At 41.8% G+C, this 72,089-nt stretch overlaps 1 protein-coding gene across 1 annotated transcript; it reads right to left on the reverse strand.

The window, feature by feature from the left end:
• Positions 1 to 52,659: 52,659 nt before the first annotated feature.
• On the reverse strand, positions 52,660 to 57,700 carry slitrk3a (SLIT and NTRK-like family, member 3a). The gene is made up of 2 exons (XM_053623443.1): positions 56,938 to 57,700; positions 52,660 to 56,596 (listed from the first exon to the last, which is right to left on the reverse strand). The coding sequence occupies exon 2, from the start codon at positions 55,468 to 55,470 to the stop codon at positions 52,696 to 52,698; it is 2,775 nt and encodes a 924-aa protein (XP_053479418.1). The 5' UTR covers positions 55,471 to 56,596; positions 56,938 to 57,700; the 3' UTR covers positions 52,660 to 52,695.
• Positions 57,701 to 72,089: the final 14,389 nt, after the last annotated feature.

Below are 72,089 nucleotides of genomic sequence, written 5' to 3' on the forward strand. Positions count from 1 at the left end.
TTCTGTAGGGCTCTACTGTGGTTGAATTTCATTCCGACATGAATCTTCTAGTCTCTAAAACCTATGGAATACCTATAAAGCTGTAACTAAAGAGGGATCTCCCCGCTGTTTCTTTCTATTAATTGTGGTGATAAGCTGGTATAACATGCTAATTGTTAGCATTTAGCTCCACTTATTTCTGAGTCTCTCGAAGGGTAAGGAAGTGGGTAAAGTTGGTATAACAGGCACATTTTTCTGCAATTATCTCTAAATTAATTTTCATATATTACCCTTCAAAGTATTTTAGTTCACCACATAGTCAATCTAATCCACATATTTAGCTATAAGTTTGACTGCACAGTATAATAATATGCCTAATATTAGTGACCGTGCTAGAGAACTTGACTGCTGCTCTCGATTACACTATAAAACAGTTCAAAAACAATTGCAGCTTAGCTGGCTGCTTAATCCAAATAGCTATTGTTGAAGAGGCATTGTTAGTGTAGGCTATGATAAACTGTCAGCTTGCTAACCTTAGCACACTGCAGCATTCAGGTAACTGCTTAGCTTAGCTAATTTTGCTAACCTATTGTGTAACTAAATCAGTATTATAGATAAAGCATTAAACCATGCTAAAACAGATGCTAAATATTTGCTATGCCATATGACGGTTTGATGATGTCGCTGATCAAAATTAGAGTAAACTTTGATACTTATGACTTTGCAAAATGTGCAAAATCATTGTGTCAGGTACCACATGGTCCTATATCCTTAAAAAAAACTTTTAATAGTCCTTTCAAAGGGAACTTGAGGTTGCGTTTAGCGTAAAAGTATGGGAGCGCACCTCGTGCGCTACCGGCATCTGAAGCTTGTGTAAAATCATGCCTATTTATAGGCCTGCCATGATCAGGTGACGTGGCAAATAAGCGCATTGCGTGATGTAAATTTGGCACCTGTGAACCCCGCCATCAGCCTTATTATCTTCAGCGAAAGACTGCATGTCGGTTGTTTGTGTAAAGAAACAAAAAGACACTTCATTTCCTCTCTATCTTTTCTCAAAATCTCTGGACTTTTCTATCAATTTAAAAAAAAGAGAAGAAAAAAAATGGAATGAGTGAGAGAGAAAAATATGAGTGAGAGAGATCTCTTATGGATCTAGAAGAGGAGCCAGAGACAAGCGCCGCTCTATCTCTGGCTCTGTCCTGGCTCATCCTCCTTCCGCTATGGAAAGCCAAAACGGAAAGAAGAGGGAAAAAACACACACACACAAAAATAATAGTAATAATTCCTCTCTGACTACGAGGAGCCAGAAGGATGTGCTAAAAACTGAGAGCAGCATAGCTGCTTGAAGTGATTACTAAGGCTGGATGAGCTTTTTTCTCCCCAGTGAAAGTAAATCCCTCACACTCTAGAAAACTCCCCTTTCTTCCAGAAGTGCATGACAAAATATCAGGCTTCTGGGGGAAAACCATGCATAAGCTATATTTATAACCCCACGATGTTGGATTATTCGGCCATTGTGGGGAATGAATGGCATGGCAATTTAGCTATGCTGAAGGTGGAGGAGGCGCTTGCGAGCTACCACTGTCCATCGCTGGCAGGTAATTTAGAGGGGGGCGGCTTTGCCATCCATGCCACCGTGTAAGGCCACCATGGCGTTGGTGGGCAAGGCTTATGCTGTAGTAGTCTTGCTTGTGGGACACTGCAGACAATGCCAGTGTTGCAGGCCTACCAAGCAGACCTGCTGGGTGAGCTCGACATATGGTGGCATTCAGCCAGTTCCTTCCCTGTTGTTTCGAGTTCACCCGGGCATCCAAGAGTGGAGCCTGGGCCAGCACTAGTGCGAGGGAGACACAGAAGGCGAGTATGGCAGCCCGCCAACCCCTGCAGAGAGCCAGGGGAACCGGGCGGACACTGCAACTGCTACTAGGCCTGATCTGAGAATGGTCATAAAGGCCAAGCAGACAAAGAGGAGTGATCCACAGGGGCTGTGGGGGGATGTATCAGGGACATGAGGTTGTTAGGGCAGTTAGCCCCCAGTGCTACTCTAGGGCCTCCTCTAGCGAAGGCTGTCCCAAGTTTTCAGTGTTCTCTGGTCAGCAAGCTGTCACAGGGCAACGAAAATCTGATGCTTTCCCTCCAATAGAATGTGGAATAGTTAACATCACTAAAAGACCATCTGGCAGCGTGGAAACTACTGCCAAATGTGTCTCCATGGGATCTGTCTACCGTAGAAAAGGGTTACCGGGTCCAGTTTATAGCTCGACCCCCCCAGTTCAGAGGTGTGCTCACCACAGTAGTCAGAACAGACCAGAGCCCGACGTTAGCGCAGGAAGTAAGATCCCTCTTGGAAAAGGGGCCATAGAACATGTACCCCGTTCCCTGAGGGGGGAGGTTTTTACCGCCGTTATTTCCTGGTCCTGGTTCCTAAAAAATAGAGGAATATGCGGTCAATTTTAGATCTGCGTCACTCTTTGGACATACAGGTTCAAGATGCTGATGCCCAAACTTATCATTCCACAGATTCAGTTTGAGGACTGGTTTGCGATGATAGATCTAAAAGGTGCATATTTCCACATAGAAATATCGCTAGCTTTATCCCCTCGCACCTTCACAAAGTGCATGGATGTCATTCTGGCTCCATTGTGACTTCAGGGCATCAGTGTACTAAACTACCTGGATGACTGGTTAATTCCAGCACGATCGAGGGGAACTGGCAGTTCAACATTGAGATGTTGTTCTCGCCCACATGAAGAGCTTGGGGCTCAGGTTGTACCTCAGAAAAGTATGCTTTCCCCAGTGCAGTGGACAACTTTTCTAGGGGTTATAAGGATTCTACTATGATGATATATTCTACTGGATCTTGGCATCCCCTCCAGTCTCAATGGGAGACTACTGGAGCTTATGGGCATGTTGCACAGGAGACCGTTCAGTGGTGGCTGAGAAGTTGTGGGTTTCGTCCTGAGAGTAATCAGTGTCACGCGGCAATTCCTACATGCTCTGAGAATTTGAGTGTCCCCGGTTTCTTGCCTTGGGTAACACTCTAGGGGTGTCTCCTTAGAGCAAGACGGTAATGACGGACACCTCCTTCACGCAGGCACAACTAATTCATCTCTGGGCATGGGGAAAGTTTGTCAGTGACTGCAATGTACATTCTGGGAATATGAGGGCAGACATCCTGTTGAGGCAGGGGCTGAGGCCCAGGAATTGGTGGCTCCATCCACAAGTGGTGGAGTCCATATGGCGGAGGTTTGGCCAAGCAGGACTGCATGTGTTTGACTCCGAGGAGACAACACATGGCCCGCTGTGGTTCGCCCTCACTCCTCTCACACAATTAGGGCTGGACACCATGGTGCACATGTGACCGAGGTCACATCTGTATGCTTTTCCCCCGATCACTCTGCTCCCACAAGTTCTAGCGAGAGTTCACCAAGACAGTCTATGTCTGCTGCTAGTTGCACCTTATTGGCCAGCTCAAATATGATTTTCAGAGATAATAGCCCTGCTAGATGGCACTCCTTGGGAGATTCCCCTCCGCAGGGATCCACTGTAGACCCAGTGAACTGCGCAATAGCTACAGTCCTGGAGTTCTTACAAGAACGTTTCTCAGTGGGGTGGGCTCCTTCTACAATCAGGGTTTACATGGCCACCATTTTTGCCAGCCACGCCCCTGTTGATGGAGCTTCTGTGGGCAACATCCTCTAACTTCAAGGTTTTTGCATGGTGTCAGGTGGCTGAGGCCCATCTGCAGGCCACACATACCTTCCTGGGACCTTTCTGTAGTCCTGGAAGGTCTGTCAGGTGCCCCATTTGACCCCTTAGAGTGGATCTACTGTCTCAAGCCGGAGGGTTGATTTATCACCCTCGGCCAGAACTATGGAAACTGTGGGTCTGGCCCATGAGGGGCACCAGCTCATAGATTTTGGTCTAACAACTGAGGTTGTAGAGATCATGTTAAACGCTAGAGCAGCATCCACAAAGAAATTGCATGCACTCAAGTGGCGGCTTTTTGTCTTGTGGTGTGAGGAACGTCAGCTAGACGCAGTGAACTGCGCAATAGCTACAGTCCTGGAGTTCTTACAAGGATGTTTCTCAGCAGGGTTGGCTCCTTCTACAATCAGGATTTATGTGGCCACCATTTCGGCCAGCCGCACCCCTGTTGATGGAGCCTCTGTGGGGCAACATCCTCTAACTTTGAGGTTCATTTGTGGTGTCAGGCAGCTGAGGCCACGGATACCTTCCTGGGACCTTTCTGTGGTCCTGGAAGGTCTGTCAGGGACCCCATTTGAGCCCTTAGAGTCAGCCTCTGAGAAGCTGACTCTAAAGGTAGCTCTTCTGCTGGCCCTGACATCTCTCAAGCGAGTAGGAGATCTACAAGCTCTCTCTGTTGCCCCTTCCTGCCTTGACTTTGCCCCTGGATTAGCCAAGGCCTTCCTGTATCCTAGGCTGGATTATATTCCTAAGGTGCCTACATCAGCTGCCCACCCTGTGGTGTTGCAGGCTTTCTGCCCTCCTCTGTTATTCACACCGGAACAAGAGAAATTGAACCTACTGTGTCCAGTAAGGGCCCTCTGTACTTACGTCCACTGCTCCAGCCAGTGGCGTAAGTTGGAGCAGCCACTGGTCTGCTTTGGCGCCAACAGTAGGGGTGATGCTGTGTAGAAGCAGCGCATCTCTAATTGGATAGTGGAAACAATCACTATCGCATATGAGGCACGTGGTCTTGCTACAACTCTTTGCATAAGGGCTCATTCTACTCTGGGTGTTGCCTCCTCAAAGACTTTGTCCAAAGGGGTATTCTTACAGGATGTGTGTGCTGTAGCGGGGTGGTCTACACCACACACATTCATTCGATATTAAAGCCTGGATATACATTTCACCAAAGTGCTTGAGTGTCTTGCAGTGACCCTCAGGCTTGGATCTTTTTATACAGGCAATACCCTCAGTATGACGAAGTGGGTATTGTCGTTCCCACAGTGTGGACCTCATGCAACACTGAGTTACGATTAAAAAGGAAAGTCTGGGTTCCGTGTGTAATGCTGTTCCCTGAGAAGGGAACGAGACGTTGTGTAACTTTGTCATACTGGGGCATGCCTGTGAATTGCGTCTTCACTTCAGATAATTGAGGCTGACGGCGCAGTTCACAGGTATCATTTTTATATCATGCAACATGCTTAATTACCATGTCACCTGATCATGGCAGGCCTATAAATAGGCATGATGTTACACAAGCTTCAAATACCAGTTACGCCCGAGGGAGCTTCCCACACCATTGAGCTCACACAACATCCCATTCCCTTCTCAGGGAACAGGGTTACCCATGATGTTTTAAAACACAAGTAGCTAGCCTATTTAGTCACATTAGAAAGATGACACTTACACTTCCAGTTCTGGTCATGGTCATCTTCAATTGGAAGCAGTGTGTGATGCCTTTGGAGAATATACACACAAATCATGCTTCAAGAGTAACATAAGGGATAGAGAGTACAAAGAGGGAATGACACATTACCAATCTAGTCTTCTCACACACACACACACACACACACACACACACGTGTGCAGAGAGAGAGAGACAGAGTGAGAGAGGGTGAGTACTGTTATTCTCAAGAGATTACAAATCAGATGGATAATTCGCTGAATGAAAAATCTATTCGGTAAACCATTGCACTTCACAGTGACTCATACTACTCTACTCTTGTTATGAGTGTACAATATTATGTATCATGAATGTACAATTTGTAGCTCAAGTGATTGCTTTGTGAGAAATGCTTTCAGCACCAATGTGTCCTAGCACTTAAATAAGCATTTTGTAATTAGAGCCTTTTGCAGCCTGCAAGATGAACAGCAACGCAATGCAAGCATTGACAAGCATTCTCCTTATGCTAGCCGATCCCACCTCCTCCTTTGATATGACATGTGTCTCATCAGTTGCCTTTTAGGGAAATGGGATAGAACAGCTCTAATTTGGCTGCGAACAAACTTAATCTTCAGGTCAGAAAAATGACAACAGAACCCTGAAATGGTGAGATTATCCTGATACTCAGCATCTAATATTGCAGATCTTTTTTTTTCCCTCTGAAGTTATCTTTAGATATCTAACAACACATTTTAATATTACAAATTATTACAATCCAATTATAATCTTTATGTTTAGTTGCTATTTCCCCTATGTAGATGAGTGTCTGAATGTGTGTGTGGATGGACTGGCGTCCCATCTGGGCTGAATTGTCTTGTCTTGCACCCAACATTCCCAGGATAGGCTCCAGATGTCCCACGGCCCTTACAAGGATAAAGCGGTCACTGAAGATGAATGAATGAATGGGAAGTCTTCTAGCTATCATTATCATTAATGAAATAATAATTTGTATAAAAAACATCAAATGAATGCTATTAATAAATTAAACCAGATGAAATGTTAAAAAAATGAATTCCTCTGATTTGAAAAGAAACATTCATATCCCAAAAACATGTGGGAAGATGTGCGGTATGTATCCATGTATTTACGCATTATCATTATATGGTATGTATGAATGTCTATAATCCAAGGTGAGGAACGGAGTGAGAAATAAAACATACCATAGACCATTAAAAGGATTATTTCACATGTAGAACAATGTTAAGAATACAAACTCACACATGCACACACACACACACGAGAGGGAGACAGGGAGGCTCAGAGGGGGCAGGGGGCTATTCAGCTGTGTGTCCTCTTCCCCCACTGTGACACCAGGTGTGCTGACATTGAGATGCCTGCAAACACACACACACACACACACACACACACACACACACACACACACACACACACACATTTATAAATAAAAGAGTTCAAGTGAGGCTACCTAACATAAGCACAGGCATGACTGGTGGTTGGCTGACCCCAAAAAGCTGAAAGACTGAGAGAGAGAGAGAGAGAGAGAGAAGAGAAGAGAAGAAAAGCACTATAAATATATTTATTATGAGAGCAAGATAGAGGAGAAGGTTGGAGAGAAATGACAGAGGGAATCTGTCAGACCGTGTTGTCCGAGCCATGAATCACCTGACACGTACACTTTTGCTGCGTAAACAGTCTTAGAGAGAGAAGAAACTGCACTGTGTTGTGATTCTGTACCTCTGTCTCTCTTCTTATTTACTTTATAATCTATTTTATATTTTAACTTTGCCTCTGAAACTTCAGGAATGTCTCAGGCTGTACAGTACTGTGAAAAAGTATTTGCCCACTGTTACAAGCGGGGCTCGAAATGGAAGCAATTGCAGATTCAAGTCTTTATTACTCACATCCAGTCAATAAACATAAAACGCGGTCTTCAACATGAAGCAAGATACGAGGCCAAAACAGGAAACTAGATTCAAAGCATGGAATAAGAACAGGTCACAAAAACCACGACCGCTTAGCATCAAGGGAGCTGACAAATACATAGCAAACTTGAACGTAAATAATACTGGGCAAAGTGCGCAGCAACCCGAGGGGTTTAAATAACTCATGTAATCAAACTTGAACTCAGGCAGCTGGAAACAATCTAGACACATCCGCGAACATCCACCAATAACTAAACAGGGAGGAAAAACAACAGAAACCAAAACAAACGCACGTGTCCATTGTAAACACCATAGTTCCTACGTAATCCAAGAGCATGTGCTCGCTCTGGTTCGTGCACGCACGTGCCCTCTGGCTCTCCATGCATGTCGCAGCCACAGCGCCATCTGCAGGGGAGATCATGAAACTGAGGAAACTGAGCGGCCTTCGCCATGAAACAGATAGGTGGAACCCCACCCTCCACGGGCTTCGACATCAGGGATGTGTTCTCAGTGGGGCTGGAACTCGGGATGATGTCCTCAGTGGGGCTGGAGATTGGGGCGACGTCCTCAGCGGGGCTGGAGGTCAGGCACCGTCCTCTGCGGGGCTGGAGCTCGGGGCGATGTCCTCTGCAGGGCTGGAGCTCGGGGTGAAGTCCTCTACAGGGCTGGAACTCAGAGTGACGTCCTCTGCGGGCCTGGAACTCAGAGCAATGTCTTCTGCGGCCTTGGGCAGGAACTTAGCATGAAAGACCATCTCGTCGACCCTGGGCAGGAATTTAGCATGAGAGGCCGTTTCTTTAACCTCAGACTGGAACAGGACTTGGGAGGTCACCTCACTGACCTCTGACAGGATCTTGGCATGAGCAGAGATTGGGTTGGCCGTCTCTTCTACCTGGAACATGAACATGACTTGGGAGGTCATCTCATCGACCTCTAGCAGGAACTCTGAGGTTGCCACGTTGACCTCGGCCTGGGGTTCCGAGGTCGCCACGTTGACCTTGAGCTGGGGCTCCGAGGTTGCCACGTTGACCTCGGGCTGGAGCTCCAAGGTCGCCACGTTGACCTTGGGCTGGGGCTCTGAGTTCGCCACGTTGACCTTGGGCTGGGGCTCTGGAGCCGAGACCTCCTCAGCCGGACAGCTTCCTCAGTGGGACAGGACAGTGGGACAGCTTCCTCAGCAGGACAGGACAGCGGGACAACCGCCTCAGTGGGATAGGACAGCAGGACAATCTCCCCAGCAGGACAGGTCAGCGGGACAGCTTCCTCAGGGGGACAGGGCAGTGTGACGGGGTTCTCGGCGGAGCAGGAAGGCGGAGCGAAGTTCTCACCCCTCCAGAGGCAACAAACAGCTTTCTCCACTGTGCGGAGGCCCTGAAATACATCATCCTCCCACTGCTTCCATAGTGAAGCATCATAGTCCTCCTGCTGCCTGCGTAACGAAGTGTAGTACTCCTCCTGCTGCTTGCATAGCACAGTCTGGTACTCCTCCTGCTATTTGCATAACTAAACAGAGAGGAGACAGAACAGAAACCAAAACAAACGCATATGTCCATTGTAAACAAAGTCACCATAGTTCCTACGTATTCCAAGAACGTGTGCTCGCTCTGGTTCATGCACGTGCGCGCCCTCCGGCTCTCCATGCACGTCGCAGCCGTAGCGCCATCTGCAGGGGAGATCGTGACACCCACTTAATTCTGATTAATTGTTTCAGAAATTACAAAAAAATCTAAGATAAAACAAAGGCTACCTGAGTAAACACAAAATACAGTTTTTATATACATAATGTTATATATATAATGTTATTTATTGAAGCAAAAAAGTTATTCAATACCAACTGTGCCTGTGTGAAAATGTATTTGCCCCTATAGTTACTAATTCCCCAAATCTATGAAAGTGCATTCATAATGGGGTTCAGCTGGACTAGATGCAACCAAGCCTGATTACTGCCAGTCCTGATCAATCAAAGCAACACTTAAATAAAAGTTTTTGAACAGCATGATGTTGGTTAAAAGTTCTTACCCAATAACACACTATGCTAAGTTGAAAGAAATTCCAGAAACAATGAGGAAGAAGGTGATTGAAATATGCCAATCTGGGAAGGGTTACAAAGCTATTTCAAAGGCTCTGGAACTCCAAAGAACCACAGATTGTGCCATTATATCCAAATGGAAAAAAAAAAAAACTCTGAACCTTCCCAGAATTGGCTGACCTTCCGAAATACCTCCAAGAGCACAGCAGCTACTCATCCAGGAAGTCACAAAAGAGCCAAGGATAACATCAAAGGAACTACAGGCCTCTCTTGCATCAATAAAGGTCACTATTCATGACTCTCCTATCAGAAAGACACCTGGCAAACAATGGCATCCATGGAAGAGTGGCACGTGAATGCCTCTGCTAACCCAGAAGAATATTAAGGGTCATCTGAATTTTGCCAAAACACACTTTGATGATCCTTAAAACTTCTGGGAGAATGTTCTGTAGACTGATGAGTAGAAAGTGGAACTGTTTGGAAGACAGGGGTCCCGTTACATCTGGCATAAACCAAACACAGTGTTCCACAAAAAGAACATCATACCTATGGTCAAGCATGGTGGTGGAAGAGTGATGGTGTGGGGATGCTTTACTGCTTCAGGGCCTGGGCAACTTCCTATAATTGAGGAAAACATGAATTCTGCTTTCTACCAGAAAATCGTGAAGGAGAATGTCCGGTCTTCAATCTGAAGTTGAAACTCAAGTGCATCTCTATTATGCAGCAAGACAATGATCCAAAGCACATGAGTAAGTTCACTAAATTGCTCAAAAAAGCTCAATTAAAGTTTTGAACTAATTGAGATGCTGTAGAAGAACCTTAAATGTACATTTCATCCTCCAAAACCCTCCACTGTTGCTGAACTAAAGCAATTCTGCAAAGAAGAGTGGGACAAAATTCTACCACAGTGCTGTGAAAGACTGATCTCCAGTTATCTGAAGAGTTTTGTTGCAGTTATTGTGCTAAAGGTGGCACAACTAGATTTTAAGTTTAAGGGGGAAATTAGTTTTTCACATTTGTTATAGATGTTGGATAACTTTTTTTTGCTTCTATAATAATAATAAAAAATGTAATAAATAAAAATTGTATTGTGTGTTTATTTATTGCATTTTGCCTTTTTTTATGCTGTATTTCATTTGAAGATCTAAAACAATTTAGAGTTATACACAAAAACAGAAGAAATCAGGATGGGCAGATACTTTTTCACATGGAGCTGTTCAGTCCAGGTTCTGATTGCATTCATCTGCATCTTATGTGACAGAATAATTCCTGTTTCCAAGGGGAAAAAAAAGGCACATCTGAAAGGTCAGAATGCTCTGAATGTTTCCTGCAGACCTTAATGCCTAGACAGAACTGTGAGGAGAGAAAGTGAGATATAAAGTAAGAGGTAGAGAGATAGAGAAGTAGAAAGAGGTCTTCAAATGATTCTGAAACCCCAAAAGGAAAACATTTTTTTTATTCAACCAAAAAGTGCTATTGACCTGATAGCTGACTCCTGAAAATAGTACCTTCACTCAGCAGGTCCTCAGTTACACTCTTACACAACAAAACACAGAGCACACTCATACCTGAAGTGTAAAAGTCAAATAAGCCTTACCCAAAATAGAGTCAAAACCAAAATCAAATAGAAATCACTTCTGAACATGGGAACACTATAGAGATAATGAGTCACCTTCAGACCATTGCAATATTGAATACTGAAGCACATATGGCATAGTAGGACATGGATGCATGGACATTTGGAGGAACGTGGAACACTGTAACACCTATAAAACAATGGATCCTTTATGGAACACAGTGACATGAAACACTGAAATGCATATACACAGTGGGGAAAATAAGTATTGAATGTGATAATGTTTTTTTCAGAAATGTATTTTCAATGAGGTTATTCACAGGAAATTTTCACCAAACATCAGCATTAACTCACAAAATATACAAATATAAAGAATTCACAACATTAAAGTCCATAAATAAAGTTATGAGTAATAAAGTGAGATGTCACAGGAAAAAAGTATTGAACACACTAAGAAAAAGCAGTTCTCCAAGGCAGGGTAAGCCAAGAAACCAGCTTAAATCCGTAAGTAGTTAGAAAGTAATTATATCTCCTATCTGTGAAAATTAATATCAGCTGGGCTAGTAAATTGATGGTCTATAAAAAGGTTTTTCGTTACCAAATTGTCACACAAGAAATATCTCATGATGAGTAAAAGCAAAGAGCTCTCTCAAGACCTTCACAACCTTATTGTTGCAAAACATATTGATGGAATCGTATATTGACGTATTTAAAAACTTCTGAATCTTCCAGTAAGCACCATTAGGGCCATTATCCGCAAGTGGAAGCTACATCACTCTTTCATCAAAAGACTTATTTGACGCACAGGAGCTCCTCACAAGATTTCTAACCAGGGAGACAGAAGAATAATCAGAAGAGTAGCCCAAGATCCAAAGACCACTCGGAAAAAGCTCCAGAAACACTTGGAGGCAGCAGGTGCCATAGTCACAGAGAAAACAACAGGCAATGCACTCCGCTGCTCACGCTCACCCCGCAAGACTCCATTACTAAAGAAAAGGCATGTCGAAGCTCGTTTAAAGTTTGCTACAACTCATTTGGACAAGTCTGTGAAATACTGGGAATCTGTAGTCTGGTCAGGTGAGAGCAAAATTGAACTTTTTTACTGTCATACTAGACAACATGTTTGGAGAAGAAATGGTACTGCACATCACCCTAAAAACACTATACCAACAGTGAAGTTTGGAGGTGGAAGCATCATGGTGTGGGGCTGTTTTTCATTGCATTGTACTGGCAGACTTCATATAATTAAATATGTAGATGTTACTGCCATTATTGCATTGCTTAATAAGAACAATGATTCTTTTTTGGACCATCAACGCTCCATGGCACATTTTATTACATGGTGTGATGATAACTTCCTCCACCTTAATATCACAAAGACTAAGGAACTGTTTTTTAGCTCTTCCAAAACACTGACCCATCCTTCCAATATTATCATTAACGGAGAAATGGTTGAAAGGGTGCTGGTATTTACAAGTGCTGTCAACAGAGACTTACAGTTATTCATAAACTTAAATATCTGTCTGTTCAGCCTAGTCTGCTTCTTCATCTATATTGAAGTATTATTGAGCCGGTTCTTATGTATGGTGCCATTTGTTTTTTCCATATGCTAACAGTTACCAATAAGAACAAACTCTTGAAGTTAACTAATTTAGTGAGAAAAATTTGTGGTATTCCCACCCCTAATTTATCGGTCTGTGTCATTTCATATACGCTCTGGAACGCATATAAAATTTTAAATGATCCAGACCACCCACTTCATCGATATTTCAACCCCCTTCCTTCTGGCCAGCAGGTATAGACTACCCATGTGCATAAAGGCCAGCTGTGGTAGGAGTTCCATTTCAAAGGGAACTTAGCCGTTGCATTTAGCATAACAGTATGGGAGCGCCCTTGCGCGCGTGACCAGTATCTGAAGCTTGTGTAAAATCATGCCTCTACTTATAGGCCTGCCATGATCAGGTGACATGGCAATTAAGCACGTCGCATGATATATATATATATGGCACCTGTGAACCACGCAGCCAGCCTTATTATCTTCAGCAAGACTGCATGTCTGTTGTTTGTGTGACAAAAAACGTTTCATTTCTACTCTATATTTTCTCAAAATCTCTAAACTTTTCTATCCTTTTTGTAGAAAAAAAAAAGAAAAGAGAGGGAAATAATGAGTGAGAAAGATTTCAGAAAGTGTGTTACGCCTTGCTCCCGTTTCATCACGAGAGGAGACGGACACACTTTCTTTGTGAAGTGTTTGGGTGTAGAGCATGCTACAGCAGCCCTCGAGGGGTCTGACTGTCAGCATTGTGAACATTTCACGATTAGGCAACTACACTCTTGGCTCGCTCTCTTCTCGTCCGAAGGGAGTTGGGTTTCAGAGCCTTGCGGATCTGGATAAGGTCATGGGGTTCTCGTATGTATTTGGAAGAGGAGCCAGAGACGAGCGCTGCTCTATCTCTTGCTCTGTCTTCCGGGTCCGGCTGTCCACCTGATTTTGGAGCTCGTGTCGCGACTCCTCCTTACCCTATGGAAAGCCAAAACACCCTCGCTGACTCCGAGGAGTCGGTAGAGGGTGCCATTGCACCAAAAACCGACAGCAGCTCTCTAGCGTATGAAGAGCTGCTTGAGGTGATCACTAGGGCGGTTGAAAATTTGAATATAGACTGGCCCGGGGAAGAGGAAGTGGCTCGTAGCAGGCTGGATGAGCGCTTCCTCTCCAATGAAAATAAATATAAATCTCCCTCACACCACAGAAATCTCCCCTTTTTTCTGGAAGTGCATGATGAGATATCACGCTTCTGGAGAACACCATACACTAGCCGTGTTTATAACCCCGTGACGTCTGATTACTCAGCCATCATGGGGAGTGAGCAGCACGGCTATGTAGCGATGCCAACGGTGGAGGAGGCGCTTGCGAGCCACCTCTCTCCATCAACGGCAGGTAATTTAGGGATGCCAACTTTACCTTCTAAGCCATGTAAGGCCACCTCGATGTTGGTGGGTAAAGCCTATGCGGCAGCGGGTCTTGCTTGTGGGTCACTGCATACAACGGCAGTGTTGCAGGCCTACCAAACAGACCTGCTGAGGGAGCTCGATACTGGGGAGCGAATTGGGCCCGAGGCAGTGTCAGAGCTGTGCCGCGCCACAGATTTATCTCTCCGGGCAACCAAACAAACGGCCTGTCATATCGGCCGTTCAATGGGTAGCCTGGTTGTGGTGGAGAGGCACGTATGGCTCAACCTCTCAGGGATGGGAGACAAAGATAAGGTCTCCTTGCTGGACGCCCCTGTTAAACCTTCCGGCCTGTTGTTGAGTTTGCCCGGGCCTCCACGAGTGGAGCCCGGGCCAGTGCTAGTGCGAGGGAGAGAAGGCGAGAGAAGGCGAGAGAAGGCGAGTGTGGCGGCCCACCTCGCCCCACAGAAAGTCAGGGGGACTGGGCGGCCACAGCCACAGCCTGCTAAGAGGCCTGATCTAAGAATGATCATAAAAGCAAAGCAGGCTAGGAAGGAACGGTCCTGATGGGCCACGGAGGGACGTTTCAGGGGACATGAGGTTGTTAGGGCAGTTAGCCCCCAGTGCTACTGTAGGGCCTGCCCTGGCCAAGGCCATCCCACGTTTTCAGCCTTCTCTGATCAACGAGCTGTCACAAGGAGACGGAAATCTGATGCTTTCCCTCCAACGAAATGTGGAAAAGCTAACATCACTGAAAGACCATTTGGCTGCCAAATGTGTCTCCATGGGTTCTGTCTACCATAGAAAAGGGTTACCGGGTCCAGTTCAGAGCTCGACCCCCCTGGTTCAGAGGTGTGCTCACAACAGTTGTCAGCACAGACCAGAGCCCATTGTTAGCACAGGAAGTAAGTTCCCTTTTGGACAAAGGGGCCATAGAACTTGTACCCCGTTCCCTAAGGGAGGGAGGTTTTTACAGCTCATAGGTTCTTTCCTGGTCCGCAAAAAAGATAGGAGTATGCGGCCAATTTTAGATCTGCGTCATCTGAACCGTACTCTTCAGACATACAGGTTCAAGATGCTGACGCTCAAACTTATCGTGCCACAGACTCAGTCCGAGGACTGGTTTGTGACGATAGATCTGAAAGATGCATATTTCCACATAGGAATATTGCCCAGTCACAGGAAGTTCCTGAGGTTTGCGTTTGGAGACAAGACATACCAATTTTGGGTTCTTCCCTTCGGGCTAGCTTTATCCCCTCGCACCTTCACAAAGTGCATGGATGCTGCTCTGGCTCCCTTGCAACTCCAGGGCATCCGTGTACTGAACTACCTGGATGACTGGTTAATTCCAGCACGATCCAGGGAACAGGCGGTTCAACATCGTGATGTTGTTCTCGCCCACATGAAGAGCTTGGGGCTCAGGTTGAACCTCAAGAAAAGTATGTTTTCTCCAGTGCAGAGGACAACTTTTCTAGGTGTTATATGGGATTCTACTACGATGAGGGCGTTTCTATCCCCAACACGCATTGCATCGATCCTATCAACTTTGAGCAAGATAAAGCTAGGTCTGGGCATCCCCTCCAGTCTCTACGAGAGACTGTTGGGCCTTATGGCAGCAGCAGCCAATGTCATACCATTGGGCCTATTGCACATGAGACCGTTTCAGTGGTGGCTGAAAAGTCGGGGGTTTCATCCAAGGATGAAACCTCTGAGAGTAATCAGTGTCACACGGCGATGCCTACGTGCTCTGAGTATTTGGAGGTGCCCGCAGTTTCTAACCTCGGGTCACACTCTAGGGGCATCTCCTTACCACAAGACGGTAATGACAGACGCGTCCCTCATGGGCTGGGGTGCAGTCTTAAATGGCTGTCCAGCTCACGGTCTTTGGAATATAATCCCAGGCCGGATTATATTCCTAAAGTGCCTACATCGGCTGCTCACCCTGTGGTGTTGCAGGCTTTCTGCCCTCCTCCATTCCTCACACCGGAACAAGAGAGGATGCACCTGCTGTGTCCAGTAAGGGCTCTCTGTACTTACGTCCACCGATCCGGCCTGTGGCATAAGTCGGAGCAGCTGCTGGTCTGCTTTGGCGGCGACAGCAAAGGTGATGCTGTGTCAAAGCAGCACATCTCAAACTGGATAGTGGAAGCAATCTCTATGGCTTATGAGGTGCGCGGTCTCGCCACGCCTCTAGGCATAAGAGCTCATTCCACTAGGGCGGTCACCTCCTTGAAGGCTTTGTCCAAAGGGGTATACTTGCAGGATGTGTGTACTGCTGCAGGATGGTCTACGCCACACACATTCATCCGTTATTACAGCCTGGATATTCATTCCACCCTGGGCTCGAGTGTCTTGCAGTGACCTTCGGGCTTGGGTCTTTTTGAACAGGTCATACCCTCGGTATGACGTTGCATAGCATTGTCATACCATGGCAGGCCTGTGAATTGCGTCTTTGCTTCAGATAATAGAGGCTGGCGGTGTGGTTCACAGGTGCCATATATATATATATATATATATCATGTGACACGCTTAACTTCCACGTCATCTGATCATGGCAGGCCTATAAGTAGAGGCATGATTTCACACAAGCATCAGATACCGGTCACGCGCGCAAGGGTGCTCCCATACTGTTATGCTAAATGCAATGTCTCGTTCCCTTCTCGGGGAACAGAGTTACATGCGTAACCCCGACGTTTTGTTCCTATGGCTATATGAGCGTTAAACACATAGGTAATCAGCCATTGTGATGCCATCTTATGCTCTGGCATTTGTTGTATGATCCTGAGGTTTTTCTTTTTGTTCCCTTCTCCGCTTTATGTCTGTGATTGTTTAATGATGGTTTATATGTATGGTGTTGTTGTGTTTATGTTTTTCTACGCACCCACTGTGGAAACAAATTTCCTCTTTGTGGACAAATAAATTATCTATTTATAACTGAAGGAACGGTGAATGGAGCCTTTTACCTGGAGATTCTTGAGAAGAATCTGCTGCCATCCACCAGGATGATGAAGATGAGACATGGGTGGACCTTCCAGCAGGACAGCGATCCAAAGCATACAGCAAAGGAAACTCTCAATTGGTTTCAGAGAAAAAAAAAAATCAAAGTGTTAGAATGGCCCAGTCAATCACATTGAATCCAATTGAACAAGATTTATAGACAATATGTTTAGAAGAATCAGCCAACACCACACCTGAATACTGCGGCCCATTAATTTCTTCATACAGGAAGCGTCTTGAAGCTGTCATTACAAACAAAGGCTTCTCCACTAAGTATTAAATAAATTTCAACTAGCGTGTTCAATACGTCATTTCCACTTCATTACACATAACTTTATTTCTGGACGTTAATGATGTGAATTCTTTATATTTCCGGATTTCTTGAGTTAATACTGATGTCTGGTGAAAATCTAATGTGAATAGCCTTATTGGAAATATATTTACTGAAAAAAAATGTTGATGCATCCAATGCTTATTTCCCGCACTGTATATAGTACAGGGAGAAAACAGATAAATAAATAATACACTCTCATTTGCATAGACACACTGTGAGTGTGTGAAATGCCTCAGCATCTCTCATGCTAGAGCGGCGCTGCATGGCATTTCTCATTGTGCACATTGTGAGAACTTTTCAATGAAAGACTTTGGAGGCATATACTGAGCTTACTGACATTCTCTCTTGTGCTGAGAAGGTCAACCTTGATAGGCCTGAGCAGGTTCAGTGAGGTCAGCCTTCTAAATTGAAAGAGCGCTTCCTGCCTGGCCCTCACTTGCACACAGTGCGTAGACAGTGCGTCTTTCCTGATCTCCATGAGGAGATAACGAAATCCTGAAAGCAGCCATTCTCAGTGTGCATTACAAATGTGGCTGCCTCTGACTTCACAAATGTTGTGGATTCAGTGGAGCAGAGGTATGCTTGTATGGCAGTGGTTGAAGAGATGTCCATCTCTCACTGTGTCTGGCCTCCTTGTGGAAGGCTCAACCTGTACTGCCTACAAAGCCCTGTAGGAAAACTTCTGCATTGATTGGCAAGTCCTATATGGCTGCTGGCCAGGCTTGTTTGACACTGCACAATATGGCCATGTTACAGGCCTACCAGGCAGACATCCTTAAGGACATGGATAAAGGAGATGGTTTGACCCTGGAGGCAGTCAAAGAGCTCCAAAGGGTGACTGATTTGGCACTAAGAGCAATGAAACATACCGCTTGCACAGTCGGACCCTCCACGGCAGGTTTGGTCGTAGTGGAGAGACATCTCTGGTTAAACCTGACAGGCATTAGAGAATGGGACAAGATCTTCCTTTTCTGATCTCTCAGTCTGGTTTTTTTTTGTTTTGTTTTGTTTTTTGCTGATGCGGTAAGTGTGGTTCTGGCAGCTCATTCCAGGAAGAGCTCAAGAACCTTCAGCTGCTTCATGCTGTCCCCAAGAAAGCTCTCTCCAGCATGCCAAGGAAGCCCAAAAGAGTGGTAAGCCCCCCTTGTGCAGACTGGTGTGCACAGCCTCATCCAACAGCTCAACAGTGCCCCCTTAGGTGTATCGACCTGAAGCCAGTGACTAAGTCCTCCCAGTTCTCAGTGCCGCAGGGCCATTTTTGACAGGAAACAGAGGGCAGCCCCCCTCCCACGAAGTTAGTGTTCAAATTGTTGAAACGTTATTTGCCTTTCTCCGTGCCACCCTGCAGAGCATTGTCCAGCTGTACTGCCGTGAAATGTGCTTCTGTCGGCAGCAGGTTACTTGTACAGGCACCACAACAAAATGCTTCTAGTGTCTCTGCACAACATTGCCCTCGGTGTCTGGATGTTACGCCTTGTGTCAAACGCTGACACTGCACTAGTGGAGTGATGTGCCCCCATACTACATGCTGGGCACCTCCACTGGGTCAGATAATTTTTCCTATGTTTTTCCCTACTGCGCACGCACTTCATGGAAACATTCTAAAGGATCTGGCCTATGCAGAGTCACAAAGCAATTTTATAATGTGAGAGGCTTTCCCCATGCTACAGCATGTCAGGCAATTCTATCGCCTTTGGAGGGCTTCACTGGCATAGCCATGATGTTGAGCCCTTTTCCGAAGTGTCTTAAGCCTCTTTTGACCTATGGGGCAGCATGGAAACTCCTGCCAGGGGTCTCCATGGGTTCTAAAAACCACACAACAGGGATATATTCAATTCAATTCCGTTTTATTTGTATAGCATTTTTAACAATGGCCATTGTCCCAAAACAGCTTCAGAATATCCAAATTCAGAATATAGATTTTAAATGTATGGATTTTTCCCTAATGAGCAAGCCAGAGGCAGTGGTGGAAAGGAAAAACTCCCTGAGACAATATAAGGAAGAAACCTTGAGAGGAACCAGACTCAAATGGGAACTCATCCTCATCTGGGTGACAACGGATAGTTCGATAATAAATAAATCCCTTCTATAAATGTGCTAATACCACATGGTCAAATAGTGTAGTTGTGTAACCAGGAAAATTCATCACAGTATTTATATGAAGTCTGTTTTGTTGAACTTATCCACTGTTCACTGATGGAGACTTGAGTGCAAAACTGTTTATGGTAATTGCAGTGCTAAAGCTATAATAATAATTGTAGTCCCAGACATCATAGAATAACTGTTCATATGAATTGTGGTACAAAGTCATCTTTATGGTTTTTAAATGGTACCATCCTCAGTAATGTGAGTGAGCTTTAGGCTGCACCATGTGGGGCCATCCTCAGCAGCAGCATGTAACATCCAATTGATGAGAACTCCATCCAGAAGTAGGGCAGGTCTGGAGAGCAGAAGGGGTCAGGATCACTGGTATCTCAGGAGTATCATGTGTAGCTTGCCAGAAAGAGAAAGGGAGGGAGTGGGGAAGAGAGGGAGAGATTAGTAGGTATGCTTATTGTCCTGTAATAGTTAAGGACACTGTACTTTGTGTGAGTGCAAGCAGGGACACTGGCAAGACTAGCTATGACAGCATAACTAAAAGGGAGAGCCAAAAGGTAACACAGACATGAGGGCTCCCTGGGGCATAAGTCACTCCACCATCAACAAACCTGGGTGAATGTGTGAATGTGGGGGACGACAGCATCCAAACATCCCAGTTCAGACTTAAACACTGAGACTGTGTCTGAGTCCTGAACACAAATTGGAATGCTGTTCCATAACTGTGGGGCTTTGTAAGAAAAAGCTCTTCCCCCTGCTGTAGCCTTCACTATTTGAGGTATGTTGTGTATAAAAATGACATGAAATAAACATGAGGGAGACCTAGTATGAGTAATATGTAATTTTATTGAAAGTTCACAGGACTGGTGGGTGCGTAATCTTGAGGAGAGCGATAGGGGGAAGAAAATGGGGTGTGTCCTGGGGACATGGGATAGTCAGCAAAGGTGAAATAAGGAGACCACTGAGAGTAGGGCGGACTGACAAGTGAGAAGAGGGAAGAATGGTCAGAGCCCAGACCAGAGAAGGTGACATCATCCTCAGACTGAAAGCTGGAGGGAGGGTCTGTCTGTGTAGAGGCATCAATATACACATTCACGGGGTGGATTCTGTATCTGAGGGGGGGAACCCCGCATTTCCATTTCCAGAGAGGGTGCTGTGAAGAACGTTAAGTAGCACCATGATATCAGCAGTGAGATGCGCGAGCTGATAGTGAGTGTTCAGGTCCAAATCCAGCCCCTCCCGTAAAAGAAGAGAAGGAAAAATGATGACGGGCACCTAGACACACAGAAGCGGTATTAGGCGGATATTGACGAATTGGATTCACACTTTAAGGTCTTTTAAGAGTAACACACTATGGTTTATTAGTCAAAAAGAAGTATAAGAGCTGAGGAGTGCAAACACACACACACACACACACTCTCGTACAGTCAAGGGCAGGCATGTAGACATAACACACACACACACTCTCTCTGTCTCTCTCTCTCACACACACATAACATTATAACTTTATAAGAATAATAAAAAGGAGTATTAAGATATTACAAGGGTAATATCTTATAATAATAAAATATATACTCTTTATAAAATACTCTTTATAAAAATAAAGAGTAGTAGGATATGTAGGACAGTAGAAGGGTAATATAATGATATTATGAAGTAGGAAGTACAATAAACCATTTTGCAAGCAGTATAACTATATATAAAATAGAGATATAGAGCAAATATGAAAATAAATTATAAACCAGAAATACAGAAAAATGTAACTTACTCACTATTCAGATGGTGAAGATTCTTGTCTCGCAAGGAAGGCCTTAATTTTAAGAGAAAACCATGAGGAGCCATTTATAAGGGTAGCTGAGTCAAGCTGCCCCCGTGAGATAACAGTGAGACCAAGGTCTCTCTAAATTGTTTTGTCTCTCTCCACTTTCGAACCTAATGGTATTTGGAAAGTCCTCTTTCAAAACATAATGGTAAATTTGATAAGCCTCTTTCAAAACATAATGGTAATGTAGATGAGCTCTTTTTTAACCATATTGGTATTGATATCATAGTCTTTCTGAAATATACTGGTTATCTACTGTGTAAATACAGTATAAATACTGGAGCTTGAGCTCCGGGTGTCAGATCACTTCTGAGAATTCTCATCGGTGTGGATCTCGTGTGGTGGAACGGAACCAATAAATCTGGTCCCTTGCTTCTTCTCACTCACGGCTGGTGTCTTTTTTTCCTATCTCCAACTGGGTTTACAGATGTGAGTATTTGCTTCTATGTTGAATTTTAAGTGTTTTGGGGTAATAGGCTAAATTTGAGCCAGCATTTGGCGACCCAGATGGGACTGGGCTAAGATCTATATGTCTGTAATCTTTCCCGTGGGACTTCACTCTCTAAGCAACAGATAGGCCGTGTAGGAAGAAGGCATTGCAGACGCCTGTTATTTCAAAGCTCTGTTTTAGTGGTCTGTTGTTACGATTGGGAAGCCCCAGGGTGGGAAGAAAGACTAAAGTTGGTCTCCAAAAGAACCTTGGGTGAGTGAGAAGAGGTAAGAGAAGTGTGAACCAATTGTAATTGTATAAGGGCTATGAATAAGGTTCATAAGACTGTTTAATGAAATTGTATGTGTTGTGTGAGTGAAAGTCCTGCAATACCGCTGGTTAAAAAATTCCAGGGCTGGATAGGAAGCAGGTGGATATGAGGCCTCAAACCCCAGATACCGGTTACTAGAGGTGGCGGCTGCATTGGTGGGGGACCCCTAATACCACTTTATTGAATCCAGGTCTGGATAGAGAGCGGTATAAATCCTGGGCCCAGGTCCAGGTCACGCAACTTAGGGAACGGACCCAGCGTGCCCGGTGTATGAATGTGTAATAACAAATGTGTGTGCTTATAATATGAGTGTGGTGTGAGAGCGTGCATGCATGTGCGATAAGCTCTGAAACTTAGTTTTGGAGACAGTTGTATTTAATTTATATGACTGTAAGCTTCATACATACGGAGCTGGTGTGAAGGCGCTTTATACTCTGAGACCACAATTGTGTGTATGTAATAAAATAAATATGTGTAATAGTGTGTGAATATAATATGTGTATGTGAGCTTGCAGGCGTTGTTTATAAAAAGGAGTGGTGTGTGTGTGTTCCTATCTGTTCTTATCTGCGCAGGCAGGTCTGCCGTCTGTGTGGAAGGAAAAAAAAAAATGTGTGTGTGTGTGCTCTTCAGATTGAGCTGGGTAACACAGAACATTGTGAGATATTTTTTTGAATGTTTTGAATCTGGTACAGACTTTCTGTGAGTCGGGTGTGACTGTGTGTATTATAATTTCTTTGGTATCAATAACTGCTGTGTGAGTGTTTTAAAAATTTGGGGGAGCATGCAAGAACATTGTAAATATTTTAGACATCTGTCAGACTGCCCATTGTGTAAATAAGAACTTCTAGACCTGTAATATATAACAAAAAAAACAAAAACAAAAAAGGAAGATTGAAGGTGGGGGGACAAAAGTGTGCATTTTCAGGGCATTGTTGAGAAATGAGTGAGTCAGTCCATTGGGACCATTCATTTATATTCCATAAATTATGAATGTGTTGTTCAGTTAAATGACAAATAATAATAATATAATTTTCCCCTGTTGTATTCCTTCCCGAAAACACTTATGTTACACATCATGTCCCAGTAGGTTAACAGGCGCTCCTGGCGAATATAACAGGGGTGCTGTTATATTCGCCAGGAGCGCCTGTTAACCTACTGGGACATGATGCCCTGTGTAAGTTGGGAGCTCAGATACAGTGCGAGGCGACTGGGATTTGGGTGACATTCCCTAAATCAATATCCACACAATACCTACTGTTGCACGAACCACCTAGCACCGCCCGTAATGTGAGGATGGTATACTGGTTGGAGATGTCCGATCCATCTAACTCAGAACTCTGGCACAAATACGCAGAATGGAAACCATGGTTACAGTACATGCGGCCCGATTGCACAGAGGCGGAGGCCCCTTTACATTGCACTATTAAATATGATGACGGTGGATGAGACCAGGAATATGCTTAGCTTTGGGAAGACATGGAACAGGAACAAGTAATGGACATTAAAACCATGGATATAATAAGCGGCCCACAGGGAGTGGCGGCTATGATCAAGCTCCCAGAGAGAATCACAAACTGGTATCAGCTGGAAGGGACAGCGCCCCATGTCACACTCATGGTCACCAAAGGCCTTGAACCGGAAGATGTAGGGCCAATGATAAGGCAGGCGAAAGAAGTAAAAGAGTGGAAACCAACTACCAATCCGTCTTTGCACAAGTCGCCTGATGGAAAGTTTGTGCAAATCTCAATAACAGCAGTTGACACCACCATGGCCACTAGTGTCTGCATATGCACGAGCACGGACCGAAGTGGTTTGCAAATGGCAGTTAAGGCAGCAAAAGATCAGGACAATGAGGAAATACTGAAAACTGTTCCAGAACAGCTATGGACAAAACATCCGACCGACGTAGGGCTTGTTAAATCCGCCGACCTAGCTCAGATTAAGGTAAAAGAGAATGCAAGGTTGCCCTACCAGAAACAGTATCCATTGTCAGCGCAAGCTAGAGAAGGCATACAGCCCACAATACACGGATTGGTAGAGGCCGGAGTGCTAATCTCCATGCGAAGTCAGTGCAATACCCCCATTTTTCCAGTTAGAAAACCTGACTCAGAGAAGTGGAGGCTAGTACATAATTTGCGTGCTATTTACCAAATCATGATACCTGAAACACCAGTAGTGCCAGACCCACACACCCTATTGTCGAACATTCCAGAAGGGACCAAATGGTATACTGTCATAGACTTATGCTCAGCATTTTTTAGCGTGCCACTGCACCCAGACTCACAGCATTTGTTTACTTTCACCTATGAAGGGCAGCAGTACACATACACTAGACTTCCGCAGGGATACTGTGAAAGCCCATCCATATTTAATCAGGTACTGGCTCAAGACCTCTCAGCCCTGGAGTGCCGTAGCACCATCTTGCAGTATGTCGACAACCTTTTGATTTGTAGTGCGTCCAAAGAACAATGCCAGCACGACTCACTAAAGGTCCTAAGAATGTTGGCCGAAAATGGCCACAAAGTGAATAAAGAAAAGTTGCACTTTTGTAGACAAAAAGTGGAATACCTAGGTCGTGTGTTAGAGGGAGAAAGCTGTACTATAGCGCCAAAGCATGTAGAGGCCATATGCAAGGCCCCACAGCCAACCACCGTATGACAGATGTTGGCGTTTCTAGGAATGGCGGGGTTCAGTCGCCCATGGATATGTGAATTCGCGCTAAGGGTTCAACCATTACGGGACATGATTAAGGCAGCAGACCAATCACAGCCAAATGCCCCCCTCGTCTGGACTCCTGAAGCTCTAGCTGCACTCGCAGATATTAAAATGGCCTTAATGACCGCTCCTGCATTGGCTAACCAAGACTATAGCAAACTGTTTCACGTCTATGTATCCGAAAGAAAGGGGTACGCGTCGGCCGTCCTAACTCAACAGCAACAAGGCATGGGGAAACAGGCCATCGCCTATTTCAGCACGGCTCTCGATAACGTAGAAAAAGGGATGCCACCCTGTTATCGTTCTTTGGCAGCGGCCGCATTTGCATATCAGAAAGCGTCCTCAATCACCATGGGGCACCCAGTTACATTATATACGACCCATGCACTGCATGCGCTCCTAACGAGTCAGACCTTTGTGATAACGAACTCCCGTCGAACGGGGTATGACTCCATTCTGTCAGCCCCGGAGCTCACTATAGAATGGTGCACCACGGTGAATCCAGCCGATTAACTGGTAACCCCGATAGATGGTGTACCCCATGAGTGCGTAGCGGAATCAGAGAAATTTTTGAAAGTGCGTTCGGATTTGGAGAACTGCCCTATTAATAATGCTAAGCATACGTATTTTGTGGACGGTTCCTGTTATCATACCAATACGGGCAATAAGGCTGGGTTGGCAGTAGTAGAAGCACGACGAAACCCGGCGACGTTTGAGGTGGTGATGAGTGTTCCCCTTCCCCAACCCTGCTCGGCCCAGCTAGCTGAACTACAGGCGTTGACAGCTGCATGTAAGTTGGGTCGTAATGATAGTTGCACTGTGTATACGGACTTGGCCTATGCTCATGGAGTCTGCCATGTGTTTGGACCAATCTGGGCTCAAAGGGGATTCCAGCGAGCAGATGGGTCCGCCGTGACCCACGGGGAAGCAATTTCAGATTTACTATATGCTATGAAATTGCCCACAAAATTAGCTGTAGTGAAATGCAGGGCACATAAGACTGATGATTCCTTTATCACTAAAGGGAACGCACTGGCAGATGAGGCAGCAAAGAAAGCTGCCGTAGGGCCTGCGCAGATGATGGCCCTAACTCAGCCCGGGGAGAGTCAGCTGCGGCATCCACAGGAAGACAATGTGGCCCACTTAGTGGAGCTGCAGAACACCGCAGGTGTGGCTGAAATATCGGCGTGGATAAAACGGGGGCCGAAAAAAGAGGTGGGTACTGGATTGTAGCGCAGCATAGAAGGGTTGTGTATAGCCCCAGCCTGTTACCTCCCGCTCTTGATCAAAGAAGCCCATGGCTTGGATCACGCCCATAGGACCGAAACTATCCGAAAAATCCGTCAGGAATGGTGGTCCCCATTTCTGGCCAGTATGGCGTTGAAAAGATGTGATGTGTGTATCAAGAACAATGTGCGAAAGAACTTTACTGCCCCTTTAGGACATATTCCCCCGCCGACGGGACCTTTCCGGCATATAATGATGGATTATGTTGACATGGGAGCAGACAACCAGAAAGAAGGGAAGCGCTACATTCTAGTAATAGTAGACCACTTCAGCAGGTGGGTGGAGGCAACTGCGACTTCCAAGGAAGACGCGATGGCCGTGGCTAAATTTTTATGTCGCGAGGTCATTCCCCGGTTCGGTATTCCAGATTTTCTGAGTTCGGACAACGGCACCCACTTTGTGAATAACGTCATCGACAATGTTGCATCTGCCTTGGGGGTAGATCATAAGCTAGGTTGTGTATATCATCCTCAATCCCAGGGCATGGTGGAACGAGTGAACGGTACCCTACTAAGTAAACTGGCAAAAATATGCGAGAGCTCTCGCCTAAACTGGGTTCAAGCCTTACCACTGGCATTGATGAAGATGCGTTCACAGACCAATCGTATGATGCACTTGACTCCTCATGAAATGATTACTGGGCGCCCAATGCCCATGGCGTTCACCCGAGGTCCATACACAGGGCCGTCTTTGGCACAATTGGAGGACGAAATGCAGGATTATGCGCGAACCCTCACCCAAATCCATAGACATTTGTATTCACAGGTTCATGAGGCAGTCCATGGAGAGAATGAGGACGTGCGTCTAGTGGCACCCAGGGACCAGGTATACATTCGTGTCTTCAAGAGGAAGAGCCCCCTTGTGGGACGTCGGGAAGGACCCTTCACCGTGGTCGCTGCAACCCCCACGGCTGTGAAAGTTGAGGGGAGGAATTACTGGTATCACTTGAACCACTGCAGCCGCGCCGAACCAGGTAAGGGACCGCTACTGCAAGACACTACCGACGAACAACCATCGACCTCAGGTCTAGTCAGTACAAGGCAGCCCATTGAGGCAGTGGTGTTCACCGATAGTGACAGTGATTTGGATGCATCCCTGAGCCCTGCCTACGGCACTCGAGCCCAGACTAAGCGGCGGGCTGTGGAAAAACGAGATAAACTGTCTCAGTCTGATGCCAGTAGCCCAACTGGCCCTCTGCTTCTCTCCACTCTTTGCTATGATATGGACCTTGTTCTCTCGCCCCGAGTAGAAGTGACGGGTGTCGTAGTTACCAGCCCGCAGGAATTTGTAACCCCAACGGAGGAGGATTTTCTGTCTACGCTTGCCACTCTCTGTCAGGACCTTGACGACCCCGCTTTGCCTCTGAGCCTAATTGACTTGGATACGCTGCAGTCCCTTGAAGCACAGTTGAGCTTACCTGGGCTTACTCCTGAGCTTCAGTCTCTGCATGAATCCTTGCACACTCCCCAACCACCGGTTCCGGAGGGGACCGGTGGCACGAGATCTGCAGAATAGTAGCGCATATGGGGGTAGGGTGATTTTTGCAGCAGGGCTAATAGCACTCTTTTTCTTTTTCTACGACCCAATGTTCAGAAGGACTATTCATACCTTCAATAATTCCCTGGATTCCTATAACACATTACGCCCACGATTGGTTGCTACTTCCCACACAGCCCCCTATCCCCGTATTAGGCATGTTCGATCCTGGACGGCCCCTGGCTTAAATGTGGGTTCACGTAGCTCGATGTGCGCATTAGCTCTCCTTTGACTCGCCCATCCCTGATTGGCAGAAGTCCCTATTTGGCCTCATTCACTTTCTCCAGAGCTCGATCAGTGGAGATTCGCGTGGGACATCTTAGAATTACTGGTAGGGCACGGACGAGTAGGTGCTCCTTTGAGCTGCCCACTACTGGCCCCCTGTGGCTACCGTTCCTTTGCTCGGCTACGGCGTGTTCTTACCATGATAGTACAGGTTCACCTTTCGCATCCTGGGCTCTCCACCCCCTCCTTATTGCCCCGATGTCAACTCCGATCGCACATAAATTAATGAAATTACAACACTATTCAATCTCCACCGATAACACCTCACTTACGGAGGAGCAGAGTAACATGTATCTGGCATGGATGGTCCATACTGCTCGATCTGTGATGGATCGCTCGTGTCTTGTATGTCATGATCGTAGCCTCACCCCCCATTTTATGCTGCCTATGGAGAAACTCACGGAATGCCTCACCACCCCCTATTCTGTTGATTTTTTGTGTCCTACTGTGTGCCTTCTTGGGGCCCTTTCTGCTGACTTTGGCCCATCGTGGATGTACAATGCAAGCTCCTCATGCCTGTTTCACCCTATTTCCACTCAAGTGTCGACTTTTGTCTGCATCCAACCGTCTCTGCCCTTGTTCTTTCCCATCTGCCTCTGCTCCTCTGTTGGCGCGTATCCTGTGGGAAACGTGTCTGCCCGATGTAATGTCTCCCTGTTCGCTAATGATTTGCAAATTGAGACCCTCTCTGTCTGTGATTCATCCCCATGCACCCCCAGTGTGACAATTCCCCTACCTGATCTTAGTGTTGGTACTGTTCCCCTTTCGGATGTTTTCTGGTTTTGTGGGGGCCAACGTGTACGCCAGACTTTGCCTGCGGAATGGCAGGGGTGCTGCGCCCTGGTTAGGTTGGACGGTAAGACCCGTGTTTTGTTGGTGGCTGACCAACCGTCATCCAGCCGGTCCCGTTCACGCCGCGACGTGGCCCTGTGGACTCAGTATGTCCGTGACGCTGGTGCAGCGAGCTATTCTGACTGGGCCGCTGATGAGACCATCCATCTTGACTTTGGGGGCACCCCCGTTGGCGTTCCTGCTCGCTACAGAGCCATGGAGGCCGTTGGCAATGGTGTAGCGTCTATTTTGCTCCCGGTCGTGCAGATCAACCGCAACGTGGTATGGATTAATTACATGTGGTACAATGAGCAACGCTTCATTAACTACTCGGTGAGTGCTTTCGGACTGGTCCGTGATCAGCTCCATGCCACTTCCCTCATGGCTGCTCAGAACCGTTTTGTCCTGGACCAGATGCATGCCCCTGAGGAGGGTGTCTGTGCAATGATTGGTCCCGAGTGCTGTGTTGTGATCCCTTTGCACACTGGTTCTGAGGGTGCTCTCTCCAAGGTCCTGGGTCAACTACAGGCCCTCCAAGCAGAGCAAGCGGCTAACTCTGGCTTTGGGTCTAGTCTCCGCCTCCCGCCGTGGCTCTCCTGGTTTCTTTCTGGAGATTGGACTGCTGCCCTGACCCGCTTGGGAGTGTCCCTGCTCGCCCTCCTTCTCCTTGTGGGTCTGGTGGCCTGCTGTGTGATTCCCTGCGCACGACGGATGGTGATGTCCTCCACCTCCTTTTCTGGCCAGTACATTGTTAAGGGTGAGGCGTTACCGCCTCAACGGGGGGTGGTGATCGAGATCATGCGACAGGAGACAATGAGCAGCGACAGCAGCAACACCAGCGAGACCGGGGGGGTCTACGAGGACATGAGACGGGACATGAGCCAGGACTGATGAGGACAGCGCAAGGGAGCGCAAGGACCCGTTTGTACAAGGTAGTGGCCAACTGCAATAGTGAGACCATGGTCTCTCTAAATTGTTTTGTCTCTCTCCACTTTCGAACCTAATGGTATTCGGAAAGTCCTCTTTCAAAACATAATGGTATTAGGAAAGTCCTCTTTCAAAACATAATGGTAAATTTGATAAGCCTCTTTCAAAACATAATGGTAATGTAGATGAGCTCTTTTTTAACCCTATTGGTATTGATATCATAGTCTTTCTGAAATATATTGGATATCTACTGTGTAAATACAGTATAAATACTGGAGCTTGAGCTCCGGGTGTCAGATCACTTCTGAGAATTCTCATCGGTGTGGATCTCGTGTGGTGGAACGGAACCAATAAATCTGGACCCTTGCTTGTATCTCCATACAAGTCCGGCTCTAAAAAGTATTGGCGCCCGATCTGTCCGGCTTTCAGAAGTATTGGCGCCCTATCTGGAAGGCTCTCAAAATTATTGGCACCCTGTCTGGCCGGCTCTCAAAAGTATTGGCAGCCCGCATGGCTGGCTCTCCAAAGAATATTCCTACATGGCTGGTTCTAAAAAGTATAGCTGCACTACATGGCCGGCTCTCAAAAGTATTGGCGCCCTGTGCCTCTGGCTCTCAAAAGTATTGGCGCCCTATGCAGTTGGCTCTCATAAGTATTGGCGCCCGACACCGTTGACTCTTGAAAGTATTGGCACCCGATGCCGTCGGCTCTCGAAAGTATTGGCGTTCAATGCCAACGGCTCTCGAAAGTATTGGTGCCCGACGCCAACAGCTCTCGAAAGTATTAGCGCCCTACGCGTCTGGCACTCGAAAGTATTGGTGCCCTACGCTGTTGGCTCTCGAAAGTATTCGCACCCTATGTGTCCGGCTCTCAAAAGTATTGGCGCCCTACGCGCCCGGCTCTCGAAAGTATTGGAGCCCTACGCGTCCGGCTATCAAATGTATTGGCGCCCTATGCGTCCGGCTCTCAAAATTATTGGCGCCATACACAGGTGGTTCTCCAGAGTATTGGCGCCCAATCCAAATTTTGCCACAGCAAGCACCACTCACATTTTCTTCAGGTAATGTACCGTTCTAGTTAGTGGTACTTGAAAAGCACTACTATTGTTCTCTTGCATACTTATTATTATAATTAGTGGTGCTTGAAAAGCACTACTATTGTTCTCTTGCATACTTATTAGTGGTGCTTGAAAAGTACTACTATTGTTCTCTTGCATACTTATTATTATAAATAGTGGTGCTTGAAAAGCACTACTATTGTTCTCTTGCATACTTATTAGTGGTGCTTGAAAAGCACTACTATTGTTCTCTTGCATACTTATTATTATTATAATTATTATAATTATTATTCTTCTTCTTCCACTTTTTTTTCAGCGCGTACCTAGTCCCGCACCGTTTGTCGGAGATCGACGGGTGAGGTGTCAAATCGATCGGCTTATTGAGGAGAGGTGTGGTATGACTTTTATAAGTGATTGGAATGTCGGAATTCCCGGTACGGAAGCTCACATTCGGAAAATTTCCCATAGACTTGCATTGGGTTTCGAAAGTATTGGCCCCCAATGAGAAAGCTCTAAAAGTTTTGCCTCCGTACACATTCGGCTCTAAAATGTATTGGCACACGATCTGTTCGGCTCTCAGAAGTATTGGCACCCTATCTGGCCAGCGCTCAAAAGTATTGGCACCCTGCACGGCCAGCTCTCAAAAGTACTGGCGCCCTTGACGGTCGGCTCTAAAAAGTATTGGCACACTACACGGCCGGCTCTAACAATGCTGGCGCCCTATCTGTCCGGCTCTCAAAAGTATTGGCGCCCTACACTGTCGACTCTCAAAAGTATTGGCGGCCGTCCCTGTTTCGCCACCGCAAGCACCACTCACATTTTCTTCAGGAAATGTACCGGTCTAGTTATAATTATTATTGTTCTTCCACTTTTTTTTGGGCGCGTAACTAGTCCTGCACCGTTTGTCGGAGATCAATGGGTGAGGTGTCAAATCGATCGGCTTATTGTGGAGAGGTGTGCTATGCCTTTCGGAAGCGATCGGAATGTCGGCATTCCCGGTACGGAAGCTCAAATCCGGAAAATTTCCCATAGACTTACATTGAGTTACGAAAGAATTGGCACCCTACACAGCCTGCTCTAAAAGAATTGCCTCCGTAGTATTGGCACCCTATATGGCCGGCTCTCAAAAGTATTGGCACCCTGCATGGCTGGCTCGCCAAAGAATTTGCGCCCTACATGGCTGGCTCTAAAACGCATTGCTGCCCTAAACGGCCAGCTCTATCAGTACTGGTGACCTATCTGTCCGTCTCTAAAAAGTACTAGTGCCCTACATGTCTGGCTCTCGAAAGTATTTGCACCCTGCGCCGTTGGCTTTAAGAGTATTGGCACCCTACACGGCCGGCTCTAAAACAATTTCCACTCTAAACGGATGGCTCTAAACAGTATTGGTGCTCGATCTGTCCTGCTCTCGAAAGTACTGGCGCCCTTTCTGTCTGGCTCTCGAAAGTATTGGCGCCCTTTTTCTCCCGCTCTCAAAAGTATTGGCACCGTACACGGCCAGCTCTAAAAAGTATTGGCGCCCTATCTGTCCGGCTCTCGTAAGTATTGGCGCCCTACGCCGTCAGCTCTCGAAGTATTGGCGCCCTATGCGTCCGGCACTCGAATGTATTGGCGCTCTACGCTGTCGGCTCTCAAAAGTATTGGCGCCCTTAGCGTCCCGCTCTCAAAAGTATTGGTGCCCTACACTGTCAGCTCTTAAAAGTATTGGCGCCCTACACCATCGGCTCTCAAAAGTATTGGCACCCTGTGTGTCCGGCTCTCGAAAGTATTGGCGCCCCGTCCCGGTTTCGCCACTTCCAGTACCACTCACATTTTCTTCAGGAAATGTACCGGTCTATTTTCAACTTATCACTGGATGAATAGTTAATCAGAAATGGAAAATTATCCAAATTTCCCCTTCCTATCTGATCTGCCAGTCTCTCCTACATATTTGGTGGAGAATACAGTTATTTAATCGAAATATCTGAACTTTCCTTACATATAACGGTGGAGACACAGAGGCGATTGGAGGGGACTTAGTGCAGTTTTATTTACAATATGTACACAATCAAAATAGAAAGGGTTATCATGAAGGAGAGGAGTGAAGGGAATGCAAGGTGAGTCGATGGTGGCCTGATGATCCATCTTTCCAGCTGAGATTGTCGTGAGGAGAGAAAGTTGTGCCCCATCATGGCAGGGTTCCCATGTACGAGAAAATCATCCACAGAGGGGGCAGCGGTGATGGGTAGCCAGGGAGTGTTGGCATTCTTATCAGTGGAGTCTTCTGAAAGAGGTCACAAAGAAACACAGAGTAAGCCGTTTTGTTATAAAAGAGACTGCTCACCTTGCTGCTCCCAGCGTGACCTTTTATACTCTGCCCCTGTCTCCTGGATGGTAGAGAGCTGTTGCTGCAATCAGCGATCACCAGTCATGTGTGCTTTGGACCGCCCCGCCTTTCAGCCATGCTCTAATACTGTCCAAAATACTAGGGGTGCTGAAAGGACAGTTCCCTGTCCTTGTGCGACAGTTGTATGAGGAAAGTTCTTCCTCGTTTGGGCATGTACCTTCGGTCCGATGTCATCACTTGAACAAAACCACAAGGAAAATTAGCTTTTTAAATCATTTATCATTTAATTTTTCAATCATTTCAAACATTTAATAAAGTTTCCTCTGTTCTTAAAGATATGTGTATGATTGTTTACAGTCTACTGGATTGAATTAGTGATCTTGTTACAATGCTCTTAAAATAATGTTTCACAATATACTTTATTTGTTTTTTTTATGCTTCCTTGTTTTTATATTGTGGTTGTTAATCACTTTGTGAGGTCTGTTCTAGAAAGGTGCTATAGAAATAAAAATTACTTACTTACTTACCTACTTACTGGTCTTTGCCTATATGATCAGTGGCAAACTGTAGTCTTGCAAAGGCTTTTTCCTGGCACGCCTCCCATGCAGGTCAAATTTGTGCAATTTCTTTCTGATTGTAGATGCATGCACTTTAACAGCAACAGTTGCAAGACTTACTAGCAGATCCTGTGATGAATTTTGGGGTTCTTGGGGACTTCTTTTTGCATCAGAGGTCTGCTTTTGGGCTGAATTTGCTGGGACAGCCAGTCCTGGCAGTTGTTTGATATCTACACCATTTGTAAATTATTTTCCTTACAGTGTAATGATGTATTTCAAACAATTTGTAGATCTTTTTAAATCCCTTGCCAGACTCATAAGCATCCACAACCTTTTTTTTCTGAAGGCCTTATAGAACTCTTTAGATCTTGGCATGATGACACCACACACCTCAATAGTAAAGGGAACACCAGACACTAGATATACACCTGACACTAGATACACTAGAGAACACCAGACACTAGAGGGGTATAAATAAAGACATGTTCCAGCTGCACTCCCTAAGCAGATTCTAATCACTGTCAACCAATCTTGATTATAATTTTATAAACACCTGATTATAATTTTATGGATTTGAAGGTGTGATAAATGTAGAGGTGTACTTACTTTTTCCATGTGACTGGTCTGTTTTCTGTTCATTTAAATTGTGAAAATTTCTACAAAATGTAAATTTTATGTATCATTTGATAGAGTGTATCAACTTAATTAATAGGCACTGTTTCAAAGAAGATCAAATGTTTGCTTGTTCAAATATGTAAAAAAAAAAAAAAAAAAAAAAAATCCAACAATTTCCATGGAGTGTACTTATTTTTTCACAAGACTGTATATAAACATTTTGCACGTTTATGTTCCTTAGACTTAGAACTTACGTCCAAATGTAATTCTCAAGATTGCTGCCATTATCAAGAATTAGGGTCAGTTTAGAATGGGAAGGGTTCAAGTCTCAGTCTTAATTTTTTAGGGGGTACCTAGGTAAGTATAGTGTGCATGCAGATCATTTCAGGTTTGAGACTTTTTTCAAGGGCTAGCTTTGAAGAATCAGCCTTCATGGTAGTGGTTGCTCAGTGGTTAAGATGTTGGGTTACTGATTGGAAGGTTGTGAGTTCAAACTCTAGTACCACCAAGCTGCCACGGTTGGGCCCTTGAGCAAGGCCCTTAATAGTCAACTGCTCAGATGTATAAATGAAATAAATGTAAGTCACTCTGCCAAATGCTGTAAATGTGTTTTACAAATGAACAGAGCCATTAACCGAGCTATGTTGTTGTTTCTCCTGTGATAACAGTTTTTGTTCCAAAGAAAAGAATTTCACTGTGCTCTAATGTATATGTGACCAATAAAGACTCATTATTATTATTTGTTCCAAGGAGCTAAGTCCATCCTGAGCCGAGATATTGAGCTTTCTGTAAACAGCTGTATAACCTAAATTTGTTGTGTGCCATGACATAAAGATGACTGTAATATAGGTGGTTTTGCAATGTCAATACATACAGGTAATCACTCAAAACAATTGAAAAATTAAAAATGGTCAAGCAAACAACTTTGCAATTATTGGACCACTTGAGATGGAATGACCCCAGAGACACATGACAACAGAAATGACGACAAAAGAATATTTCTTTTAGTTTTATTATTATAACGTCTGGGAAGTCTGTTGCCATAGTAACTTGCTGTATGCTCTCTCTCTCTGTGTGTGTGTGTGTGTGTGTGTGTGTGTGTGTGTGAGTGAGTGTGTGTGCAAATCAAACAATGCAGTACATTTTGGGTATTTCAGGTCACCTAGGATACATCATTTGTACCTTACCTATTGTGGTGCATTATGGGATTAAAACAGTCCACTGGATATTCTTGACTGTGTTTTCTGAAAGCACTACAAAATGACAGATCGTTTCGTTTTAGGCACAGTAATTGTCTTAGTAGATTTGTTGACAAATATAGATAGATGTGTTGTTTAAGCGTGGACATCACTATTCAGTTCAGCAGTGGCAGCTTTAATGGTCAAAACCCTAGGTGAGGAATATAAAGATGTTTATATTGTTTTTCTGACTATCATGAACTCAGGAACTCTTTATTGAGGAATGAATACTTCAAACTTGTGAAACTAATAGATGTTTGTTTTTGTGTTCTGTGCATGTAGCAAAGCATAAGAAAAACATACAAAAATAGTTTTATCTTTACTGAATGCTTGTGTGCTAAGATGTTGTGTGCTAAATTCATGTATTATATATATAAACTGGTATAATTGTTATTTTTTTCAACAAAACTATTTATAAGGCCACCCACACTGTGATTTACCTTAAAATCTCCATAGACAGCAACAAGGCCCCTACAGAAAACTTTTCTCCTATATTCAGCATGTAAGATTGAGAATTCATTGGCTAAATGGTAAGCTCATAAAACTCTATTACTGTTGGTTCTAAAATGCAAAAGTGCATACAGTGCATGTAGATAGGTTTTAAGTGATCGTGTACTAATATGTTACTAAATGTTCTAACTAGTAGCAATAGTAATTTACACAATTCAGCTGTGGTTAGTGGAATATGGCTTGTCAGGTTGAGAGATTAGAATTTATAATCCAAACAACAATCTCAGTGCTCTATAGTAGTGATATTATGGTGTCTGTAGATGACATCAGTCTTGGGGGATAAAATAAGTTAATTAATTAATTGATTGATTAATTATACGACTACTACTACTACTACTACTACTACTACTAATAATAATAATAATAACTATTATTATTATTATAGTTTCCCTATAGTTTTTCCTTTCCCCACAGTCTTAATTTTTTTGTGCCTGCTCTTAAATGAAACATCCCATGCCCACAACTGTTTTCTGAGATCTTCTGTGATCCTAGTCCCAGTGTACACTTTTAAATGGAACACAGCTTTAGTGTGTGAGCCACCAGAATTAATTAGCTTAACAGTGCTCATAAATAAATAAATAAATAAAGAAAGAAAGAAAGAAAGAAAGAAAGAAAGAAAATGTTGTTATATAGGAGATACATTATGTTGTATGGGTGGACAATGGGTGGTGAGAAAATGAGGGGGGAAAACAAAAAGTAAGAAACATCCTTGTGTATGTATGTTATCTTCAAGACACTGTAAAAACTAAAATATCAAAGGGGAAGGATGAAGACTTCCATAATATGTTTCTCAAACAAGTCTGGACTTTGATCCTTTGCTGGAAAAAATGACCTGCAAAAAAGGCCTGAAAAATGAGCCAGACTGTTAGATAGGCCAATGCTTACTGCATACATAAAGTTGCTTTATTCTCATCTCTAATAAGATACACAATATTGTTAATGCTGACACAGAGCCACAGAGAATGATGTGCATGTTGACCTTGTGAACAACCTCAATGTTCTTTCTTTTTCTTTATCCTATTATGAATTATCACAGCTCACGAATATTCACATCTAAGCATGTACAGTACTGTGCAAAAGTGCAAAAATACACATACAGTACAAAGAAACGCTGTAGGGCTAAGATGCCTTCAAAAATAATGAAATTAAATATATATATATATTTAAAATAATATAAAGCGCAATAAACGGTAATAAATGAAACAAATTCAATATTTGGTATGATGACCCTTTGCTTAAAAATAAATAGTAGTCTCAGGTACTACTACTTTGTGCAGTTTTATAAGGAAATTAGCTGCCAAGTTTTACTGAGCATCTTGCAGAACCAGCCACAGTTCTTCTGGAGACTTTGACTATCGCACTTGTTCTAATATTATTACATAATATGCTGCTTTCTTTACAGACATACATTTTTTTTTTCTGTAACATTTAATTTTGCACTGGAAAACTAGTCTTAGGAAATCTAAAATGTTTTTGTACTGACTCAAAAATGTAGAAGTCATAAAAGAAAATAAATATATAACATAGTTTGTACTTAAACAAAATCTGGTGCCTAAGACATTTGCACAGTACTGTATAATTAAGTATGATCACAGGACACACACACACACCCACACACACACACACACACACACACACACACACACACACACACACACAAGTGCTTCTGTAGATTTTTTTCAGTGCACAGCCAGGCAATTTGAAGCCAATCAATACTCCCAGCTGTGTGTGTGCTACACTGTAGGTAGGAAACAGCAGGGAGCAGCGGGAAGCTAACTAATGTGCAGAATAAAGGATGCAGATGCTTGAAAGTAAAAAAAAAAAACACAAGATGGCAAAGCATTTCCACACCGTTCCATGAACATTTGGCTCAAACTTGTGCAGGCGAGATTGTCACCAATCACATTTTGTTACTCCATTTTCCATCTCCCAGCCTTCAGGGGTGAGATGGCAGACTATAAAAACATAAGACATTTTCTTCCTCCAAGCAGGTGAATAACAGACTGTACATTTCCTTCTAGCACTATCATTATTCTACTACAGTAGGAAACAACACTACACCTACATGGCAGCTAGAATTCTTCACTGTCAAGTGCAATTAATCTTAGGATTTTTGTATGTTAAGTCCTATACACACCGTGTAGCCTGTATTCTTTACATTCTGTGCAACATGCAAATATCATAATTACAATTCTTAGTATACTCTCCACACTAAACAAGGAATAGGTACCAAGGAATAGGTATAAGTGAATATAAATGTCTGTTATTAAATATTTTCTGAGATGAGAATTTTCTACAGTTAATACTAACACCGCTAATCTAAAAGTCTTTTATCTATAGGTTTAACAGGATTATCTTTCAAGTGCACATGTACTTAATAAAGTGATAATTTTGACTCCTCGGCTAACAGTTCACAAGATCCACAAAGATTTAGATTTCTTATTTCATTGCTATTCTGTATTTTTTGTCTATGGCAATAAGTGATTAAACTGTAATAAAATATAAGAAACTACATATGTTCAAAAACTTTTGCCAGTGTATACAGTGAGGGAAAAAAGTATTTGATCCCCTGCTGATTTTGTATGTTTACCCACTGACAAAGAAATGATCAGTCTATAACTTTAATGGTAGATTTATTTGAACAGTGAGAGACAGAATAACAACAAAAAAATCCAGAAAAACGCACATAAAAAATGTTATAAATTGATTTGCATTTTAATGAGGGAAATAAGTATTTGACCCCTCTGCAAAACATGACTTAGTACTTGGTTTAAAAACCCTTGTTGGCAATCACAGAGGTCAGACGTTTCTTGTAGTTGGCCACCAGGTTTGCACACATCTCAGGAGGGATTTTGTCCCACTCCTCTTTGCAGATCTTCTCCAAATCATTAAGGTTTCGAGGCTGACGTTTGGCAACTCGAACCTTCAGCTCTCTCCACAGATTTTCTATGGGATTAAGGTCTGGAGACTGCCTAGGTCACTCCAGGACCTTAATGTGCTTCTTCTTGAGCCACTCCTTTGTTGCCTTGGCCATGTGTTTTGGGTCATTGTCATGCTGGAATATCCATCCACGACCCATTTTCAATGCCCTGGCTGAGGGAAGGAGGTTTTCACCCAAGATTTGACGGTACATGGCCCCGTCCATCGTCCCTTTGATGCGGTGAAGTTGTCCTGTCCCCTTAGCAGAAAAAAAACCCCAAAGCATAATGTTTTCACCTCCATGTTTGACGGTGGGGATGGTCTTCCAGGGGTCATAGGTAGCATTCCTCCTCCTCCAAACACGGCGAGTTGAGTTGATGCCAAAGAGCTCCATTTTGGTATTATCTGACCTCAACGCTTTCACCCAGTTGTCCTCAGAATCATTCAGATGTTCATTGGCAAACTTCAGACCGGCATGTATATGTGTTTTCTTGAGCAGCGGACCTTGCGCGCGCTGCAGGATTTCAGTCCTTCACGGCGTAGTGTGTTACCAATTGTTTTCTTGGTGACTATGGTCCCAGCTGCCTTGAGATCATTGACAAGGACCTCCCGTGTAGTTCTGGGCTGATTCCTCACTGTTCTCATGATCAATGCAACTCCACGAGGTGAGATCTTGCATGGAGCCCCAGGCCGAGGGAGATTGACAGTTCTTTTGTGCTTCTTCCATTTGCGAATAATCGCACCAACTGTTGTCCCCTTCTCACCAAGCTGCTTGGCAATGGTCTTGTAGCCCATTCCAGACTTGTGTAGGTCTACAGTCTTGTCCCTGACATCCTTGGAGAGCTCTTTGGTCTTGGCCATGGTGGAGAGTTTGGAATATGACTGATTGATTGCTTCTGTGGACAGGTGTCTTTTATACAGGTAACAAACTGATATTAGGAGCACTCCCTTTAAGAGTGTGCTCCTAATCTCAGCTCGTTACCTGTATAAAAGACACCTGGGAGCCAGAAATCTTTCTGATTGAGAGGGGGTCAAATACTTTTTTCCCTCATTAAAATGCAAATTAATTTATCAAATTTTTGACATGCGTTTTTCTGGATTTTTTTGTTGTTATTCTGTCTCTCACTGTTCAAATACAACTACCATTAAAATTATAGACTGATCATTTCTTTGTCAGTGGGCAAACGTACAAAATCAGCAGGGGATCAAATACTTTTTTCCCTCACTGTATTCCTACAATTTAAGCAAAGCGTCTATTGTTTATTAGTAGCTGTAAAATAATTAAAGGAAACAGAAATGAAAACCAGAAAACTTGAGTATTGTAACAGATGAAAGGCACTCTACACTGATGCTAAATTCATCATTGTTTGTAAGCTACTAATGATGATTTTGTATGTCCCTTTTTTTTCTCTTTTTTCAATGTCAGTTCAAATCCAGATTGTAGGGCCACATATATCTGTGCCCCTTCCCCTGCCCTATCTCACACACATTTCCAACTGAACAAAACTAATCCTGAAAGTTAGCAAACCTGGTTTAGTATTGATAATAAAATCAATCTCTCTCTCTCTCTCTCTCTATCTCACACACACACACACACACACACACACACACAAGTGGATAGAAAAGTGATATGGAAAATGGCTTTCTGTTCAGTCCTAAAAGATACACAGAACAGAACATAATACGAAACACAATACTGAATTAAAACTCAAATGCTTTTAGCACCTCTCTGAAGTTTTCTTTCTCCATTTCTCTATAAAACACATAGACGCAACTTAAGTCCAACTGTTTTGTCAATATTTATGTGGGGAACAATTGCTTTATTCAGACGTGGGTTCCACAGCTGCCTTAAGTTGACAGTAAACAAAATGCTTGTATGTAGTCTACTCAGAGTTTTACACATTTTTATTGACTAGAAGGATCTGAAACAAGCTTAAATAAAATCTAGACCACTGCCTTGGTAACAGACCCTTGTTTTTTAGACAAAAAAAAAAATAAAAAAATTCGGGGGTAGAACTTTTAGAGTATAGAAGAAAAACGTGTTTATATAATAAGCTGTTTTTAAAATAGTACTTGATCCAGCATATCCTGTCATTTTGGATTTCATTAATTTTATTTTATATTGTGTGTTAACAGATAATTGCCACTTAATGTAGTCATGAGATACTAAATCTAGATGATGAAACTATAATGTGCAAGCAGAATGTAAGATATTTTATCATGCTTTAAATTTTGATTTACCAAATTAATGAAATAATGTCAATGGTTTTGTTAATTTAACATGCTCTCCTGTCAAGAAAACATGACATTGGTTTGAAGGATAAGCTGACTGAGCATTTATACTCTACAGTTTTGGCTTACATTAAGTAAGAGTTGATCATAAAAAATTGGTCCTTGAGATAAGTGGTGTCTCCAATTAAATTGCTGTCTCCTTAGATGTCCTCTCGGCAAGGGTAAAAAAAAACAAAAAAACCTTTTCATTTAATTTAAACAGAGAATACTATTAACATGGTGTGTCAATTGTTATGCATTTAATATTGACTTCAAGTTACAATCCATTTGTAAATGTATTTAAAGCTCAAAACATAAATTTAAGTGTAACATTTTAGTTGCATTTGCTATATACTATTCCTTGCCGATATCACACAAGAAAAATGTTCTTAAGTCCAAGGTCAAAATTAAACTGAAACTGAGAGCAAAGTCCACCCTATGTGTAACTCTTGTATAACAGAACAGTACTTAGGTCTGTCTGACTAACGATTTGTGCAATTTCTTTACTAAATACATTCTTATACTTAACAATGGATCAATATTTTTTTCCATACCACAGCAATAGGTGTCTATGAAAAGACAAGAGATTTTAGGGACTCTAAAAAGAAAAGAGATTCTGAGAGAGATTTAATCTGACTTTATCCCAGCAATTAACTGGCTTATTTGTTGAAATTGTTGAAATGCTCAGAAAATGTGCTAGGTTGTCATATGGCAACAACACATTAAAATCAGAATTAAAGGAAACAGAAATGAAAACCAGAAAATTGAGTATTGTAACAGATGAAAGGCACTCTACACTGATGCTAAATTCATCATTGTTTGTAAGCTACTAATGATGATTTTGTATGTCCTATATATTTTTTCTCTTTTTTCAATGTCAGTTCAAATCCAGATTGTAGGGCCACATATATCTGTGCCCCTTCCCCTGCCCTATCCTACACACATTTCCAATTGAACAAAACTAATCCTGAAAGTTAGCAAACCTGGTTTAGTATTGATAATAAAATCTCTCTCTCTCTCTCTCTCTCTCTCTCTCTCTCTATCTCACACACACCACACACACACACACACACACAGACACACACACACACACAAACACAGACACACACACAAAAGTGGATAGAAAAGTGATATGGAAAATGGCTTTCTGTTCAGTCCTAAAAGATACACAGAACAGAACATGATATGAAACACAATACTGAATTAAAACTCAAATGCTTTCAGCACCTCTCTGAAGTTTTCTTTCTCCATTTCTCTATAAAACACATAGACGCAACTTAAGTCCAACTGTTTTGTCAATATTTATGTGGGGAACAATTGCTTGTATTCAGATGTGGGTTCCACAGCTGCTTTAAGTTGACAGTAAACAAAATGCTTGTATGTAGTCTACTCAGAGTTTTCCAAATTTTTATTGACTAGAAGCATCTGAAACAAGCTTGCTTAAATAAAATCTAGACCACTGCCTTGGTAACAGATCCTTGTTTTTTAGACAAAAAAAAAAAAAATCGGGGCTAGAAAGTTTAGAGTATAGAAGAAAAACGTGTTTATATAATAAGCTGTTTTTTAAATAGTACTTGATCCAGCACATCCTGTCATTTTGGATTTCATTTTATTTTATTATATATTGTGTGTTGATAGATAATTGCAACTTAATGTAGTCATGAGATACTAAATCTAGATGATGAAACCATAATGTGCAAGCAGAATGTAAAATATTTGATCATGCTTTAAATTTTGATTGACCAAATTAATGAAATAATGTCAATGGTATTATTAATTTAACATGCTCTCCTGTCAAGAAAACATGACATTGGTTTGAAGGATAAGCTGACTGAGCATTTATACCCTACAGTTTTGGCTTACATTAAGTAAGAGTTGATCATAAAAAATTGGTCCTTGAGATAAGCGGTGTCTCCAATTAAAATGCTGTCTCCTTAGATGTCCTCTCGGCAAGGGTAAAAAAAATAAAATAAAATAAAAATTCATTTAATTTAAACAGAGAATACTATTAACATGGTGTGTCAATTGTTATGCATTTGATATTGACTTCAAGTTACAGTCCATTTGTAAATGTATTTAAAGCCCAAAACATAAATTTAAGTGTAACATTTTAGTTGCATTTGCTATATACTATTCCTTGCTTGAGCCAATATCACACAAGAAAAATGTTCTTAAGTCCAAGGTCAAAATTAAACTGAAACTGAGAGCAAAGTCCACCCTATGTGTAACTCTTCTATAACAGAACAGTACTTAGGTCTGTCTGACTAACGATTTGTGCAATTTCTTTACTAAATACATTCTTATACTTAACAATGGATCAATATTTTTTTCCATACCACAGCAATAGGTGTCTATGAAAAGACAAGAGATTTTAGGAACTCTAAAAAGAAGGAGATTTCATGTGACTTTATCCCAGCAATTAACTGGCTTATTTGTTGAAATTGCTGAAATTCTCAGAAAATGTGCTAGGTTGTCATATGGCAACAGCACATTAAAATCAGGCACTAGTTTATGTAGTTATATAAACCTACATCAAAGATCACCTTTGACTGAATTTTAAAGTTTTAGCTAAATAAAAAGATAATAATAAAAAAATAAAAAGCTTTTCTTGCATCAATTTTACAATATACAAATGTAACATAAATAATGAATAGGTCAATTTACTGCAGTCTGTCAGCCTTTTAAAGCAAAGCAACAGCCATGTTCAACCATAAATCAATATTAATTTCTGTTCTGTTATTTATGCCATTGCAACAACAAAAGCTTGAAGCCATTAGGAGTGCAAGACCAATTTGTTTTTGTACAAAAAAGAGAGAAAAATTATAAAGAAATATGTACTCCTAAAACTACTAAAATAAAACCCTGCAACTATGAATAAATAAATAAATAAATAAATAAATAAATGAAGTTGCAATTAATCATATGAGTCAATTTTTCCTACATCTCATTTTACACTAACTATGCATAATTTAATATGACAATTGAGTCTGATTGTGAATTTTCAAGAACAAAACAAAGCAAGAACAAATCAAGAACAAAAAATATATATATTTGTAAGCACTGTAATCTCTGCACTGCTGAAATTTTACACCGGAAGTGAGCAGCAGTGAAGCGTGAGTTTCGTCGTTGAGTCTAATTCCAATCACCCCCACCCCACCCACGCACGCTGCTCACGTTGAATTAAAGCGCCAGTAGACAATTGAAAGATTTAAATAAAGATGAGTTGATAAAAAAGGTATATACTGCACAGAAAAATATATTTGTAGTGTATTTCATATCCAGTTCATGTTAATATATAAAAAAGTTTATAGTATATATTACCAGTTTGATGTTCAGTGATGAAGTAGAAATGACTTTTGTTTGTGGTGAGTGAATGTGAGACTAACAGGAGGTTTTTTAGAATTCAGTCAATGTTAAAATGAATTAATAACATTAAGTAAATTAAGAAATCTTACTTTAATCTTCAGAATTTAGTTAGAATGTGTTAATGTTAATTTCAGTAATGTGTTTTCTGTTTATGAGACCAGTTACTGTGAAACAACTTGTTGAAATGGAGAGAAAAATTTTTTTATTTGTATTTGTGTAAAATGAATTATTATTAATTTATAAGAAGGCATAAAAGGCAGAACTATCGATATCACTCTGAATAATCGGTTATCGGTATCGGCTGAGAAACTTTGTATAGATGCATCTATAATACATACATACATATATATATATATATATATATATATATATATATATATATATATATATATATATATATATATATATATATATATACTGTATCTCACAAAAGTAAGTATACCCCTCACATTTTTGTAAATATTTGATTATATCTTTTAATGTGACAACACTGAAGAAATTACACTTTGCTACAATGTAAAGTAGTGAGTGTACAGCTTGTGTAACAGTGTAAATTTGCTGTCCCCTCGAAATAACTCAACACACAGACATTAATGTCTAAACCGCTGGCAACAAAAGTGAGTACACCCCTAAGTGAAAATGTCCAAATTGGGCCCACAGTGTCAATATTTTGTGTGGCCATCATTATTTTCCAACACTACCTTAACCCTCTTGGGCATTGAGTTCAACAGAGCTTCACAGATTGCCACTGGAGTCCTCTTCCACTCATCCATGATGACATCACAGAGCTAGTGGGTGTTAGAGACCCTGTGCTCCTCCACCTTCATTTTGAGGATGCCCCACAGATGCTCAATAGGGTTTAGTTTTAGCATTCATGGTTCCCTCAGTGAACTGTAGCTCCCCAGTGCCGGCAGCAGTCATGCAGCCCCAGACCATGACACTCCCACCACCATGCTTGACTGTAGGCAAGACACACTTGTCTTTGTACTCCTCACCTGGTTGCCGCCACACATGCTTGACACCATCTGAGCCAAATAAGTTTATCTTGGACTCATCAGACCACAGGACATGGTTCCAGTAATCCATGTCCTTAGTCTGCTTGTCTTCATCAAACTGTTTGCGGGCTTTCTTGTGCATCATCTTTAGAAGAGGCTTCCTTCTGGGACGACAGCCATGCAGACCAATTTGATGCAGTGTGCAGCGTATGGTCTGAGCACTGACAGGCTGACCCCCCACCCCTTCGACCTCTGCAGCAATGCTGGCAGCACTCATATGTCTATTTCCCAAAGACAACCTCTGGATATGACGCTGAGCACGTGCACTCAACTTCTTTGGTCGACCATGGCGAGGCCTGTTCTGAGTCGAACATTGTCCTATTAAACTGCTGTATGGTCTTGGCCACTGTGCTGCAGCTCAGTGTCAGGGTTTTGGCAATCTTCTTATGGCCTAGGCCATCTTTATGTAGAGCAACAATTCTTTTTTTCAGATCCTCAGAGAGTTCTTTGCCATGAGGTTCCATGTTGAACTTCCAGTGACCAGTATGAGGGAGTGTGAGAGCGATGACACCATATTTAACACACCTGCTCCCCATTTACACCTGAGACCTTGTAACATTAACAAGTCACATGACACCGGGGAGGGAAAATGGCTAATTGGGCCCAATTTGAACATTTTCACTTAGGGGTGTACTCACTTTTGTTGCCAGCGGTTTAGACATTAATGACTGTGTGTTGAGTTATTTTGAGGGGACAGCAAATTTACACTGTTACACACGATGTACACTCACTACTTTACATTGTAGCAAAGTGTCATTTCTTCAGTGTTGTCACATTAAAATATATAATCAAATATTCACAAAAATGTGAGGGGTGTACTCACTTTTGTGAGATATTGTGTGTGTATATATATATTGTCGCGACGGACCCACAGCCGGCGCGCAGGAGAAAAAAGTCGCTCCTTCCCCAACTGCCGCACCGGCACGAAGCGGACAGCCTCGGGCCAAACACGCCATCAGCCGGAAGGACCGTCACGGTGGGGCGGGACCGTTGACGCTACACCGGCCGGCGATTGGGGAATTCGTCGGGAAGATTCCACCACTCAGGCGACGAAGGAGGAGGATAAAAGGACGCGCTTCTGGCCGTACGAGAGAGGAGGAAACGACGGCGAAGAGACAGACTCCATGCGAGCTCTTCAGCGGCATACAGGCGCGCTAACATTGAGCACGACGGCAAGATTGACTCACCCCGACTGCTAATCTCTCTCTCTCTCTCTCTCTCTCTCTCTCTCTCTCTCCGAAGGTGCGAGCGCGGACGAGACCGCCGGCTGGTGAGAACGCACGCACCGGTGGATGACGGCACGGGAGACCCACACCCTCGTCTCAGGAACCCCGACACGCCCCCGAGAAGGTCACATGACAGCCACACCCCCACGAAACCCCACACACTCACACACCCTCGCCCCCTCACGACGGACAGCTCACACTAAGACAAATAAAAACCACCCATTGTGACTGCAATCTGTCTCTTGTGGGTCTGTGCTCTGCCCTTCCCCCGAGCTAACTCCCTACAATATATAAATATATATATATATATATATATATATATATATATATATATATATATATATATATATATATATCTATATCCTTACTGGGTCACAGGGAACTTGGAGCCTATCCCAGGGGGCATGGGGTACAAGGCGGGCACAATCACACACACACACACACACACACACACACTCACACACACACACATCCATCACAGGGCACAATCACACACACACTACAGACATGCCAATGAGCCTACAATGCATGTCTTTGGACTGGGGAAGGAAACCCCCGAAGCACGGGGAGAACATTAAAATTCTGGGAATCGAAACCTCAAAACTGGAGATGTGCGTATATATATATATATATATATATATTATACGCACATCTCCAGGTTTGAGGTTTCGATTCCCAGATTTTTAAATATATATATATATATTTAAGTTAGTACAATTGGGAGTGTTTCAGCACTCAACCGTGACTTTAGAATGAGTTACTTCATGACCCTTAGTAAAAGGGAAAGCACTAATGTATCATTGAGGAGAAGGGAGAGAGAGCAAGAGAAGGAGGGTGAAAATGGGGTTGGCAGTATTAGATGGAGAGCTGGAGAACAATGACAAGTGAAAACAAGCGACGAGAGTGATACACAACGTACCAAACAGACTACAAAGATGGGTAATGTCAACATGTCCAACTGGGGACTTCAACACACCAACGTAGAAAAAACATTTGATACAACAAATCAGCCAATTATAAATGACATAAACAACAAGCAGCCAACTAACAATTGGCCCAGCAGAGCTTTAACAAGCCAAGATCAACCTCCAGAGGAAAGACCCGAAAGGAACAGCAAGAAAGTATGCCAACAACTGATCACAATGGAGCTTCACACTATGCAAGTGAATTTACAGTCTACTAACCATAGTGATTTAAAGAAGATTAAAGTACTTACACTCTCACTAATTGCATTTTTTCCATAAACACATTATGTACACACAGTACCACTATTAGAATTAAACAATGTACGTATAAATGCTGTGTTTTATCCAGGGTGGCCGAGTCTACAAATCATCTCCAGAATAAGCACAAAAACAAAACTCAACATAAGTCCCTCTCAAATGTATACACTTTTTAAATTCAGTATTAACTTTGGCTATTGTCACTATTATCACAAAGTGACATTATACAATACATCATAAACAAACAGTATGACTATGGGAAAGATTCAGTTTCTCTAAATAGCAATAGCTCTCATACCACTGCAAGTGAAATCTCAAATCTGATTGGTCAGAAGGTGTGCATTATTTTTGTACAACAGCACAGCTCAGCCAGTAACACCAGCTGTAACATGAATTATAGGTTTATATTAATTTACTCATTCATTATTGTTTCTAAAGTAACAGCTTATACAGAGAGATTTATATGGCAGGTACTCCACATAATCTAAGACTGATATTAACCAGAGTAAAAACATGTTTTAACAAAGTAAAATGTATAATCATTGATGGGATGATGTTTTTTGTTAGGAGACATTTATTTAACATTTATATAAAGATTCTTGGTTGTAAGTGCCTTGTGACAGTCATGGTGCTTTGCAAAGTTTTCCAGTAGGAAACTAGCAAGACAGCAAACCATGCAGGTGAGGGAGTCTAGTGAGGGAAGAACTGTTTATCATGGCTATAACAAGAGAGAGTGATGGCAAGAACTAACTTGTCTCTCGGATATTCCACAGCATTAACTCTAACTAGAAACCATTAAAATGTGTGATGTGGTGTTCATTAATAAAGTAAACGGTGTAAATAGAGATGCACCGATGTATTGGCCAATAATAGGTATCGGCCGATAGCGTGAAAAATTGCCTTTATCGGCCGATACCGATTATTGGTCCATACATCGGTGCATCTCTATTTACAACGTTTAGTTTAGTTTATAAACATCCGATGATCATGGCTGATTATATCCTGTCAATAAAAAGAGGGCAGGAAAACACATCGATTTCCTGCTGTGTGTAAAGATGATATCTCTTGTGTGGAATGACAACAAAACTGCAGCTCTGCACTGCAAAAACTTTACACCGGACGCTGCAACAGTGAAGCAGGAGATTCGGCGTCGAGTCAAATTATTATTATTTTTTTTGCCACGCTGCTCGAGCTGCTTGTGCTGCTCGCGCTGAATTAAAGTGTCAGTACACTGTTGAAAAATTTAAATGAAGATGAAGTATATAATGCACAGAAAAAAAAATATTTGTAGAATAGTATATTTCATATCCAGTTAATGTTAATATATAAAAAAGTTTATATTATATATTACCAGTTTGAAGTTAATGATGAAGTAGAAATGCTTTTGTTTGTGGTGAGTGAGACTAACAGGAGTTTTTTTAGAATTCAGTCAATTAATTCTGTTAATGTGAATTAATAACATTCAATAAGTTAAGAAATTTTACTTTAATCTTCAGAATTTAGTTAATGCGTTAATGTTAATTTGAGCAATGTGTTTTCTGTGTATGAGACCAGTTACTGTGAAACAACTTGTTGAAATGGAGAGAATAAAGTTTTTATTTGCATTTCTTTCAGAATTGTGGAATTAATTATTATTAATTTAAAAGAAGGCATAAAAGGCAGAACTATCTGTACCGGCCGATATCAAGAATAATCTGTTATCGTTATCGGCTGAGAAATTTAGTATCGGTGCATCTCTATTTGTAAACATTGTTGGAAAATTGCGGTGGTACAAGTGCATAAGCACAATAACTCACTCACTGTGCTGTTATACCAAAAAACAAAACAAAACAAAACCTCTGCTTCACACTGAGTTGCATCATTCCCCCCTTGTGTGCATTATTTTTGCATAACCTCATGGTCTGTTGTGAGTTATTCATTACTTCTTACATACTATATGGTCATAAATAAAGTATAGCTATGAGAATAGAGAGTAGACCAATTCACTGCTGTACAGAATAATACATAGCCTACTGCTTTTCTTTGTTATACATTTGCTGTACTTACACAACCTTATCTTTTGTATCATTTTATCATAACCACAGCACATGCATGTGTTATAGCTAGTGCATTCACTGTTTGACTTTTGTTATATTGTCAATTGGTATATAATTCAACCAACAACACTGACTCAAATGTAGACCAATTCTGTGGGAAAACTGCAGACCTGGCAACACTACTGTTATCCAAATTAAAGAGTAAAAGAAGCTGTTCAAAACAGCTTCAAAGTAAGCACAGATCAAAATTTCTTTAAATATTTTTTTTCTCACTCTTTCACACACAAATTTAACACAGGTCAATCAAAATGGTTTGCGCGTTTGTCTGTGTGGGCAAAAATAAAACTGTGTTTTTTTTCACATATAACAAATGGCCACTCCAGCACAATGGCTAATCCCACATGTATCCTGCTGTTGGGATAAATAATACACTTGAGAGAATAATTTCACATTACAGAAAACAAATCCATTGTGTTGGTCTTGTTAAACATATTTATCAGTGGGGGAAATGGAATCATATGCTAGCCATTGATACAAACTATGGAAGTTTAAAAATAAAAGAGAAAGATTATGTATTTTCAGTGTTATTGATACCAACTGTAAAAAAACAAACAAACAAACAAAAAAAAAAAACACTGAGCAAGCATGTGATATCACCAGGAAAAGTGGCTATAAGTTGCATGTCACAGCAGGGTGCTGTTCAAAAAACTGCATTTATATTTAATTGAAAATGGTATATAAATCGGACGATCTAACACTGATCTTTTGGAACTGACATTGGTAAAGCATGATCATATTGGGACTTTGGACTATATGGACTGACATGATTTATCATTGCTTATTCACCTTTTTTTAGTCATCCTGGTCACGTTGAATGTCGCACCATAATAACTCAAGGTGAATGGACTTGTGTTGTAATCTTGAAAATGATGATCATATGATGTGCTCAGACAGAACCTGAATTCAAACCTGCATGTACAGACCTATACATTTGGAAAACAAAACAATTCCATATTTGCAACACAAGACTGCTGAAGAACTCTTGTTCTGTAAACAGAGAAGACAAATGGTTTGAAAGATGAGGCGATCTATGTCAGTCTCACGAAAAGTCTCAGATTGGAGAAAACAATCTGAGCACCAGCTTCTAATTAATGTTGTACTAGGATATTTACAGTACACACCACTCAACACCCCCAGAGCCCAATGCCATGTCAGCATCTTTATGTCACATGAATGAATAAATGTTAAATGACTTTCCACCAAGCAGTAGAGTGGACCTCTAGTATGTGGCAAAGCAACATTATAAGATAAGTCACCACTATGACCAGTTGCATACTACATGAATTTACTGCTTCATCCTCTGTACCAAAGAGACTGACCTAAAAAAAGCAGTAAGTGCTTTTATTGAATTAATTTGTTGCTCTCACACTGTGAACTGTGCATTGCACCAGCACTTTTAAATCTAAACTAAATTAAAAAGGTTTCCAACATATTCTTTTTCCTAAAGACTCAAAAATATAGAAAGAAAGAAAGAAAGAAAACAAGATTCTTCCTCTTATATTTCTCTCGCAAATGGTCAGCCATAAATTTTTGGCATCAAGTCCTGTAAATTAAATTCTAAACTGTCTTAATGTTGCCCTCCTGTGGAGAGAATCAGTAGTGACAACTGCCATTGACAGCAAATCTCGCAGGTTAGACAGCCTGTGTTTAGTCTAGTGTTTAGCCTTCAATTGATTTAGTCTGAATGTGCCATCTAACATAATTTAGATCTGCTTAAATTCTTACTCCTTAGTGTGTGTGTGTGTATATTATAGGAACTGATGGCCTATATTGGCCCTGCTTTCCATTGAATAGCAGCGGTAGGTTTATTTGATGCACAGCGGCAGACCTCAGCAGGTTTAAAGGCATTTTATAGTTTGCCTTACAGGAAAAAAAAAATGCAGCACCACATGCCATCACCATAGCACTACATGAATTGTATTTCTCCCAAACGGTATTGATCAATACCATTTTTATTTGATTTAATGAGTCTGTTCCCCCCTTGTTTTATTAAGAAGGCTAAACCAGACGCATAATCACTATACATGGATTTAACATTACCTTTACAATTAAATTCTCACTGAAATTACAGAATAAATATATGCACATTTTCTTTTTAAATCTTTGTGTGAGAGAGAAAACAGTAAAAGTGTTTCCTACAAAGCCGTTAGTGGTAATATCCAGAAGCATGGTTGTCTTACGAAAGTGCGTTAAATTCCATAAAATCTTGAGTGTTATGTATTCACAAACATTGATCCTTGGGTGCATCTCTGCAAGAGGACTTTTCATGTCTGTTTTTGATAATATATAAAATAAATAGACCACCAAACATTAATGCATTGCACAGTATGTCCATTGAAGGTGAAGTATCTGTTATTTTCAGCAGTACCCACCCTTGCAGTTGAATGCATGCAGCAAGCTGCAATATTCTACAAACTGTGCCAGGCCTTGGGGCAAATATCCGAATGTGTGTGAGTGAGGAAAAAAAGGTGAAGATGTGACGTTTCTCCCGCAGTCATGCGGCTGTAATGCTGTGTCACTCTCTACCCATGCCACCCACAAACAAATCTGTTCCATATAAAAATAAGGGTCATCACATTGCTGGCTACTCTGAAAAAGGCACTTCATTGAATATCTGAGTATGGCCTTTCCTCCAAAGTAATTTGGGGGAAAATATTTTTGTTTTATATATATATATATATATATATATATATATATATATATATATATATATATATATATATATATATATATATATATAATGCTTTTTTCAATATGTTAGTAGTGGTTGTGGTTGGGGGTTATGTATGGAAGTGAGCTTACTCTCTGTCATCAGAACCTATATGATTTCTCCAAGACTTCGAGGTAATCCGGCTTGGTTTGGAGTTTGGCCCTTAACTCGAGGTATTCATTTTGCTCTGGAAATTCCTTTCCCCCAGTGAAAAGTAGAGTTTCTTTTAATCTGGCATCTTGCTGCAAGTCGGGGTATTGCATTCCTGGAGGATGTGCATGTGCGATGTGCATGTCCTTTAATTTTGGAATGGTGCCATAAAGGCAGTCTACAAACCCCACGGTTGGAGTTGGTCTCTGGCTGTCAATCACTGTGGGGCAAAGCATGCCATTCTCATGAAATCCAGGCACATTTCCAGACTGATTGACCCTGACAATGGTGTTAAGTTGAGATTTCGACACAGCCATAGTCCACTCCTTCTCTTTCTCCAACAGAGTTCTATAATTACTGTTGTTTTCCTTTGTCTCTGAAAAACGTTCTCCATCTATTTCCCCTTCACGTGGTTTGTAAATGGGATTGTTGCACATCTGAGTAACAGGGTGGGGGATGTAATCATAAACATGGCTGGAGGCAGGTTTCTCAGGTGAGGTTTGCTGTTCCTCAAATATCCGACACTGCATCTGCATCCCCGTCAAATCCATCACTTCCTGACGCTTCTTGAATGGGAGTTTCTTCCTTCTCCTTAGTACAAAAGCAAATAGGCCAGCAGCAACAAAGACAGCAGAGATGAACAAGATCAAGAGACTGAGGATGAGAACCGAAAGTGGTACGGCTCCCGTGGAAGGGGTGTATCCTAATCCAGAGTCACTGGTAGAAGTCACATCATTAGCTAGTCCAGGAGAAGCAGCGGAAAATTTCATTTCTGGGCAGATAAGCTCGAGTTCCAGGGTGCGAAGGTCCTTGCCAAACGCAAACTCTGGAGTCTTGCAAATTACTTCTCCAACCACAATGACAGAGCTCAGTTTCTCTATCCACTGCTTGAGTGGAACAATGTCACATGAACATTCCCACGGGTTCTGGTGCAGATCAATCTGTACAATGGAGTCAAGGTGCTCCAGCACTCCACTAACAGGCAGATACAGAAAATAGTTGTTGCGTAGATTCAGCCTAGACAGGGAGGTGCCAACAAAAGCATCGACAGGAAGCGTGCGCAGCAGGTTGTCATTTAAAAAAACCAGCTGCAGGTTTGCCATCAGGCTGAAAGCAGCTGGTTGAATATCTCGAATAACATTGTACTCTAAATAAAGGTAGCTGAGCATCTGCAAACCACGGAACATGCCTGGAGTCAACCTTTCAATATCATTACCATTCAAGTATAAACTTTTCAAATTCGGCAGGTTGATGAAGGCACCTTCTTGAACATATGATATCCGATTGTTACCCAAATGGAGTAAATCCAGACTGGAGAAATTCCAAAAATCTGACCTGTATATTTTCTGAATCAAGTTCCCACTCAGATAGAGTTTTCTGGCATTTAGTGGCCGTGGCAAGAGCTCAGAGATGTTGTGAAAGCCTTTATCTTTGCAATTTACAGTGAGTCCCAAGTCATTGATGTGTAGATTACACATACATCCTGTTGGGCAGATGATGGGAATAGGTGGTCTCGTTTGATAGCCAGGTACAGGGGGTTGGTTTGGACCAGGATAAAGGCTTCGTGGAGTTGGTGGCGTTTTCGTAGGTCTAGGTCGTTTTGTTGGCTTAACATATCTCTCTCTGTACTCCACCGAGGAGGCAGTGTTATGGAAAGATGACAACATGGATGAGGGTTTGGTGGGCCACATGTTCTCATTACTGAAAGGTAGCCTTGGGATGCTGAGTTTTACCTCTATCTCAGCTTCAGAAAGCAGGGGACATAGCTCGCTCCTTTTGATCTCACGGAGATCCTTTCCATGAAAGTGAAATGGATACTCGCATGTGATATCACCCACCAGAGCTGTGTACGGTATTCTCTCCAGCCATGTTTTGAGCTGTACAATCTCACATACGCAGTTCCATGGATTTTCTTCAAGCTGAATCTCCATCAGACTATGACCCACATACTCCAATGTCCCCTTATATGTAAGAGTCTTTAGCCGATTGCCACGCAAATCAAGATGCGTTAATGATACAGACCTGAATAAAAAATTGGGGAGCATGGGTATCAAATTGTCATTCAAAATAAGCACTCTGAGTTTGTGCAGGTTTCGAAAAGCACCACTTTCTATTTTCTTTATGACATTGTAATCAGCCTGAAGGTATTCAAGGCTCTCAAGTCCAAGAAAAGTGTCATTTCTGAACACCTCCAGCTTGTTCTCATGTAGAAAGAGCTTTTTCAAAATATTCAGCCCATTGAATGCACCAGCATGAATGTCCTGCAGTGCATTGTTCCCCAAATTGAGTGACACAGCATTGTTGAGGTGCAAAAAACTGTTAAAATACAGCTTGCGCATGGAGTTCCTCTGCAAATTGAGCGTAAAGGGCCTTGTCCATGATTGGGAAATCTGGCTGACGTTTATAAATCCTTTGCTGTCGCAGTGCACATGAAAAATGCTCTCCTTGACTTCACAGTAGCAAGGGTCGAAGCAAGGCTCGTCTATTTCCTCAGACTCATCCAGCAACGGGATCGGCGTAGTCCACCCTAAAGCTATTGTGCTTAGCAGGGTTACCCACAGCATCCTTCCTCCAAGACCTGATGCAGTTGCAGCTGAGTGCCACTTCACTGCACTGAAACAGACATAGAGAGAAGAATAAGTACTTGGGCAACTAGCTGCAATGTTTGCATCAAATTTGTGTAAATGTTTGGGGGATTTATATGCAACAATGACACATTCAAACATTGCCTTGCTCTGTCATCAGGAAAATATATAATGTATACATAAAATTGCAGCAACATGACATGGAACTAAATCAATTAATCACCTTCATTACATACAATTCAGTACAAAAATCAGGATGAGCGTCATGATGACATGATGTTCTAGTTATGTCGGGACATAGTACACGCCCATGTTTACAGCTAAATCGTTTGGTTTTCTGTAAAGGTCGCACATGTTTTTGGTTTTCCAGTGACAGTGCACATTTTCATAGCACAACTGTTACTCAAATTAATCATGTTGGTCTTCACATCTATCAGATCAGACAGGAGCTCTCATCTTCTCTCATGCTATCTCTTGTTCTCTCTCATCCACCCACCTTCACGCAGACACACACACACACACACACACACACACACACACACAGTTAGTGGGACAGAGCAGACATTTAGCAACTTAACACTTCAGGCAGTGCTCTGCACCCTGCCTTCTATTCTTCTGATTTTACAGCAGAAAGATCCTTATGTTAGCTTTCTTTATCTCACAATCCTCTGACAGATAGAGAGAGAGAGAGAGAGAGGAATAGATAGAGATAGATGCTGTTGCTTCCCCCAGAAGATCTCCTCTCAGATCGGCGATGCATATCTAAGTCTCTTTGCTTTCCACACACTGAACACACTTAATTGGCTATTGGCACATTGGTGGAGATGCTAATAGATGAGATCTGCTAAACGTGTTACAGTCCAAGACACTAGACAGTGTGCTATATTGTCCCAGACATGCTGATATTTGATCAGAAATGTGCTCTCAGAATGGATGATAGACTTCCATTAAGCATGCATGCATAATAGGGGAAAATGGTAGTTGCTGCCTTAGATGAATAGCACACTTTGTACCAGGCAAAGCCTATGCCTCGGCATTTCCCTGTGTGTGTGTGTGTGTGTGTGTGTGTGTGTGTGTGTGTGTGAGAGGATGCATTCCCAAATCCCAAATGTAATGATCGCCTCATAAGACAATGTCACTTCTATTCCCAATACTGCAGGTACCTACTCTGGGGTTTTTTTCAGTGGGTTCCAACTTTACATCTCCTGTGCCAGGATGGATGTAGAGACAGGTGCTCCGGAGGTTTTAGACTGGAAGGAGACATGCACTGAAACAAAAACCAAAAAAAAAAAAAAAAAAAAAAATTCTTCTTTCCATAGAGTCCACCAACTGCAATATATCTCCATATCAAATTTGCACATGCATTATAACTCCATAACATATTCCTGTATAAACTATAAAATCGACCTTTTCAAATGGTGATATAAAGATTTTTTTGTATTCCAAATGACAATCAAAGTAATGGAGTCTTTTTTCCTGCTGAGATTAACAATATCATAGAGAGGTCCTTCTGATGGCAGAAATCAATGAACAGAGAGCAGGTTTGGATTAAAAATAGACTGAGATGTGTTTGTCCTCCCACGTCCAAGGATTCAGGGCAACACTTACCTCTTTTCCTAATGGATTTCAGTAGCTTCCACAAAAAGGGGGCATCAAAGAGTTTAAAGCTTGCTGGATGTCTCCGTTTTGAGCATCATCTCCTGTGTTGAATTCTGCCTTTCTCTATCTCTCCTTGCTCTTTCCACGCAAAGGAGGGAAAGTGAATATGTGATTGGAATGCAATGTCCTTTTTTTCCTCTGTTAGGTTGATTTATGGTTGCACTTCAGATGCAGAAGCGACTGAGATACAGCTTAAATCACGTCCGTAGTACAGCAGCAGCATCAACTCATTGTGGATTCGCAAAGAGGAGACGTGGTACATCGGCACAATGCGAGACCTCACTGTGAAATGAGCTTGAAGGAAAGTGAGCAGGAGGGAGGACGAGAGATTGAAGGGAGGAGGAGGAGGGAGTGCATCAGCCTTTCTTTATTGCTCTCTCTCTCTCACACACTCTCTCTCTCTTTCTCTCTCTGCATGGTTATATATTTGCTGTGATTCAGCACATTACATCTCCAGGCAAATGTAATTGTGTGATTTTATTCTGGAGGAAAACTGGAGTCTGTCGTATCTGTACATCTACTGTTTTTAGTTTAATTGTATTCTGTTATTTATTCAGAACTATGCTATTCTATAAGGATACACAGCTGTGTACGATTGTGCAATCTCTCTCTCTCTCTCTCTCTCTCTTGGTCTGGTTTCGATCTTTCTGCAGCAGGCTGAACTCATGAAAGGCTCTCTGTCTCCACACCGATCTCTCTTCAGCAGGTCTTTATTTTGCAAGCCTGTCCTGTAGTGGGCGACCGAGTTCTGTGACTCTACCTCCCCCCCCCCCCCCCCCATAGCTCTATAATCACATACAGATATAGAATTCTAAAGGATTTATAATAATAATAATAATAATAATAATAATAATGATAATAATAATAATATTTTTTATATATTATTAGTGTTTGTATTTTTATGTCATACCATTATGCCATTAAAATGATAATTATAATAAGTAAATCAATTATTTTACCGTAACATTAAAATGACTATTATTATTATTATTATTATTATTATTATTATTATATGGTGACATGGTAGCACAGCAGGTAGCATTGTGATACTGAGCTTGTGTCCAAGTGGGAGTGGGTTTCCTCTGGGTTCTCTGGACTTGCTATACTAAATCACTCGTAGGTGTGGATGAGCATGCGATGTGTGTGCACACTGTGCTCTGAGATGGCATCCCATCCAGGGTGTATTCCTGTCTCATGGCCAGTATTCCTTGTATAGTCTCCGGATCCACCAAGACCCTGACCAGAATAATAAAAAAAAACCTCTGCTGAAAATGAATTCTGCTTCTTCTTCTTCTTCTTCTTCTCTTCTTCATCTTCTTATTCTTCTTCTTATTATTATTCAAGAGTATTTGTATTAGTATTATTAAGCCATTCTTTTCTTATTTTTTCAATCACTGTGAAGATTGTGTTCATTTATACTAACAGAAGATTCCTGATTACTTAAGCATTATAACCCTGACTGGAAAGGTCACAAGAGAGGAAGTGTGCATTCTTGTCACTGCTCTGGGGGGCAGTTACACAACCTAAGGCCCCAGTAGGACATCACCTGGAGGACTTCAATTGGCCCTTCAGTGCAAAGAATGATATCAAGAGGCAAAGAGTGTATTTACTGCCAAAGAGAGAGAGAGTAGGGGAGAGAGCTCAGAGTGGTTATAACAGTGTGCTGAAGAGCGGCAGGTGCCTCTTGGTGAACAGCGGTGTATAAAGCTGTCACTCAATCTCCTGCAAGAGAGTCCTTTTTTATTTCTGTTCCTGTCAGGTTATCAGTCAGGGCACCCATTGCTCCGTCCATGTCTTTGCCGTTTCCAACTTGTTTCGCTCCATTCATGTTTATACTGGATTACTCCAGTCTACATTTTTCTCTTAATGTTTTGTATACATCTCTTGTCTTTTCTGACCATTTTTCCACTGGTTATTGATTTTATGGCAGATGGAGGATGGGAAGCTACCCATAGCAGAATGAACAGTAGGGTCCAAAGTCTGCACCTCTTTTTATTTCTTTCGGTCCTCTAGATGATAAAATGCTTTTGGGAAAGAAGTAGCACACTCTCACAGACCTTCTCCAGTCACCATGAAATGTGTCAGACATTCTTCCTTAGCCTGTCTGCCATCATGGACTCTCAAAGCACAAAAAAATGGAATGTAAATATACCAGTCAATCTCTACGCAAGCTTACCTTGTGCAAAATTGCTCTCACTATTTTGCTTTCAGTGTCTCTTCCATCCTGTATGCATGCTAGGGTGTACAAGTCTGTTTCTATTTATGCATTCTATTTTAACAAGACTGCATTATCATTCACTAGATGTCCAAAACATGGTATTGCTATTAATTGAAAATTGCAGGGATGATGGCACAGGAATTGTAGCAACAAAAAAATTATATCAGTTAACCATGTGTGTTAGGAGATTACACATCTGACAGTTTTATGGTAGTATATGGTGTGGTAACAATCTAACAATAAATAAATAAATAAATAAATGAGTGAGTGAATGATGTGTTTCAGAGACCCCTTGCTTTCCTCAGTCCTGTTATAGCTCTGCAGTCCTTTGATTTAAATTTCTGGTCACTCGTATAAAGCTACCACATTCCTGATCATTATCAGTAATTTTTGTTGTTGTTTTTGTTATTAGTCTTGTATGTTTCTCACATCAGTGCTCATAGTTCAAGAAATCTTTTATATCCCTTTTTTTGTAGATGTTATTCCATAATGTCTTGCAACAACTTTGAGCCAGATGTAGTGCATAAGCAGTGGAAATCCATCATTATAAACTAAATAAAACAGATATTGCACTAATCAAAAGCAGCAAATACTAGCAAAACAAATACCTGGAATATAGGAGAACTTGGGGACTACAATGAAACTAGGTCCACATGGAAGTGAAACAGTGTATCCATTTATATACTTTACTGCAGTTTTGAACATTTCAGAGTAGAGCTAGAAAACGAGGCAGTAGGAAAGAAGAAAAAATCAGGAAGCTAGAATTGTGTGACCTGCTTATTCAGATAGATTTCAATTATATACAGACAAAATCATGATTAGTTTGAGAGTATTGTATTCTCAACTAATATATAAGTATCACCTGAGTAAAAATGTATTATTTTTAATGCCTGCTTTAAATGCTTAAATTATTTCAATATCAATACAATAAAATGAATGGGAGCTTAGGAGTTAATAGTGTTAACCTTTGAACTAAATATATTTCTGTGTGCATTCATTTTTATATGTTCATTCATTTAGGTGCATGCTCATTCATTCATTCATTCATTCATTTATCTTCAGTAACCACTTTATTATCATCAAGGTCACAGTTAACCCACAGCCTATCCTGGTAATACCAATCCACCACAGTTCAAGTTCAAGTAATTTTATTGTCATTTCAACCATATACAGCTGGTACAATACACGGAAACAATGTTCCTCTAGGACCATAGTGCTACATAAAACAACACTCTAACCACATGAGACGACACAGAGCTAAATAAAATCTACAAACATTCTACATAAAGGGCACATGCAGATGTGTGCTAAAAACACAGGATTGTACAATACTACTAAAACAGGACAATAGGCACAGTAAGTGACAGTGTAGCGCCAAATAGTACACAGTTTCAGTGTGGAAGTGTCTGATATAACAGGTAGTGCAGAGGATAGGTGCCAAGGAGTAACATTATAATTTAAAAATGGTATAAATGTAAACATAACATGCTATGACTGAGTATTCAGCAGATTAGCTTATACCAAATATAGACATAGCAGTCATGGTGGTAGCAGCCAGGTAAAGTGTAAACTGTTCACAGCCGAGTGAACAGCAGTGGACTGAGCACACAGCCCTGAGGGGCCCCCGTACTCAACATGGTGGTGCTGGATATATTGTTCCCGATCCGGACTGATTGAGGTCTCCCAGTTAAGAAGTCTAAGATCCAGTTGCAGATGGAGGTGTTCAGGCTCAGTAGGTTCAGCTTTCCAATCAGCTGCTGAGGAATGATTGTGTTGAATGCTGAACTGAAGTCTATGAACAGCCTTCGAACGTTTGTCCTTCTTGTCTAGGTGGGTGAGGGCCAGATGTAGGGTGGTGGCGATGGCATCATCTGTTGAGTGGTTGGTGCGATACACGAACTGCAGCGGGTCCAGTGAGGTTTGCAGCAGGGTCTTGATGATGTCGAGCCTCTCGGAGCATTTCATGATAATGGATGTGAGTGCAACGGAACGGTAGTCATTGAGGCAGGACACTGGAGACTTCTTCGGCACGGGGACAATGGTGGTAGCCTTGAAGTACTTTGTAACGATGACACTGTTCAGGGAGATGTTGAAGATGTCAGTGAAATCATCTGCTAGCTGATCTGCACATCCTCTGAGCACTCTGCCAGGAATCTTGTCTGGTCCAGCAGCCTTCCGTGGATTGACTTGCGTAGAGTTTTCCTCATATCAGCAAGTCAATCGTGGTTAGACAAAGCATCTGGTAGTTGGGAGGAGGGGTGGTCTTCCTCTCTGCCACGTCATTCTGCGACTCAAACCGAGCATAGAAGTTGTTCAGGGCATCTGGAAGGGACGCATCACAGTCACAGGTGGGTGATGTCCTTTGGTTGCTGATTGCCTGAGTGCCCTGCCACATGCATCGCATGTTGCCGCTATCCGTGAAGTTACTGTGGATTTTCTGGGCGTGTGCGCACTTTGCCTCTCTGATGGCCTGGGACAGTTTTGGCACTCACTGTTCTTAGGGCCGCCTTGTTACCTGCCTCGAAGGCGAAGTCTCAGGTCCCCAGTAGTGGCACTCCGCAGTCATCCACGGCTTCTGGTTGGAGCATGTGGTGATGGTCTTTGAGACGGTGACATCATCAATGCACTTGCTGATGTAGCTGGTAACTGATGCCATGTATTCCTCCAAGATGATGGAGTTGCGGTCAGTTGCAGTTGCTGTCTTCAACATGTCCCAGTCAGTGTGGTCAGTGTGTCCTGAAGAGCAGAGGTTAGGCTGGCTAGGTTTTCACCTGCTTCAAAACTAGTTTGGATCATCTGACGAGCAGTCTGTATGCTGGGATTAGCATAACAGAAATGTGGTCTGAGTAGCCGAGGTGGGGGTGGGGCTCTGCCCTGTATGCACTGGGGATGTTTGTGTAAAAAAGATCCAGCAAACACGCGCGGGGGGAAATGTATAGGACACCATGTTCACATTCAATTTTATATGTGTTCTTAAATAATAAATATCAACTGGGCAATAATTTTATATTAGTTTTGGACAAGTTATTAGTTGACAACCCAGACTTTTGGATGCATTTGTATATTCAGAAATTCAAAATTCTGTCCACTTCTATCCCTTGTCATTGTAAAGGTACAGTGAGTTTAAAATAGTGTCAGTTTGTATAGTAGACATGGACGCATGTGAGTGAAGCATTAGTGTGTCCATGCAGAGGGATTTCTTCCTCTTTTTCTTAATTTTTTCCTCTTTTTTTGTCCTCTAGAGAATAAAAATGCTTTTGGGAAGAAACTGGCACAGGCCTCCCACAGGCCTTTTCCATTCCTCCTGAGACATGTCAGAAATTTCTTCTTGGTCTGTCAGCTATCATGGACTCTCAAAGCACAAAAAGGAACATGAACATGTCAATCAACCTCCACTCACACAGTCCTCAGGCCAAATTGTTCTTACTATTTTCTGTCAGTATCTAACATCTCACCACTCTCCCATTCAGAGTATACAGCAGGTTTCAAAATTGTACTTAATTCATTAGCTGTCAGACATGAATACATACATTTTACTTTTTTAGCTGTTTTAGAAATACTTGCACAGCATTTGCATTTTGTACTAAATGCAATATATTTCATTCAAATTGTAACATAGTATGCACCTAACCCAATGTTGATAATTGCTGTATTTTGCTCTCTCCATTAGTATGAATTTCTTTGTTATACATTTTAATAAAAACACACTGTTTTTAAATGATTTTAGTAAACAAAGAACTGTGTAAATTAGAGAACTCTAAATTAACAAAACAATTTGTTGTAATAACAAAAAATGTAACTGAAAAACAGTTCTTGGTAAGCTTTGAACTCTACTGAGTTTGGCAGAGGGTCTTAATTCATCTGAGTATCAACTCAAATGTTGAATTAGCTTTTTGATAATGGATTAAATAAATGAAGAACTTGGCCTCAGGATAGTGTGGATTGATTGGTACTTTCATATTACTTTTCAGTGACAGTCCAGGATGGACTTGGGAGTGTGGGTTTTAGCATGCAAAGGCCTAAAGAAGGGTAGCTGTTCAAATCTATTGATCAGTTCCTATATAGCATTTAATATATATGGCATATTATTAAGCACACATGTTTAAACTATACACTGCAAAGATCCCATAGTTATTTTATTATCATATCCTGAATGTGTTATTGTCCCTACTGTTTTCTGGCAATTAAGAATGCACTGTTTTCTGCTTATACTGGTGAAGAAGGACATCATTTTGAACTAATAATCTTGATAATTTTGATAACTCATTAAATAAAAACAGATCTTGGCAGTGGACTCTGTCTTTGGGACTAAACTGCATTTGGCACATAATCTAACTTCACCTGTGTCAAGAAATGAACACTCACATTCATTCCACATCTCTATGAAATATGTGATCAGAAGACATATTGTACCACAAGCTCTGCCAAGTAACTAGTTCAGTAGTGAGAGTGTTTGGATAAAGAAACACCCAAAAATAACATGGTGTGTGTGGGTGTGAATCCACCAGTGATGTTGTGCTTTGATGTGGAAGATAGCCCAGTCTTGGTACAAAAATCACACCAAATCGAATGCTACAGGATGAGTAGATGGTATCTCCTCCACTCTACACACTCCTACATGTGAGTATCCCATGCTACTGACTGAATAAAAAATAAAGTGTTTTTGTTCTGCTGTTTTATACATGCCCTGCTTCCAAAACATTTTATAAATCATTGTTATTGTCTTATATTGCCTTATACTTTATATTATATATTATCGTATTGTCTTGTCTTCCCCTCAAGACTTACAAGTGTGCATCACCTACAGTACATTGTATAAGTGTACACTTGGTCCTTGGAGACAAATGTAGCTTTAATAATGCAGTTGAGATGACTTGCTTAGAGATTTGCTAAATGCTGATCAGCTAGCAGATAAAAGTAAGTTACACAATTTGTTATGATCAGAAGCATGGGTTTAATTAATAAACCCCAATTTGAGCAGAGCACATGTAAACTTCCCTTCTGCTGATAAAGTAATTGAAGTAATAGCCATAATGAAGGTAACCATGACAGCACAAATTCAAACAGAGCAAAATTGCATGTGGAATGGTGCAGAAACACAGGCCTGATTTTTTATTTACTAATCTTTTTTATATTATCCTCCTGTTTTCTTTTTAAGTGGTGGAAGTTATTTTAAAATCCATTAACTTCTGAATTTGTTAAGCAATATGGGTATAACACAATGCATCTCTCAGTATTTGTATCTGTTTAGTGCTCCAAACAATACTAAACCTGAATTAACTAAACCTGCATTTGGATTTAAACCTGAACTGGGTGCGCCCAAACCAAATGTTGTTTTTTTTTGTTTGTTTTTTTGTTTCATCAAATGTAATCATTATATTTAATATGTAAAATTAAATACAAATTAATTATATGTGAACCCTACCGTTATGCCCCTGAAATATACTGGAAACCCCAGAGGTAGAAATGGCTGTACTGTCATGATTATCTATTAATTCTGGCTCTGACAGTTCCATAACATCAGCTACATCACTCAAGTTCATCAAATATGAACAAACTAGTAGACTAACTTAAACTGCAACCCTGACCAGGCAGTTACTACAGTAAGAACAAATGAATGAATGCTGTAAATGCATGTTCCTGAACATCGTCTTTCTTTGTGCCCCGATCCTCAGATCTGACCACTCACTTTCCCTCACATAAAGTAACAAAATACATTTGTTCAGAACACTATCTTTTCATACTGAACAAAGTATTTGTATTTAGTTCTACATATCTATATTAAGCATTTTATCTATCACATTGCCAACATTCACAATTTTCTCAATATTGAGAATACTTAAGGTCAGAATCACCACCATTTGATATATAACAAGGAAACTGTCATATATAACAAGGAAAAAAAGAAAAGAAAATATGTCAGAAGGCATAGAGAGGTGCATTCTGGTTGGATATTCATGTACTGTTCCAGATTTTTGGCAGTGAATTCTGTGAAGTTGATGTAAAACATCAAAGATGATCCAAAAATTCTCTTTTATTTGCCACTCGGTTTACTAATGTGATTCTAGGTCATACAGCTCTAACATTCCCAAAGACATTCTGACAGAAGTGTATACAGGAATATGAATATAATTAGCTACAAGCAAGGGTAATTAATTGTTCAATGATAAATGTTGGAGATTGGGCATGGAATGTATTGGTATAAATATATAAAATAGAAATAAAGAATGAAAGAAAATAAAGCACACTGAAAAACTGAAAAAGTCCCCAGTATTTTTAATTACGATAATTACTGCCATTAAAATGCCATCTACAGCAGAGACCAAATGTGGAAAATCAGTGGTGGACATTTCGTGATGTCATTTGCAAATTGTGTTATGTGAAGGCCTCAATAGCTTAAAATGTCACATATAACATCAGAATTAATTATGCACCAATTTAACACTGATTAATATCTGGCCTTAAAGTCTCACAAAGTGAGCCACTGTTTATACACTATATGGCCAAAAGTATGTTGACTACCTGACCATCAGACCCATATTTGGACATTCCCCAAACTGTTGCCACAAAGTTTGAAGGACACACTCATCTAGAATGTCTTTGTATGCTGTAGCATTAAGATTTCCCTTTACAGGAACAAAGATCTAGTTCCAGCATGACAATGCCCCTGTTCACAAAGCAAGCTTCATGACAACATGGATTGGTTTGTATGACCACGAGTGGCCTGCACAGAGCCCAGACCTCAACCCCACTGAACACCTTTAGGAAGAACTGGAATTCTACCTCTCACCTGACATCACCTTCCCTCAGAAATTATCTTGTGGATGAATGGGCACAAATCCCCATAGTGTCATGGGTATGCCAATATCGCCACTGAACTACATTACCCATCAGCCCCAGCAGGTCACATGACCATGTCATATGTCCCACTGATCACTCACACCTGTTCTGTGTTACCCCTAATAAGCATTCCTATTTAAGTTCTAGTTGCTGTATGTTTCATTGTCAAGCTTTTGTTTTCATGGTCCTGTGTAGCTAAGTACCATAGGCTTGCTCATAGTCTGGATGGTTTGTCTTGCATGTCCTGTTTGGGATTATGTTTCTTCTTTTCAGTGTTTTGGTTGTTTGTTTCTTTAATACAAATCTGCACTTGTATCGTGACAGAAAGGTTGACCTAAAATGGATGCAGTAGATATGCTTCAGTGCATGTGGGCCCTCCCTGCTCCATCTTAGACATCACTACACCACTCTGTTCCACTTCAGATGTTGCTCTGCCTCCTTATTCTGCTGAGGACATTGCTCTTCCCCTTTGCTTCATGGAGTTCATCACTTCTCCTTCTTGACTCCTTGGAGAATGCCGCACCCCAAGCTGGCTTTGTGAAGAGCGTCACTTTCCCCTCTGGCTCTGCCTTAGGCTTTGCTTCCCCTGATGCTTCATGGTGTCCGCTCCTCCTAAGAAACCTGATCAGTTTGGGGACATCTCATATAGCATTCCAGGACCCCCTCTTGAACTTGTTTTGTATGGCGGGGGCCATACATTTTTAATGGGGATTCTGTCATTGGTATGCCAAAATTGGCTCTGAACTACATTGCACAACAGCCCCAGCAAATAACATGAACATGTCACATGTCCCACTGATCAATCACAGTTGGTCTGTGTTACCCCTAATAAGCACCACTACAAGTTTTGGTTTCTGTGTGTTTCATTCTCAAGTTTTTATTGTTATGTTCATATGTATGCAAGTTTCTGGTTTTCACTGTATATGGTTATTTGTTGTTGTTTTTTTAGTTTGTTTGTTTGTTTTTTTTGTTTTTTTTTTTTACTTTCTTTAATATAAATCTGCACTTGCATCCACTGCCTCAACAAAATCATGACACATAGCCACCTTACAAAATCTAGTGAAAAGCCTTCCCAAAAGAGTAGAGGCTGTTATAGCAGCAAAGAGGTGACCAAGTCCATATTAATGCCCATGATTTGGGAATGGAATGTTTAAGGACAGGTTGGGGTGTGATACTCAGTTGTCCACAAGCCTTTGGCCTTATAGTGTACCTTTGTTATAGTTACATTTATATAAAACATTTCTAGACACTCAAAGTGCTTTTACATAGGATGGGGTGGAAACTCAACCACCACTAGTGCATAGGATCCACTAATCTTATATTTCTATATTTAGTTTAACTGGAGATGTGAGGATGCAATGATATACAGTACTCTGCAACACAAGGTACATGTAAAGAAATGTTGTAAAGCAACAATGGGTTTAAAAGTAATTAAATTAAACATTTCTATGTCTATAAAGAGTAAGACTGTCTGTTCATTTTCTTGACGATGTGATTACACATAAAATCACTCACATATGCACACATACACAATATGTCCACAAAATGTCCTGTTTTCTGATAGATGTACAAATTGGCTCAACCGCATTAATGCACATAGGCTACAAATCATATATGGCCATTCGATTTTTACACTTTTTTACAACAACCATATTCTCCTGAAGTATGCTTACACTTCAAAATAAACAATATTTACCGGAAAAGTAATTTGAGAAATGATGATTCAATTATACCACATATGTATGCACTGTGTGGATGAAACTGTAAAAAGCTGAGTTCACACTAAACACATTAGCATAAACATGTCATAATCATTCAGTGGGGTGAACATGCTGCATGATACAGACACAGACAAAACTTGTCCCTACCTCACACAGCCATAAAATTGCAATGAGGTCACATAAACACATGCACCCACACACTTCAAACACCTGAAATAGGGTTACCAGAGGTCATAAATTTACACAACCTACAGAACTGTCAGGGAACATGGAGGGTCATAAAATATAGAGGGTCATAATTCAATCAGACATTTTGACAAAAAGTGTCTGTAATAACTACTCACAACCATTTTCCCGAATGGAAAAATCAACATCTCCACACTGCTACCGTAGAAGGACTTCCACCCAGACACAATCCAACGGGTAAATGCAAACCTCTCCTGAGCCTGTGCACTCAAACCTAATGCGCACCTGGCACATCAACCCACACTGGACCTCATATGCCTTTATGACCATGTCCACCTATACAAAGCAACTGTTCCAGTCTTTGCCAAGATGCTAAAAGATGTTGCCCTGAACCGGAACCTAAACACCACCCCCAGGAGAAAGAGAGCCAGGCAACACACACCTTGACTGATGAAGAACCACGTGAGACCTTCACAAAGATCTCAGTCAGTGTGTGTGTGTGTCCTGCCTCCATTCTTTCCCCTCTCAATACAGAGCCGTTAAAAATGTGAGCGGTTGTTGTGTCCGGTTTCAGACCACTGCAGAGTATCGCAAGGCTCGCCACCTCATTATACATGATTTATACTAATTATTCAAACCACTTATATTCATTAATGTTTAAGAGTAATGCAGGAATGGCACTGGATGTAGCAAAGTAAAAGTACATTTTTGTGATTAAAAATTAACTTGAGTAAAAATATAAGTATGGCCAGTTAAACCTATTATTAAAAGTAACTTTTTTCAAAAAGTTACTCAAGTAAATGTAATGTGTTACTACCCACCTCTGACTATCTGTGTTGGTCAGGATGTGTAAATCATGTTGTGAATATGCTCTTTCTGTAACAACATATTTGATAAATGTTGCCACATGTTTAAATTAATGCATAAAATGTTTTAATATTTGGTTTAATTTTGATCGATTCACACAGTACAGGTACTATAACTATTGTATTTAAATTAACATGGGTAAACTGTATGTGGTAGAAGAATGCAGTTGTAATGTGGCTGTTGCAGAACACCAGTGTTGGAATTTTGGGATAAAATAAGATATAAAATTGTATAAACTAATGAATAAAAGATAGATAATTAATATTGAGTCAAGTGAAATCTTAAAACCTAAAGACAGATGGTTTTTGACACTAGATAGTGTGGTGGTTGTGTAAGAGGACACCAGCACGAGAATAAGGAAGTTCAGACAGATGGACTTTCCTACAAAGCCTTACATCATGTCTGTTTATTCTGGTATTTTGACTTTGCTTACGTTTATGACTTCATCTCTTTGTCCTGCCCTGTTTGTGCTGTTTGCCTGATCACCTGACCTCTGCCTGTTAATGATTACTGTCTTCTTCCTTATCCTTTGGACTTGTTGTCATCTCATTAAACTGCCATAGCTGCATTTGCTTCTGTAAGCACCTCCTTTAAGTGACAGAGGAAGCAAAAGTGTAGGGTAAAGAAGAGATCTATAAAGATAAAGAAAGGAAGAAACTAAGAAAGAAAGAAAGAACGAAAGAAAAAATGAAAGAACAGCTATGTATTTAAACCATCTTTACTACTATTAGAAATATTAGACATATCTTTAAAATAGTCAGCTATATGCTTAAAATCCAAATATTTCAATCGAAATCTCTGTGTGAGATGTCACATTTATGTGGTTATTGGATTTGGTGCTGAAATATGCCTTGATGAACATTTTACAGTACTGTAGACTAATAGTAAAAATATAGTATAAAACTCTAGTAAATTATATAAAAAGGAGTGTGTGTGTGTGTATGTGTGTATACCAGAGAGAATTTCTGGTCAAAGATTTATAAACGCACACACTCATTCTTTCCCCGGCCTCCATTCATGCGATTAAAGTGCTGCTGTGTGAACACATAAAAGAGTCAGACATAAGAATACAGGTTTATAGTTTTTTTCACTGCACTGCAAACATATTCTACTGCAATTCTTCTATGTCGGGTTGGATACCTTCAGCACCATTTTTAATGCCAAAGCAGATGAATGATGCAATGCCAAATGTTCACCCAGCAATAACAAGAGGGCAGAAACCATGTAGAGCCTGGTGATAGGAACTTACAAACACAGGTGGTGTGTGTATGTGTATGTATGTATGTGTGTGTGTGTGTGTGTGTGTGTGTGTGTGTATACGCACAGTCCATGACCTCTAGCTGATCCATCTGTTATCACACATGAAATTACGACAAAGATTTATTCCTCTCATTCTTCACTGGACATCAGGAAGATAAACAGCATAGAGAGGAAAAGGGACACACATCAGTATGTTTATTTTGCTTTCCTAGTATATATTTGTGTTTTTGTAGATTGCGGACAACAATATGTACATATTCACACATAATATGTTACTATTTTGCCTTTTGATGATCATACTTAAGAGGAAGAAACCTTTCAGTAAAATAAGAACTAAAGTAGTGTATAAATGTTTTCATATTTTTAAAATGTTTTCAATGCACTCCATTTCATCCCAAAGGTGTTTAGTGGGGTTAAGGTCAGGGCTCTGTGCAGGCCACTCGAGTTCTTCCACTCCAATCTTGGTAAACCATGTCATGGCTTCGCTTTGTGCACAGGGCCATTGCCATGCTGGAACATGTTTGAGTCCCATAATTCCAGTAAAGGAAATTGTAATGCTGCTGCATACAAAGACATCGTATACAGTTGTGTGCTTCCAACTTCAGAAGACCCAAATATGGGTATGATTTCTAGGTCTCCACAAAAGTTTGGCCATATACAGTATCTCACAAAAGTGAGTACACCCCTCACATTTTTGTAAATATTTCATTATATCTTTTCATGTGACAACACTGAAGAACTGACACTTTGCTACAATGTAAAGTAGTGAGTGTACAGCTTGTGTAACAGTGTACATTTGCTGTCCCCTCAAAATAACTCAACACACAGCCATTAATGTCTAAACCGCTGGCAACAAAAGTGAGTACACCCCCAAGTGAAAATGTCCAAATTGGGCCCAAAGTGTCACTATGTGGCCACCATTATTTTCCAGCACTGCCTTAACCCTCTTGGGCATTGAGTTCACCAGAGCTTCACAGGTTGTCACTGGAGTCCTCTTCCATTCCTCCATGACGACATCACGGAGCTGGTGGATGTTAGAGACCTTGTGCTCCTCCACCTTCCGTTTGAGGATGCCCCACATATGCTCAAAAGGGTTTAGTCCATCACCTTCACCCTTAGCTTCTTTAGCATAGCAGTGGTCATCTTGGAGGTGTGTTTGGGGTCATTATCATGCTGGAATACTGCCCTGTGGCCCACTCTCCGAAGATAGGGGATCATGCTCTGCTTCAGTATGTCACAGTACATGTTGGCATTCATGGTTCCCTCAATGAACTGTAGCTCCCTAGTGCCGGCAGCACTCATGCAGCCCCAGACCATGACACTCCCACCACTATGCTTGACTGTAGGCAAGACACACTTGTCTTTGTACTCCTCACCTGGTTGCCGCCACACATGCTTGACACCATCTGAACCAAATAAGTTTATCTTGGTCTCATCAGACCACAGGACATGGTTCCAGTAATCCATGTCCTTAGTCTGCTTGTCTTCAGCAAACTGTTTGCGGGCTTTCTTGTGCATCATCTTTAGAAGAGGCTTCCTTCTGGGACGACAGCCATGCAGACCAATTTGATGCAGTGTGCGGCGTATGGTCTGAGCACTGACAGGCTGACCCCCCACCCCTTCAACCTCTGCAACAATGCTGGCAGCACTCATACGTCTATTTCCCAAAGACAACCTCTGGATATGATGCTGAGCACGTGCACTCAACTTCTGTGGTTGACCATGGCGAAGCCTGTTCTGAGTGGAACCTGTCCTGTTAAACCGCTGTATGGTCTTGGCCACCGTGCTGCTGCTCAGTGTCAGGGTCTTGGCAATCTTCTTATAGCCTAGGCCATCTTTATGTAGAGTAACAATTCTTTTTTTCAGATCCTCAGAGAGTTCTTTTCCATGAGGTGCCATGTTGAACTTCCAGTGACCAGTATGAGGGAGTGTGAGAGCGATGACACCAAATTTAACACACCTGCTCCCCATTCACACCTGAGACCTTGTAACACTAACAAGTCACATGA

The sequence above is a fragment of the Ictalurus furcatus genome, chromosome 4 (assembly GCF_023375685.1).
Source record: "Ictalurus furcatus strain D&B chromosome 4, Billie_1.0, whole genome shotgun sequence".
Lineage (NCBI taxonomy): Eukaryota > Metazoa > Chordata > Actinopteri > Siluriformes > Ictaluridae > Ictalurus > Ictalurus furcatus.

Bases quoted from the DNA above. Each gene is read 5' to 3' on its own strand.
- slitrk3a (XM_053623443.1), bottom strand. From the start codon at position 55,470: ATGTTTGAATGTGTCATTGTTGCATATAAATCCCCCAAACATTTACAC.